Here is a 69654-nt window from a genome sequence, read left to right as displayed (position 1 = left end):
GTACACATACAAATATAAAATAGAGAATAGTGATTAGGACTGGGATTTCATTGAAACAGAAAGTCTTAGAGTTGCCTAGAACATTGAAAAGTTAAGAGACTTTCTCAGAGAAATCAGACCACTGAGAATCAAAGGCTAAACTGGTATTTTCCATGCTAATAATAATAATAATTGATTATAAAATATAAAATTAATTATAAAAATAATAATTAAACCATGCTAATATCTCAGGGACACAATTAGAAGGTGGCATCTGAATTAGGTATTCTAACTGTTGTAGGTAAAAGATGAAATAACTTTTCAATCTTCCAAGTGTATCAGTTTATTAAGCAATGAGTACCAATTGCCCAGCAAAGTGGGAGCAAACCTCTTCAGCTTAGGCCTGGATTCTGTATTCAAGGGGAGAAGATTTTTATACATTAAAAACAATTAATCAAATAAGACCAATTAATTAAAAGGAAACTATTAACCATGATACAAAATTAGGTAATCAAGTTTCTAATTGGAGGAAAGATTAGAAACTTTCCAGATTGGGAGAGGAGAATAAACAGATGCAATTCCTTGAATTCAGAAAAAGAGACATCCTTCTCTCTCTCCAAATATCTCTCGTAGTCAAAGGAACATGGAAACAAGATTGATTAGTATGGGGCCAGTTTTTCGATAAGACAGATTGCTTCAGATGACAATTGTGAGAGAATTTCTTGCATCAGTCTTTGGATCTGACTGGGCTTCTGGCCAGCATAGGCTTGATCCTTAATTAAGGGTCTTTAAGCAACAGATAGAGATGGTCCAGCTTCCCAGCCATGCAGGGCTTGATTCAAAGTAAGGTTTTCTCCCAATTCCCACAAATGAATGAAGTTCTCTCATAAGACAGAAATTGGACTGGACTCACAATTGAATAGAATAAACTAGCTCTAGAATTGAGTCACAAAATTGAATGAGTATGGTTCATTCAATTTTTTATAATAGCTTTTTGTTTTTCAAAATACATGCAAAAATAGTTTTCAACATTCACCCTTGCAAAACTTTTTGTTCCAAAATTTCTCCTTCCTTCCTTTCCCTCCTTCCTCCCCTAGACAGCAAGTAATCCAATATAGGTTAAACATGAACAATTCTTCTAACATATTTCCACATTTATCATGCTGCACAAGAAAAATCAGATCAAAAGGGAAAAAATGAGAAAGAAAAAAAATAAGCAAGCATACAACAATAACAACAATAAGATGGTGAAAATGCTATGTTGTAACCCACATTCAGTCCCCATCATCCTCTCTCTGAATACAGATGACTCTCTCCATCACAAGGCTACTGGAATATTCATTTAATCCTTGCAATTAGCTAGTTGCTCTCTTAATCACCTCAATTCCCTCATAAGAAAAAGAGATGAGATGTAAAGGCATCCCAAGCATGGGAGACCGCCTATGCAAAAACCTAGGGATAGGAGATAAAATGTCATGTGTGGGGAGTGGGAAATAAGTCATTTTGGCAGGATCATAGAGTGCATGAAGAGAAAGAGAAGGAAAATAGGCAGAGCCAGATTGTGAAAGATTTTAAATGCCAACCAGGACTTAAATGTTGATTTCTTTTTGAACTTGGAGGTGATAAGTAACTTTGAGTTGGAGAATGATAAGGTCAGCATTTGCTTGGGGAAGATCACTTTTGTGTACAGGATGGCCAGGAGTAAGAATTGAGGCAGAGAGACAGTCAGCTGGTTAGTCAAAGAGAGAGAAGGCTTGAACTGTGTGCCCAAAGTAGGATGGTGTCCAAATAAGTAGAAAGAACCAGGCAAATACAAGAAATATCAATGGCGGGGAGTGGCTACATGGCCCAGTGGATAGAGCACCAGCCCTGAAGTCAGGACGACCTGAGTTCAAATCTGGCCTCAGACACTTAACACTTCCTAGCTGTGTGACAAGTCACAACTCCTACTGCCTCAGCAAAAAAAAAAAAAAAAAAAAAAAAAAGAAATGTCAATGGTGGCAAAGTTAGTAAGACTTGGCAACTGACTTGGATGGCTATATGGGGTAAGAGAGAGAGAGAAGCCTTTAAGATGGCCATCTAGACGACTAGAAGGATGTAATTTCAAGAGCCAATAATTGGGGAGAACAGAAAGACCTTGCATAGATGAGTTGTCACCTGAGCTGTTCTCTCAAAGGAGATTAGGAACCCAAGATATAGAAGTGAAGGAATGAATTTCAAATAAAGGGGACCAGTCATAGAAAGGCAGATGGATGTCTTATACAGAGAATAAATAGTGGTTCCAGTTAACTGAAATGTATGATATGTAAGAAAGAATGGTTTGAAACATGACTGCAAAACTAAGTGAAGATCATATTGTGGGGTTTTCTAGCTTATCTTAGAAGCAATAAAGAGCTACTGAAAAATTTTAAGTAGAAAAGGGACAAAGTGAGATTTGTGTTTTAAGAACAATTTATCCACTACTGGACATATATCCCAAGAAGGTCATTGACCAAAAAAAAAAAAAAAAAAAAAAAGGCTCCATATACATTGAAATATTTATAGCAGCCATTTTTTTTTTTTTTTTTTTTTGGTGATAGCAAAGAATTAGAAACAAAGTAGATGTCCATCAGTTCTGGTATTGAAATTTTTGCTAAGTTGGTTCAAGTCACCCCATTGTTTCCAGCCTTACTTGTCTTCCAAAATCTGACAGCCAGTTGGTAGGAAAGCTTGTACTTTAATTCCACCTCCCTCTCCTCTGTAGCACCACACGGCCTTATGGACTCTCATGCCATCTCCTTATCTCTAGTCCCATTTTCCCATGATGCAGCAATAATGAAGGATGCTAGCACATCCCCTTATAGAAATGGGCACCAATCAGGATGGGCTTTCCTTTATTATAAAAACAGCATCTAGTTTGAATTTCATCACCATCTACATGCTTTTTGGTTTGGCTCCTACAATAAACTCCGTTAAAATTTCTCTTCCTGATTTGCTTCATTATTGAGGGCGAGGCCTGAAAAACATTTTTCTTTTAGCAATTTTTGGCAAGCTCACCCAGGAGAATTACTTCACCCAGGGGCTCTCACTGGGGAATTTTACTCTGACTACAAGCTGGTGCTAGGGCTTTTGCCCTAAAACAGGCCAGAATGGACTTCCTGGAGGTCAGTCATATGTAAAGTGATTGGAAAATTTAATTCCCTAAGCTCAGGAAGGTGAAGGAGAAATAGGTCCACAGATTAAAATTTTTATTTTTATTTTTTGGTTGGTTGTGTATGAAGAAGGGAAGCAATATACAGGAAGAGGCAGCTTGCAGACATGGAAGTTTCTCTCATTTGCAGGAAAATTGTTGTTAAGTCATTTTAATCATGTTCATCTCTATGACCCCATTTGGGACTTTCTTGGCAAAGATAGGGAAGTAGTTTGCCATTTCCTTCTCCTACTCATTTTACAAATGAAGAACTGAGGCAAACAAGTTTGAGTGACTTGCCTAAGGTCACACAGCTAAGTGTTTGAGGCTAAATTTGAAATTATGAAGATGAGTTCCTGACTCCAGACTGGGACTCTATTTACTGAGCCACGTAGCTTAGCCCTATATAAAGGGCTATATATACAAAGAATATAGGTATTCATAAAGGGGCAGGAAGGGTGAGCTTACTGTTCATTCTCTAGTACAAACTGTTGAAAGCTTGGCATGAAGAAATCCTGGAAGTTAGGTCCACAACTGAGTGGTGAGCCTCAGTAGAGAACAGGAAAAAAATGGGAAGAAAATTCAGAGAGATAAAAGTCAGGACCTTAGATATGAAAACTAAGACTTAAAGAATAGTCTAGAAAAATGGGATTTGGGGCACTAGCAAGAGAGGTTTTTTTTTTTAAATTTTATTAAAGCTTTTTATTTACAGAACATATGCATGGGTACTTTTTCAACATTGACCCTTGCAAAACTTTCTGTTCCAAATTTTTTCCCCCTTCCCTCTACCCCTCCCCTCTTTGGCAGGTAGTCTAACACATGTTAAATATGTTAAAATATATGTTAAATCCAATATATGTATACATATTTACAGTCATGTTTTTATTTTTATTTTTTCCTTTTTTCTTTTTTTCCTTTTTTTATTATATAACTTAATTTACAAGATATATGTATGGGTAATTTTTCAGCATTGACAATTGCAAAACCTTTCATTCCAACTTTTCCCCTCCTTCCCCCAACTCCCTCCCCCAGATGGCAGGTTGACCAATACATGTTAAATATGTTAGAATATGTACACAATATATGTATACACATCCATACAAAAAGAATCGGACTTTGAAATAGTGTACAATCAGCCTGTGAAGGAAATCAAAAATGCAGGCGGACAATAATAGAGGGATTGGAAATTCTATGTAGTGGTTCATAGTCGTCTCCCAGAGTTCATTCACTGGGTGTAGCTGGTTCAGTTCATTACTGCTCTATTGGGACTGATTTGGTTCATCTCATTGTTGAAGAGGCCACGTCCATCAGAATTGATCATCATATAGTATTGTTGTTGAAGTATATAATGATCTCCTGGTCCTGCTCATTTCACTCTGCATCAGTTCGTATAAGTCTCTCCAGGCCTTTCTGAAATCATCCTGCTGGTCATTTATTACAGAACAATAATATTCCAGAACATTCATATACCATAATTTATCCAACCATCCTCCAATTGATGGGCATCCATTCATTTTCCAGTTTCTAGCCATTACAAAAAGAGCTGCCACAAACATTCTTGCACATACAAGTCCCTTTCCGTTCTTTAAGATCTCTTTGGGATATAAGCCCAGTAGTAACACTGCTGGACTTGTCTGCATTAGTTTTGTTTGTACAAAAACTTTTCAATTTGATATAATCAAAATTTGCTATTTTGTGATCAATAATGATCTCTACTTCTTATTTGGTCATAAATTCCTTCCTCTTCCACAAGTCTGAGAGGTAAAGTATCCTATGTTCCTCTAATTTATTTATAATATCATTCTTTTTTCCTAGGTCATGAACCCATTTTGACCTGACCTTGGTGTACGGCGTTAAGTGTGGATCAGTGCCTAGTTTCTGCCATATTAATTTCCAATTTTCCCAGCAATTTTTGTCAAACAATGAGTTCTTATCCCAAAAGCTGGGGTCTTTGGGTTTGTCAAACACTAGTACACAGTTAGTTATCTTGCTGCACAAGAAAAATCAGATCAAGAAGGAAAAAAAAAAAAAAAACTTGAGAAAGAAAACAAAATGCAAGGAAACATCAACAGAAAGAATAAGAATTTTGTGGTCCACACTCAGTTCTCATGGTCCTCTCTCTGGCTCTTTTCATCACTGAACAAGTAGAACTGGTTTGAATCATCTCATTGTTAAAGAGAGCCCGGTCCATCAGAATTGATCGTCCTATAGTCTTGTTGTTGCTGTGTGTAATTATTTCCTGGTTCTGCTCATTTCACTCAGCATCAGTTCATTCAAGCCTCTCTAGGCCTCTATGAAATCCTCCTGCTGGTCATTTCTTACACAACAATAATATTCCATAATATTCATTTACCACAATTTATTCAGCTATTCTCCAATTGATGGACATCCCCTCAGTTTCCAGTTTCTCGCCACTACAAAGAGGGCTGCCACAAACATTTTTGCACATACAGGTCCCTTTTCCTTCCTTATCTCCTTGGCATATAAGCCTAGTAGAAACACTGTTGCATCAAAGGGCATGCACAGTTTGATAACTTTTTGGGCATAATTCCAAATTGCTCTCCAGAATGGTTGGGTCCATTCACAACTCCACCAACAATGTATCAGTGTCCCAGTTTTCCCACATCCCTTCCAGCATTCATCATTATCTTTTCCTGTCATTTTAGCTAATCTGAGGCATGTGTAGTGGTAGCTCAGCCAATTCTGAGATCTAATTTGCATTTCTTTGATCAATAGTGATTTGAGGGGCAGCTAGGGGGCGCAGTGGATAGAGCACCAGCCCTGAATTCAGGAGGACCTGAGTTCAAATCTGGTCTCAGACACTTAACACTTCCTAGCTGTGTGACCCTGGGCAAATCACTTAACCCCAGCCTCAGGAGGAAAAAAAATAGTGATTTGGAACATCTTTTTCATATAACTATAAACTTTCAATTTCTTCATCTGAAAATTGTCTGTTCATATCCTTTGACCATTTACCAATTGGAGAATGACTTGAATTCTTATAAATTTGAGTTAATTCGCTATATATTTTAGAAATGAGGTGTTTATCAGAACCTTTGAATGTAAAATGTTTTCCCAGTTTATTGTTTCCCTTTTAATCTTATCAAGAGATTTTGAAACAGAAACTTCCCTTATTATCATACAAGACCAAAATAGCATCAAAAGAAGGGATTAGGGAATGGAAAAAGAAATTTCAAAAACCAAAAAGGGCCCAAGAGGAAATAACCAACACTCTGCCACTAGCCATATGAGAACACTAACTCCATCCCCAGTATTCCCTGGGCTTGGACCCTTTTGTAGATAAGGAAGAATCAGTATTCACAATGACAAGAGGGAGATTGTTGGGAACTAGGGGATATCTTTTGGGAAGGCTAAAGTAGAATACCTAGTTACCAATAAAAGCTACTGTGGGACACTAAACTTAGAAGCATAGAGAGGGAGATCAATGAAATCTCAAAATAGATTTATTTACTCTCACTGACCTTTGATCAAACTCTCAGTGGGAAATAAGAAAGAAAACTGTGATATGCTTTCACAGCCCTGGATAGGTTGAAGATTGCAGAGATAAAGATAGATAAGAAAAAGAGAAAAAATTCTTTTTTTTTTTTCTTTCTTTTTTTTCCTTCTGATTTGCAGAAATCAGTTTGAAATAATTCAATGAAATTTATTTTTGACAGGCTTTAAGTCTGCTGGAAAGTTATAAAAAGAAAAGAAGAAAGAAAGTTTAAACAAGCAAGAATAAGAGGAAATAGAAACATAAAGAAAGTTGATGCCAATTTGTACTGACTGTACAATTGGAGGTTTGAGGGTTAATGGGTTTGGAGTTTGGTTAAGGAAAGTTTTGATCCCATTGAGTTAAGAAGGATTTCAGAAAACTTTCTAAACCAATGCCTGTTAGCAATTTCAGATGGACAATATTCTATCAAGTTATAATGTTTGTTAGCTGAAAGCAGTGGGTTTTAAAATTTGAGGTGTGAGTAGCTTAGAGCCCTTGGAAGAAAACTGAGGTTCCAAATATTACCATTTTAGATTGTAAATCTAAATATATATGTGTGTGTGTGTGTGTGTATGTGTGTATTAGCTATTATTTTTTATTGAGCATAATTACTCCATACTGGATTATTTTCCACTTAGGTTTTAGATATGATTAGTATAGAATGCCAAAAGTGATGAGTAATTTTCTACAAAGGATAATTTGGAAATGCATTTGACTGAGTGATAAGTTTTATTTCATGTTTTAAATATATGATATTGCGTTTCTAAAATTTTTCTTATGTTGTGAAACTTGGGAAACCATTATACCAGAAATGCTGTTAGCAAAAAGTTTTTCTGGATACTGTTAGATTATGAATTGAGCTATTAAAAGGATATGGTCAAAATGTTTCTAAAAACAGTTAAATATTTAATTTGATATATTTGGCTTGGAAAATGGATAAGAATAATGCTAACTTACTGTTGGGAGAAAAAATAGCAAAGGCCTCCTTAAGTTAGTGATCCTTATCTGTGAGGTTCCCTAAAACTTTCTACTTGGTCAAGGTCTTAAGATCTTATCGGTTTCTACTAACCACATATTGCAAAATTCTCAAGTACTGAAATTACATCTTTATAACTTCATAACAATAGATCTTAGGTTCAAAGACTTAATTTTGCCTAGGGTAATACAAAATTGGAAGCTTGTCAATATTTTGGGGGGTATGTGGAGTCAATGTATATGCTGTATCTGTGACCTCCAGATAATGTAGTTTACCTTATATTATAAATGAAGGGCAAATTTGATGTCTTTATATATGCTCATAGCTAATTATTCTTGCAACATAAGAAAATTGATAATAATTTAGCTCTAAACTGTGATCAGATTATTTTCTATGTAAAGCAAATTTTCATTGGATTGTAATTTGATGTCATTTTGAGTTTGATTTCAGGTGTGATTATCTTAATTGCTCTTAAACCAATAAATAGTTCACTATACATGTTCCCTGTACTGCCCAAGGGGAGCACAGTCTGAAAACTGATTGCTACAGGTGGATATCTGTCCCTCAAAAAAAGTTCAGGGGATAATCTAGTGTAGGCAAAGGTAAGCTCCTTTTGATCCAGTTTCCCATTGTGAATTTAGGGTTAATAGGAAATTTTCCCACCTGGTTAATTCTGAGCCTGGCTATGATACTTTGTGAATAATGTAGTATTTGGCTGCACAATCAGCTGTTATATATGACTCATGCTGAATCATACAGAGCTAACAGAGTTGTCCCCCTATTTTAGCTTATGTCAGATAAGTCTGTGTGCTTGAAAGGACAGTCTTGATACCATCATAAGCATATCATTCTCTTTTTCTTTTATAACAGATTTGTATTATCAGGGGAAGCAAGTAGAAAAAGTAGAAGTTTGTTATAATAGTAAACCTATTAATGTACATATTTTTACTAAAATATCTGATTTACTATAATACAATATAAATATGAAAAAATATTACTTTTAATCCATACTTGTGGTCAACTCCATATCCTAAGCATCTAAGGAGTTCTTAAACTTGCTATATCCTTGATCATTGTTAGCTATATCTTCATGTAATAATATTAGACTCTTGAAATATTTCATCCTTTCAGGATGATATGAAGAGAATGTGTATTCTCAAAGAAAGGAAAAAGGCAAAGATGCAAGTGTTTTAAGAAAACAAAATAAAACCATTTATTTGGGTAGTAAGTTTTAAGAAAGCAATGAGACTAAAGTGTCAGAAACCAAAAGGAGTGTGTGTGTGTGATTGGCTCCTTAGTGTATAATATGGGAAAATACAAACTTTGAAGATGTTTTAGTAAAAAATTCTAAAAATTGGATAAAGGATTTTATACATAGAACTTGTAAAGACATTTTAATTATCATTTCTGCATTTTGAAAGCTCCATCTGATAACATTAAGGGACAAAAAGGTTCACTTTCCAAGTCAGGTTCTAGTGGATCCTTCAATCTGTTGGCCAGTGTCCATATCAGAGACAAGATTTGGGTGAAGGTAGAAGGTGCAATTACTTTGTAATATTGAAATTCTCTGAAGTTTCAGGTTAATTATAAGTTTCTAATTTGCTCTTATAGCCCTTTGGTTATTAGGACTAGTTCCATAAGATCTGAATGAATTTTTTCCCCCACATGAACTAGAAGGTCAGTCTGATTAGATTTTGTCACAGTTTACTAAATGACACTGACTCCTATCACTGGATTTTAGGAATGAGTAAGACAGTTGAGGAAATGCCTCTGCAGGCCTGCCCTGATCCATAAGCAGCTGGCTAGGAGATACACAGAAAGAGCTTGTTAGACCCTTGAGCCAAAAGACTTGACCCTCCTTAGTCTACTGCTATTTTAAGTTCCTTTATTTATTTATTACATAACTCTTTTATATTAGGCTCATGAATAAGATGGACCTGTTCCCTCTTCTATAAGCTGCTTTTCACTTCTGCTGGGACTGATACTAGTGCAGATTCCAAGGCCTTTGTGCTGCCCCTTTGCCCATCATGGTTTGCCCACAGTGTTTAGGCAGAGTTTCATTGTGTGGTCTCCAGCTGCCTTTCTTGTCAAGAATCTGACTCAGAATGAAAGAAACTGTGAGAAAGGGTAGAAATGGCGGTGGAGGTGGGCAATGAACTCCCTACCGTTTGAATACACACAGAGGGACTCTATTGAACTGCCCCAGTCTAAGAAGGGCTCCAGATATGTTTTGGGGTACAAAATTTTCATTGATTAATGTATCTGTTTGTAGGTTTTCTCTCACATGTTCTCATGGGGATTATATTGCTATTTATGTTTACAGTGCTGATCCCCAAGCCCAACTTCCACATTTATAGGTCTTGTATGATGCAACGAAAGAGAGAGAATTCATATGGACTCAGTGGCGGTACTGCCCCACGGGTGGGGAATCACTGAATTTGTGCCGAGTCAGTGCAAGTCACCCCAGTGTTTTCATTCTTGCTTGTCTTTCAGAATCTGTGCCAATCTATAAGAAAATGCAACACTTTTCCTTTGTAGCACCTGCTAGCTGGCACCCAGCCACATGGCTTCTATCCCATCTTCTCATCTCAGCTCATTTCCCTATGCTGTGACAATAAGGGAGGAACTGTGATGTTAGCACGTCCCCTTTTAGAAATGTGCACATCTCAGGATTGTCTCTCCCTTATTACAAATCTAAAAGCAGCATTGGGTATGGATTCATCACAGGCCATCAACCGGCATTTCCCTTGGGGGCTACAATAAATCTTCTCTTCCTGGGCTTGCTTCATTATTGAAGACAAGACACAAAGATTTTCTTTTAATAGGGGAATATATTAAATTATTAAATAAATTGTGGGATATTACCGGACTACAAGAAGCTACAAATAATATGAGTGCAGAGAACCATGGAGAGTTACATGAACTGATACAAAGTGAAGTAAACAGACCCAGAAAAACAATATGCACAATGGCTACCCCAATGTAAAAAGAAAGAACAAGCAGAAACAATTGACACTCAATATAGTGAAATTACAAATAGTTTCATCTCAAAGAAGAGTGGGGAACTCTTTGCCCAAATTCTTTTGCATTAGCCAGACTCTCCAGGTATGGAATTGTTCATATAATATCTGGCTTTTTCAATGTGTTACCCAATATTTTTAAAAAAAATTTTTTCGGGGGCAGCTAGGTGGCGCAGTGGATAGAGCACCAGCCCTGAATTCAGAAGGACCTGAGTTCAAATCTGTTCTCAGACACTTAATACTTCCTATCTGTGTGACCCTGGGCAAGTCACTTAACCCCAGCCTCAGAGGGAAAAAAAAATTTTTTTTCTCTTCTTCCTCTTTTCTTTTGAAAATTTTTTGTTAGAAAGGATAGTTCTCTGGGAGAGAAAGAAGGAAATCTAGGTGATATTAAAACAAAAATAAAAATCTTTTTAAAAAACTATTAAAAGGATTTAGCAGCTAGATGAAGGATAAATTGGATAAAGGAGAGACTAGAAGTAAGATGACTTTAAAGAGGCTAATGCAAGAGTCAAGGTGAGAAATAATAAAATCTGAACTAGAAAAGGACACTGGTTTGAGAACTGTTTTTGGGAAACTGTGGATGGACAGTATGGGAATAATCTAGGTTATACACCTGAATAGGTATATATATGTTTTATTTGATGCCCCAATTAAAAATAGAAGCTTTTTGAGGAAGAATGGGCTTTAGGGAAAAGAAAATTACTTCTATTTGGGATAGGTTGAATCTGAGAATCTGTAGGATGAAATATCCAGCTGGCAATGGAAAATATAGGCCTGAGCAACAGAGAAAGTTTTGGGCTGGATGAATAAATAAACTGATAAGATTACCTAAAAAGAGACTGGAGAGAGAGAAAATGGTTTGGAAAGACTGGAAACCAACCAGGGGGTCAGAACTAAGGAGTAAGGGTCAACCAGAGCCCAAGAGGACTAGCACTCTGTAAACTTAAGAAATAAATTGTTCCTCTATCAGTTCAAAGTAAGGTAATCTACCAATTAACCAATCCACTAGTATTTATTAAGCAAATACTTGAGACTTTCTTCGGGGAGTCTAAAGGCGGGAAATACAAATCCCAAAGGGACCCACTCCCAGCCCTCAAGGAAATGGCATTCTAATGAGAAGGACAGTAATTTATAGGGGAATGGACTGAGCAAAAGTGTTTTGGTCTGAGAGGTCTATAGTCTGGGAAATCAGAGAGATTCTATTGCTGGAATGGTAATAGTTGTCCATTTATTTATTACTTTTTCAACAACAACAGAAACAGAAGATAATTTGGGCCTTAACTAGGACTTAAGAAGTAGAAGTGAAGGAGTACTTGGCAGGTTTTGAAGGACAGTCAGTGAAAAGGTACTGAAGACAGTTTAGTTACCTTTCATAGTAGTGGGTATAATAAATCTGGAAAGTTGTGAAAGGTTTTAAACTCCAAGCTGAGGATTTTGAACATTTATACTATAACAGCTAGGCAGTGCAGTGGATTGAGTGCAGGAGATAGAGTTAGAAAGACCTAAATTCAAGCACTTATTGGCTGTGTGATTCTGGGTAAGTCACTTTACTTTGCCTCAGTTTCCTCATTTGCAAAAATGAGCTGGAATAGGAAGTAGAGAATCACTCTTGGCCCACTCCTTGGGCCAAGAAAAGCCCAAATGAAGTCACAAAGAGCTGAACAACAAGTAATAGGGAATCACAATAGTTAAAATTTTGACTTTCCCATCTTTTTTTTTGCTGAGGCTGGGGTTAAGTGACTTGCCCAGAGTCACACAGGTAGTAAGTGTTGTGTCTGAGACCAGATTTGAACTCAGGTCCTCCTGAATTCAGGGTTGGTGCTCTATCCATTATACTACTTAGCTGCCCCCTGACTTTTCCATCTATAAAAAATTGTGTGCCAACCATTTGTCCTTGGGTTAAGGGGTCTAAGACTTCCAACTTACCCCAATGGTGTGGGTACCTCCCACTCAACTCCAGCAATAGGGTCCCTTTTGGCTCTTTCTCATTCTGCAGAGTGTAGCAGCGATGGAAAAGGAAGCAGAGAGTGCAAAAAATCATGCAATTTAATTATAGACCATCTAGAATAATTAACTCAGCTGCAAGAGCTCTACTACACAGGACATCCTCCTCCAAGTGACCTGCTGGACAGAATGAGCAGATGTTCAGTGAGAAAAACTCACTTGTGTCAGTCTTAATGTTCTCATCTTAACTGAAACCAGGAGATGGAAGAGACTTGCAGTTAAATGGAAGAGAGGCTCAGGTTCTATTTTAAGAGCCTAGTGGAGGAGCTGGAGGAGTTGATTTTTATCATTTGTCCCAAGGCACTACGACGCATCATTACAGTGCTAATAATAAGTATTTGAAAAGGACCATGATGAAAATGGTGGCAGTTCATACTCCAACAACTGTTTGCCAAGGATGAAGAGAAAGAGAAAATCTTCGAAGATCTCAAGTGGTACGGTGAAATCTATGGGGGTGGGGGGAAGGAGGGAAGGGCAATGATGTGACCCAATAGGAGAAAGCTGGGTTCAAATTCAGGCCCAGACACTTAGTAGCTGTGTGACCCTGACCAAGTCACTTAACCCTGATTTGCCGCCCCCTTCCAAAGAATAAAGTATACCTTCCCCCCCCCCTTTTTTTTTAAAGACAGGGATGGCTAAGAGAAAATGTTGGAAAATTTTAACCAGGACAGAGACTTCCTGGAGACTGGCAGAAATGTCATGGCTATTTAGTAGAATCCCAGCATTTTCAGACCAGCTGGTGGGCCAGTGAATAGAGTGCTGGGCTTAAAGTTAGGAAGACTGAGTTTAAATCCAATTTCAGACAATTACTAGAAGTGTGACTCTGGGCAAGTCATTTAACCTTATTTGCCTCAGTTTACTGATTTGTAAAATGAGCTGGAAAAAGAAATGCCAATTTCTGCTCCAGTATCTCTGTCAAGAAAACCGTGTATGGGATCAGGTAGGGTCAGCCATGTGTGTGATACATTAAAAAGAGCATGAGACATTAAGCACCAAATAACATCACAAAAAACCAAAAAAAATATAGTTTAACACATAGGAAATAAGGCATTACTTAAAGGAGTCAATCCTGAACAATCAGAACACTGATTTGTTAGGATAAATATAAAAATCAATGTAAAGATAAAATAATTTTTAAAAAGATATGTAGAAGATAATTCCAACTAACTTAAAATCTTGATGACAAAAATTGGGAAATTGAAGTTGGAAAAGGGAAATGACACTAATTATATACTACTACTTATCTCCTGGCAGACAAGGAATAGATTTAACATGAAGAATAAAATACATATTTTTGGACATGGCCAGTGGGGGACTGTTTTGATGGACTTTGCATACTTGTTATAAGTTTTATTTTCTTTTTAAAAAAACTATTCAATGGAAGAAGGAAAGTAGTAGAATGGAAAGCAAACAAATAGTGTGTCAAAATAAGTAAATGCTTTTAAAAAGATATAGAGCACATAGTATCCTTCTGTATTTGTGGACTATAAAAATACATTTGATTTTATAGAACAAAATGCAGTCTTTAGGATTCCCCAACAAATATCTCCTTTGCATATGTCAAAATTCTGTAAGAGTCCTTGAAGAAGAACCTTTTCCAATGACCTTTTCATTGTTAATAGCAAGCAATCAAAGGAGGCTTAAACTTGTCACAGATATTTATCACATCATAGAGGAGATCCAGCACAAAGTCCAAAGTAAGAAGGGATTTCCTATAAATCAGGGGCTCAACCTTGTGTGTCCTGGCCCTTGTGGGCAGTCTGTCTCATGGACTGCTTTTCAGAATAAGGCTGCTCTCTGCTGTCTATCTACCCAGGTTACTTACACCTTCGGAATCCAATACTTAACGTGCAACAAGAAAATGGGATTTACACACATGTATTGTATCTAGACTATACTGTAACACATGTAAAATGTATGGGATTGCCTGTCATCGGGGGGAGGGAGGGGAAAATTTGGGAAAATGAATACAAGGGATAATGTTATAAAAAAATAAAAGAATAAAAATAAACAGAATAAGGCTGCTCTCTGTATTTTTAATCGAAGGAGATGCTAAATTTCAGTTTTGAGAATGAAGACGTCATTCTTTCTCCCCATCCAGGTTCATGGACTCCCTGAAGTCTATCCATGGACCCCTCAAGGACCAGATCAAACACAGTGTGGTTCACGAAGCTCCCCAGTGCAACCCCAAAGGGAACTGGGAAACATTTAATAAAATAAATGAAACCTAAAACTCCGTCACGCCGCAGCCCGAGGTTATTGTCCAGGCCCCCTGCTCTTGGTGACTGTGCTCCACAGCGACCCATACTGTCCGGGGTGCTTTTTGGCAAAGATGTTGGAGGGATTTGCCATTTCCTTTTCTTAATTAAGGCAAGCGGCTTGAGTGACTCGCCCAGGTTCGCACAGCTGGTAAGAGTCTGAGGTCACGTGAGAACTCGGTTCTTCCCGCCTTTGGGCCCAGGGCTCAATCCCCGGAGCCGCCTCTTTGCTCTCCATAGACTCATGTGTACCGTGGCGGTCGCTACTCCTGTGAGTGGGAGACGGGGTGCTGACTGTATCAAGTCCTGGACCAGTGCACTCTCCCGGAGAGCCAGAGCCTGACAGTTGGATCTTCTCCGCGGAGAGAACCAGTGGATGGAGAAGCCGCCCGAGGCTTAAAGCTTCTCACAGAGTGCATACATGATAGCTTAAACCCTAAGGCCTCCCTCCCTCCCGGATGTCACGCTGGCGAAGCAGGCGAGGATGGGTCCGGATCCGCTTCGGGACAACTAGGACCCCGCGCGTCAGGGCCCGGTTCCTCTCACTGCCGCAGCGGCAGGGACGCGCCCCGCCCCCAGAGTTCTCTCCGGGAGGCTGGAGGAGGCATTTCCTAATCCCCCGCCCGGCTCTGCATTTCCTAGTTAATTTCCCTTCCTAAAGGTGTCAATTTCAACTTCCTACTTTCCCCGTAGGGGGCGGGAATCTGGGTGTCCCGGTCTCCCCGGACGCCCTTCACAACCTTTCCGGCGTGGGCGCGAAGATTTTCGTCCACCTTCGTCCTTGCTGCCCCCCCCCATCTCTAGTCCGCTTTCGAGGGGCGCTCTGCCCTCCCCTCCGGCTTTCCCGACTTCCCCCAAGCTCGCGTTCGAGCTTCCCCTTCGGCAGGAGATGAGAATAGTAAAGATGAGTGTGCGAGTGCTTCACTGCAGCGGACGGCGGACCGCCCGGCGGTCCCGTAACAGCTGCAGGGCTCCCCCGTTTTAGAACGCAGGCTCCTGGAAGACGGGGCGGGAAGGAAGAAAAGTCCAGAGAAAAAAAGGGGGAGAAATAAAGAATGGAAAAGAAAGAGGGAAGGAGAGGAAGCTGGGGGAGGGGCCAGGAGACGAGGGGAGAAGGAAAGGGAGGAAGGAAGGCAGGAGGGGGAGGGGAGTCAGAAGGAAAGAACAGGAGGAAAAAAAAGATGACATTAGGGGAGAGATAGGAAGCGGGAGGGGGAGATAGGAAGGGGGAGCGAGGCAGGAGGAGGGGGGAGATAGGAAGGGGGAGGGGGAGATAGGAAGGGGGAGCGAGGCAGGAGGAGGGGGGAGATAGGAAGGGGGAGGGGGAGATAGGAAGGGGGAGCGAGGCAGGAGGAGGGGGAAGATAGGAAGGGGGAGGGGGACAGGAGGGAGGAGATAGGAAGGGGGAGGGGGACAGGAGGCGGGGGGAGATGGGGAGGAGAGGGAAGGAGGTCTGGAGGGCCTAGAGTAAGGAGGTCAGGAGGTCAGGAGAGGAGAAAAGCAAGGAGGAGAGAGAAGGGAGGGGGAGGGGAAGAGGGCAGGAAGGCAGGGAGAGGAGGGAAATAAGGAAGAGAGAGACAGGCGTGGGGAGGGGGTTGGGCAGGAGGGCCGGGGAAAGGAGGGAGCGAGGTGGAGAGAGAAGGAGGGGGTGGGGAAGGAGGGCAGGAGGGCCGGGGCGGGGGGAAGGGAGGAGGGAAGCGAGTTGGAGAGAGGAGGGAGGGGGAGGGGAAGCGGAGGGTTCGGGCGGCGCTCGGCGGCCATGTTGGGCACCCGCCGCGGGGCCGGGCCGCCTGGGCGCGTGTGAGTGGCCGACGAGCGGCCCCGCCAGCCCTCCGCCCCGGCCGGCTGGCCTCCCTCCCCGGGCCGCCCCGCTCCGCCGCCTCCCTCGGGCGGGAGGCCCCGAGCCCGCCCTCGCCGCTGCCGGGCCGGGTCCGGGCGGCCTCCTGGGGCCGCGACAGGTGAGTGAGCACGGCGGGGCCGCTCGAGGGGGCGCCCGCCCGCGCCCCGTGCCAAGGCCGCAGCCATCCATTTACTCGTCCGCCCAAGCTCAGGTCGGGACGCGCCGCCGAACCGGGGCGCGCTGTGGACGGGCGAAACTTGGGCTAGGCCGCGCATCCCCGGCCTCGCCTTACCCGCAGGCCGCGCCGCTGGGCTCGGAGCTGCCCGTGACCGGATCCCGCCCCTCCGCCGAAGAACGCACTTCCCATTGGTCGGCGGGTCGGCGAGGCGGGCGGGATTGGTGGCTGGGCCTCGGAGGCGGGCGGGATGGACGCAGAGGCAAACCCAAAGTTTCTGGCGAGCTGAGTTTCGGATGCAACCCTTTAGGCCAGCCTAAATGATAGACTGAGGCTCAGAAAAGGGGCTTGCCCAAGGTAAACGAGAGAGCCAGCATTCGAATCCAGGCCTTTTGAGAGACAGTGTAGTGCTCTGTCTGCTCCTGCCTGGTGCTGCTGCACCCCCGTGCATTCCTTCTTAGGGCATTTGTTAAGCACCTTCTGTATACAGAGCTTTGCGCTAGCTTGCTTGACAAAGTTTGTGTAACAGGACTGCTTCCCGTCAGTCTCACAGTCTGATAGTAAAAGAAGACCCATCTACAGATAATTACAGGGTACAGTGCCGGGGGGAGGGGTGGGAGGAGAACGGCCGGTAGCTAGGAATGCCGGGTCTGAGGTCAAGCCTGGCCTCAGACATTTATGGGCTGTGTGATCCTGGGCACGTCACCTCACCCTGTCGGCCTCAGTTTCCTCCTCTGTAAAGTGAGCGGAAGAAGGAAATGCTCACCAGGGTCACCAAGAAAACCCCAAATAGGAGCAAGAAGAGTCGGACTGAGCAACAATATGAGCTTTTAAAATAATGAGAGTAATTAAATTATTAATTATTTTGAAACCTTTTTAATAACATAAGAATATTGGCGGTAGGTGGCATGATTTCCCAGGCCCTAGGAGGCCCTGCTGCTGGTCCAAAGCCTTTGCATGGTGTAATGATTCTCCCAGGCTTCCCGCCAGGGAGCGATAGTGATTCTCTGGTTTGTTGTCAGGTGCTCCGGGCTGACAGATCCCTTGTTCTCTGGAGCTTGCCTTTGTGACCCCTCAAATGGGGTCTGGGATGGCTAATCCCTGAGGGCTCCTCCAGCCCCGGGCTAGACATGGAAGTTGCTTTGGGAGGTCCCACCCGCCCCGCTCTCCTAGTGCAGCTGTGTCCTGCCACTTTTTCTCACTTTTCGCCCCTCTCAGAGAGGCCGCATTGAGTCGTGGAGTCAGGTCTCCCACCGCCTCGGGCCTCTCCTCTGACGGAGACGGGACCCCAGGCAAGTTCCTTCCCGTTCCCCAGGCTGCCCGATGGAGGGCGTTGTGTGTAGGGGAAGTTAGACCAGTGACCCTGCAGGAGGGAACCAGAAATCTTTATCACACCGGACTGTTCTTAGGCTTTTGTCAGTCGTCACTAAACGCACTGAGCCGCTACGGGGCCCAACCATGTGCCAGGCCTGGGAGGGAGTCGGAGGTCCCCATTTGCCTTTGCTTTCAGTAGGAAAGGGAAGGAAGGAAGCGTCGATTGAGTGCCTACTATGCGGTGAGGTAAATAATTATGATCTCCATTTTACAGATGAGGAAACTTAGGTGAGCGCTCAGGTGCTCAGACAGCCGATTACTAGAGAAGGCAAGATTTGAATCCAGGTTTCTTCAGCTTCCCCTGAAGCTCTTCAAGCTCTAGCAGAGGTCAGCCCAGCAGGTGCCCTTTGCCAAGGGTCAGACAGAGGGACGGGAACTGGAGCTTTTAGTCAGGGGGGATTTGGGCGGCTGGCATCCCCTCAGGAGCCTTGAGGCAAAGGTGGTAAGAGGGGCCGTTGTGAGGGACGGGGGGAGGGGGACGCGCAGCCTGGCTGGAGCACCGGCTTGACCAAGAGCAGAGGGAGATTGAGAAGAGAAAGGGGAGCTCAACAGGCCCATGATGGCGGAGGCAGCCCTAGGGTTGGAGGCAGAAGCCCTTGGCTCAGGTCCTGGATCTTCCCCTTAGGATCTTGGGTAAATATTTGCCCTTTCTGAGTCTCACTGTGACCAGACAAGCTCGTTCTTGTAACTCTCCATTAGGTTGTGTCTACAGCCTTCGATCTTAATCCGAGACATTGAGACTTAAGTCCGTGGCCACAGTGATCTAACCCTTTGGAGCTGGCCGTTTCCTTCGTTTTACAGGCAGGGAAACTGAGAAACGTGCCAGAGGGTGAGTGGGCGCCTCGGCCCGGACCAGGCCTTCCAGGGGCCAATCTCGTGGCTTTCCGGAGGCCATCAGAGCTGGTGTTATGCGACTGGGGAGAGAGTGAGAATGGGTCAGAAGGCTCTTGTAAAGGTGCAGGTGCCCGGGGATCCCCTGGGGAGCGCTCTCCCAGGCCCTGGCTCGGCCTGAGCCGTCCGGGAGGTTCCGGCGAGTCTCGGGACGGTGAGTGCCCCACGGTGGCAGGCCCGGCGTTTGTAGGCCAGACTCTGGCAGAGCTCGGGAGTGAAGAGCGAGGGGAGCAGGTCGGGGCTGCTGGGCTGCGGCAGGCTCGGAGGTGCACGGACTAGCCGTCACAGAGCGGCGTCGCGTAAATCCCAGCTGCCTCCCCGGGAGGCTCCGGCTTGGGAACGGGCTTCCTCTCGGCAATCTTAGGTCCTGAGGAAACCACCGCCACAGGAGACTTTGTGTCAGAAAGTAACGTTACCAGGCAGTCTGGGTCAAGTTTCAGTGACGGCAACTGAACCGGCTCCGAGGAGCTTAAAAAAGACTGCAAAGAGCCCTGGCTTTGTGTGGGAATCCCGGCTCTGCTGCCCGTGGCCCCAGTTACAGTTAGTGCACAATGAGGGGGCCATCCCCTCCCAGGGCCTCATTGACCCACAGACACCAGAAAAGTGAGGGCAGTGACCGAGAACTGATGGTGAAAGGCCCTCCCTCCGCCGCTCCCTGCAGGGTTTCTCTGAGGGTCGCACTCTAGAAAGATCTGGATTTGTAGTCTCAGTGTTAGTTACTAAGCTCTGTGAGCATCGGGAATCACCTTCTGTCCTCCCTTTTCCTCACCTACAAAACGGGGCCTTTTCTTCCTCTCGGGAGCGCTCTGAGAAACATGCTCTGTCAATGGAATGATAAACTGTAAAAAAACCTAAAAATATATAACAGAAACTCAGTGTCGCATATAACCTTCCCTTTTTATTCTTTGTACATTACATTGTTCATCTTTGTCGATTAAGTTCTTAATAAAAAAGAAATTGTGAAAAAAGTTTTTAAACTATAAAGCGTTTTCAAAGTGCACGATAGTCTCCTTCTGCACTCATCCCTCATCTCGGTGAGAGGACTCAACCTGCCTTGTTGTCTGATGCCAGGAGCTGAGCTCAGCGCAGCCATGGCCCAGGAGACCAACCAGACGCAGGTGCCCCTCCTCTGCACCACAGGCTGTGGCTTCTATGGAAACCCTCGAACCAACGGCATGTGCTCTGTCTGCTACAAGGATTTCCTCCAGCGGCAACAGAATAGTGGGCGACTAAGTCCCCCAGGTAAGGAGGCCCGGGAGGGAAGGCGGACGCGTCACTCTCCTTGTTCATCCCCAACAACGGGTGATAAGCAAGCTGCGGGACCACCTGGATTGGAAGGGTCAGGGAGATGTGCCTAAATATCTGAGGAAAAAAGATCAGGGGGTCCTAGTGGAAGGCCCTCTCAGTAGGAGCCAGTGTGACGGGGCAGCCCTGCCATCCCCGGGCACAAAACTCATTTGCTTCCCTGGTGAAAATGACTGGGTGTCATGGGATGGTAGCACAGACTGAGGCCGGGCAGGCGTTCTAGCAGCAGTAGAGAGGCAGGAGGAGCCTAAGTGAGCAGACTGCAGCTGGTCCCCTGCAGGGACCTGTGTGAGAGAGGGCGGGAAAAGTACAGGAGCCGAGGCCAGGAGAGGGGCAGGGCCGGATCCCTGAGGACCTCGGTGCTGAGAAGGGACCAGTGCCCAGGGGTCATAGAGTAGGGGCAGCGATGCTGCCCGCCGTCCCCCACCTTTGGGGTGAAGGATGTGGCTGCGAGGGCTGGAGGGCCAGGAGCAGGCCTGTGGAAGGAGCTGGGCCTGCTTAGCTGGGGGCGAGAGTGATTGGGGCAGGGGGATGGAAGGGGGAGGGTGCTGCAGGAATCTTCAGCTATTTGGATGGCTTCAGAGCTCTAATCAGAGTAGCTGGCGTTTATATCACATGCACACTGGCTGCTTTGTAGCCATTCTTTTGGGGTCCACAACAGCTTTAGAGAAGTGACAAGCATTATTCCCATTTTACAGATGAAGAAGCCGAGACCTAAAACAATCCAAGGTCTTGCTCATGGTTACACAGCTTTTAAGGTTCAGAGGAATTTGAGATCAGCCTCCCCCCCCCCCCAGCCCCCATCCTGCCCACTGCACTAAGCCGCTTTACAAAAGAAGGATGACACTTATTGTGTTTCGCCCTAGAAGACAGACCTGGGAGAAGAGGCAGATTTTGGCTCAATGTAAGGAAAACTTATGTAATAATAGCCATTCTGGAGGGACATGGACTGATGGACAGTGCGGACAGTGGATGTTGTCCACAGGTTATATGCTTCTGAGGTGTCTCCTATCCCCAGGCACTTTTCTTTCCCCATGTTAAGAGGCATTTCTCCTGCACCTGAAGGTTTACAAGTCCTCTCAGTACAACAGCCCATTCTACATATGAGAAAACTGAGACTTGGGAAGAGGAAGTGAGCTGCCCAGATGAGGAGACAAATGGACTTTGCGTGTGGCAGCCTTTCCATGGAAAGGCCTGGGCCTGAGAGGGGTCTCATCCAATCGCCTTCTCCCTGCCTTTCGCCATACCTGCTGCAGAGTACTTTCATTGCCACAACAACTCCCCAGACAGGGGCTATGGCCTAGTAAGAAAGACCCTTGCTTTGGGACTCAAAGGCCCAGAAGTCTCAGCTTCCCCCCAACTAGGAGGCACTGCAAAGGCCCCTCGGGCCCTCATTTGTGAGAAGGAGGTGATTGTCAGACTCCGGGGATCCTGGTTTGGAAGGCTGGAGGTGTTAGCAGCTGCCTCTGGTTCTCGGATAATTACTCCCTGGACTCTGACGCACATTAGGAGAGTCAGAGAGATCTGGGCCGCCCTACATGTGGAACGTGGGCAGACAAGCGATTGAAGTGGGGGAGAAGCTTGGCGTGGAGACCCGGCTCTGCGCTGGGCTGGTTCAGAGAGGGGAGTACTGTTAGCGGCTCCCAGATGTAACACAGGGCGATTGTGAGCCGGGTGGTGACCGCCAGGGCTGGTGGAGACTGGCACAGTCTGCCCTTCTGCCCCTGGGTCCTGCCGCCTTCCTCTATAGCAGTTTGTGCTTTTGAGGGAAGAAGAGAAAAAGGAATCGCTCTGTCAATAGCACAGCCCTGAGCCCTCCAGTCGTGTCCATTTAGCAGAAGAGCCTAGGAGGGGAGCCTGGGAGAGGGATTGGAGTCCGTGGGATCAAGTTTGTCACAATGGCTATACTTGACGTTCTTAACTTATGACAGAAAAGGTGCTTTGTAAACACTAAGAGGCCAGTTAGGGCCACTTATCTTTATAGGAGAGCGGTAAAAAGCAGTGCTGGCCATGTGGACCAGTCGGAGAAGCCTGGAATTGGGACATGTGGGGCTAATCCCAGCCGAGACAATGTTTCTGAGTCACTAGCTGCCCCAGAGAAACCTTGGGCATGCCGTTTGCTCTCTTAACTTCCTCAACTGGAAAATGGGAATGTTTTCTTTCTGCCCTCAGAAGGTTGTGAAGCAGCTGCTTTGTAAACCCCAAAGATGGCTGGTCTTCCGAAATAGCCCACAGTGCTGTGGGCAGTGGTATGGCATGAAGTGGGCTCCCTTTCTGGGCACTAAGGGGCAGTGGAAATTCTGCACGGGTTGAAAAGCGCCTCTTTTCTCAGTAATGGAGGAAACTGGAAACACATCTTGGTACGGAGACAGTGGCAGGCAGTAGTGAAGTCCTGCAGCTGGCCCAGAAGTCTTACCGGCTGCTACAAAGGAAAGAGCTTCCCATTGTTTCTGGGGAGAAGTGTGTACCAGGCGCCAGCTGGTCATCTGAAGCTCAGGCAGCCGCCAGGGACTGGAAAGTGTGTCTTAGAATCAAGAACCTCGGGGACTCGTGTACAAAACAAGACGGCTAGACTAGGGGAGGGCTCCAAATCGCAGGAATGTGAGCCCGGGGGAGCCCCTGGTCAAAGGGTGTGTAGTGGTCAGCCCTGCCACGGGACAGGAAGCTCAGCAGGAGGCACCTGCAGGCTCTCGGTGCCCCCCGCAGGTTCTTCCCCTCTGCAGACCCCACTTTGTCCCCCCATAAGATGAGGGCGTTGGACTAGATAGTAGCAGAGTCCCTTCCACTCTAAATTGTACGATCTGACCCAGGCTTCTCTTGGGCAACAGAGCCCCCGCCAAGGTACACCTGGTGCGTGGGCTGTGTTTCTGTTCCCAGATCTCCATCCTCCAGCTTGCTTTGTCCCCTTACTCTCCACCTGCCCCTGGCTCCATCTCTGTCCATCCAGCCCCCTCAGGGCGGCTGCAGTGAGAGACAGAACTGATTGCCTTGAACCTCTCCACTGACGTGGGTGGGTGTGAGGAGCGAGGAGCGCAGGCCATACAAGGGCGTGTCCCTGAGGGCTGGGCCACTCAGGAGAACCCCGAACCAGAGTCCCCGGAGAGTTCTGTCCTGGGTCTCTAATGGAAATCATCAAGCAATAGGAACTGAGTAAAGTCCTACTGTGTGCCAGGCACTGGGATACAGCTAGAAATTCTGTGGAGGAAGGAACAGGCCCCAAATTCAGGGAGGCGCGAGGAAGGGTGTGGAGCCGGGCTATCCCGGCTGGCAGCTGATGCCCAGGACAGTGAAGGCCACGCGTGCTTCGGCTGCCATCCAGGCTCTTCCCAAACCACCTCTGTGGCGGGACATCCCCTTCCTCTGGCAGTGAGCTTTCCGCTCTGAGTGCTTCTGGCTGCCCCGAGGCTCTGGGCAGGGGAAGGGACTTGCCTAAAAGTTTGTTGAGTGAGTTTTTCATGGCTTCTCCTGACCCTCCCAGCAGAGCCCCTGTGTCTGCTCTGGGCCCACACATGATTCTTCTCTGATTGTCGTCGCAGTTTTCCAACTTGGCTGGAAGCTCCTAGAAGGCAGGGATCAAGGCTGATATTCTTGCAGTTTCCAATACAGTGCTGGGCCCTGGAAGGGCTGGTGGGGCCTTTGAGTCCCCAGGGCTGAAAAGTAGTGGAACTGGTTCAAACTTGGAAGCTGACTGACCCTCCAGGGCCTGACTGTTTTATCCACAGTAGCCAGCAGCCCCAGTCCTGCTGTCCTGGAGACTTTCCCTGCAGCATGTGCGGAGGAGGCGGACCCTACACCTGAGGATGGCCTAGCCAGGTGAGCAGAGTCTCCCTGGGTCTCCCCTCCCTGTGTTTCCCTTGGCCCTGGGTCCCCACCACCCGCCTTTCCCAGTGACAAGGCACCATTATCCTCCACCACCACCTTCCATGACACTACAAGGTGAACTTGCTCCTTGTCTCTCCTATCTGCTCTGCAATGTGCGCGCTCCTGGCGGGTCTCCAGATCGAGCTCTCAGACTCCCGTGACCCACCAGATGACGGCCATGAGCATATCGAAGGAAGACGCCCACAGCCAGGCAGACGAGGCCATCTCCACGGCTCCCTCCTCAGGTAAGGAGGGAGAGGGCTGGAGAGCAGCCGTGCAGCGGCTTGTTCTGCCCCTGGGAAAATGACCCTACTTTGTCCCATTACTAGCACGCTGCCTATGCCAGTGTGATTTCCACAGAGCCTCATTGGCTGATGAGATGATGGGGAATCTGTAACCAAAGGCTTACTCGGAGGGGTCATGGCAGATGGCAGGGCCTTCAGCCTCCAGGTCATCTCTCTTCTCTAAGAACCCGACACATAGTGAGGGACTTGGGATGAATGGCCATGTCGTGGCGGGGGTCTTCAGTGAGTTGAAGGGCTATTGTTCAGAAGAGGGATTAGGGTTTTGTCTGACCCCAGAGGGGGTCAGAGGTGCAAAAAAGGGCAGTTCAGGCTTGATGTTGGAGTAAACCATCAGCACTGCCCAAAGTGGGACGGGCTCTCCAGACAGAAGCTGAAGGCTGTGGGGATTCCTTTTGGATCTGGATCGAACCAGATGACCACAGGGTAGGATCCCTTCTCATTGACACATCCCACGATGACTCTGTGGGGCTTGTTGAGTTTGACCAAAGGCCCTTGCAAAACTTCCAGGACAAAATAAAGTACTCTGTGGTCTTCATCCTCTGCTTTACAGCCTGAGATAGGAGAAAGTTTACCTGGTCTGCCTTAAGAAAGAATGAATTAGCCATCATTAACAGTCACTAAGTGTCTCCCAGCCCCTCAGGCTGCCCACCCAGAGCAGTCACTTCAGGACTGGAGGTGCAGGAGCAGAGGGCTCACGTTGGAGGTTTTATCAGGGCCCCACTTCTTCCCCTTTCTGGGGGCACAGAGACTGAAAGACAGCACTTGCTGAGTCCCTTCCATAGGAGCATCTGTGGTCTAGATGGTTCAGGGCCTTGTGTATGGAAATGTGTCCCATTCCAAAGTGAATGCCCCAAATCATCAGACAGACTCTCAGGGATGTCTGGCTGTGGATTCTGGAATAAGTTTTGATACAATCAGCAAGAATAGGGGGCCTCTGTGTATAATGGCTGGCAGGTATTAGCACAGTTTTCCAAAATGCAAATTTGTATTTGCAAGAGCTGAACCCAGTTAGCAAATGATCCATTCCTGGGCCTGATTGCCCAGCTTTAAGGTCATTGGGTAGCAACTCATTTTTTCTGGTGAAACACAAGGCAGTGTAGAATTGTGGGAAGAATTGTGGACTCGGAGTCCAGAGATGTAGCAGAGTGGGCAGCAGAGGCTCCCCTGGGCCTCGGACATCTGTGTGGCCCTACCAGTGTGCCCTCACTGCTCCTCCCCGGGGTGAAATTCCAGCCTCTATCTGGATTGGATAGCCAAAGTGGCCCTTGTCTCCAGAGGGTCCCGTGCACAAATGACATACAAATGTGAATTTCTGAGGGAAGTTAGGTCTTAGGTTTTAGTTCTTTAAGGATCCATGATTTCATCAGCTGAAGGTCTCCTTTGACCAAGGCAGGGTGGCCATGTGATTGAATGGGAAGAATGCCAGATGTATTTAGGGGACAAAGGTTCAAATCCTGGATCTGTGCCTTATTGCTTGTAATCTGTGGGCAGGTCATTTACCTCTTTGGGTCTTAGTTTCTTTATAGGTAAAGTGAAAAAGTTGCATTAAATCAAATCAGCAGTGCTTCCAGCTCAAAATCTACCATCTAATAGTCCCTCTAACACCTTAATAGATGATCTTCATTAGTTCTGTACACTACTGCCCCTTAGTGCCTAAACTTCTGGAGACGAGCCATTCTGGACCACTCTGAGGGGCCATCCCCCAGCCTTACTTGTTTACAATCTTGTATTCCCCTGTAGTCTGTGACTACAGTCACAGTCAGTAGTCAGGTGCACTTTGGGGATTTGCACATAGTAAGCACTTAATAGACGCTTGTTAGGTTGACTTGATTGGAACAACGCATTGCTAGGCCCATGCCCAGAGCACCGATAGTTGGTAGAGCCTGACTGCACTTAGCTGCCCTGCCATGGAGAGCCCAAAGTCATTTCCTTGACGCAGTGAAGTGTTGGAGAAGACCCTGCGCTCTCCCCTGGTTGTGCCGTCATGGAGGCTCCTCACTTAGGGATGCCATTTCTCCCCTTTCTTCCATAATAACTCAGCAGGTTTGTCTGGGGATGGGTGACAGCCTGTGGGCTCTCCCCATCTCCTCCTGGGTTATGCTCCATGATGCATCTGTTCTCTTTGCTGCCCCTAACCTCAATGCTTTCCCCAGCCTGAGATGACTCTCATTCACAGGATCGTTGTGAGGATCAAGACAGAGATTTCACCTCTCATTATGATTACTTTAGCATTCTACAGTGTTATCACGTGGTATTTTCTAGCTTGATTCCTTTATCTTAATAAAGCATCAGGCTTTATTCTAAATTAAGGTCTTTAATCTGGGGTCCTTGAACCGTTAAGAACCCCCTCCTCTCCAGGAGTTCAGTTTTTTCTGAAATCAGAAAGATCTTGCTTTCCCCCAAAGCAGGAAGATTGCCCCCCGTCCCCCAAGCACATTCCCAAGCATGGGATAGAGTCTGGTTCAGGCAGGAATCCAGACGTGGCTGGCCGTGACCAACGGCTGGAGGGACATCTTAGGGAGACAGGGCCGGCCCGGGCTTGGGCTTGGAGTCACTCGAGGTGTGTCTTTTCTCCTCCAGGTTCTCTTCTTGAGACATCTCAGAGCTCCTCTGAGGAAGAGAAGTCATGCGAGAAACCCAAACCGAAAAAGAACCGCTGCTTTGCTTGTCGGAAGAAAGTGGGTCTGACAGGTAGGAGGCCCTGGGCAGGCAGAGTCCCTGCAAGGCCCAAAGTGGTGGAAGAGGGGGCGCTTTGGAGGTCAGAGCCTCTGCTTTAGGAATGAGGGGACGTGAGGCCGAGAGAGGGGAAGGGGCAGGTCTGAGGTCTCTGGCCAAGGGGAGGCCGGATTCGGACCCACCAGTGCCCCATGCTTCACAGTGCAGTGAAATGTCTCTGGAGGCCAAGCTGGCCCAGGGGGAGCAGCCCCGGCTTTTCCCGCGTGGGGCCGAAAGAGCCATTCTGCTTCTCGAGGCGGCCTCTGAGCTGAGAGAAGGGTGGCTGTCTGGTGACCTGCCTTAAGCAGCTGGCCCTGAGCTCGAGCCCTTTGGCCTGGAATGATGACTTAGCGTGGGTTCTTGAACCCTTCAAAGGAATTGTAGAATGTCTGTAGGAAATCACCATCTAGCCTTAAACTTCAGGAGTTTCAAGGACTGAGGGATTCCTCTCAGTGTTTGTGAGCCTTTGTGGGAACTGAGAACAGGTGTTCAGGGTCAGGGAGGGGCAAGCTGGTGCTCCGGAGCCCCAGGGCCAACCATCCCAAGAGCAGCAGGAACATCCTCCCCCCAGTACTTCAGAAATGGGTGTTTTGGACCTCGATTTAGGACTGAATTCCGATTCTTTCATGTTTTCTGTCCCTTTCCAGCTTTGTGTCATCTCTTTCCTTTTATCCAAAATATTGAGAAGTATTTATGGGCACAGTGAAGTACAGATTTCTGAGGTACTTTGGGCAGGCTTCCAGCAAAGACACAGAACTCTTAATGGCCCCCAGTTCTAATCCTCCCAGTTGTAATTTTGTCCAGTCTAACTCTCTAAACTTGGTGAAGTGTTAAATAGAAGTTGGTTTGTAGTCTAGTAACCTTTTCAGAAAAGGAAAATAAATTTGCTGGGCAGGATCTGTTTCTCATAAAACTCAATAATTTCTGCTGGTTTTTTTTTGTTTGTTTGTTTGTTTGGGTTTTTTCCCCCCCCCATATTCACTTTAGCATATCCTAGATGTTTTGAAGGATTTAAATTCACATTTACTAATGTAGAGTGTATAGACTCCACTATTCCCATTTTTCGAAACTTGGATACAAAACTTGTCTTTTTCCCACTCTCTAAGATCATTAATAGGGAATCAATCATGTCTTGAAGGTCTTTGAGCTCCAATTCTTTGTGGGCCAGTTTTAGTTTGCCCTTCCCAGGCCAAAGACCACTCTCCTTGGCCTGTCCCGCCTTTCCTCTTTAGTTCCTTTCTATTGTTTCTTCTACCCTGAGCACTGACCCAACCCCTTCTTTGTTCCCTCTTTCCCCATAGAGTAAAAAAAAACCTTTTGTTTTCTTTAGCTTTCCTCCCCAGTCTCCTTTTCTCTTGGGCCTTGTCACCTCTGACCTTGTGCAGGACCAGCACTCCCTCCTTCCCCGCTCTTGTTTCCTTCCTCCTCCTCATTGGGCCTCAGTGGCCCATGTTTCCCTCAGGCTTTAGGTGGCCCTCTTCTCTCCACCTCTCGGGAGCCATGGCTCATTGTGCCGTCACCAGGCTTCTCGGCCCTCCGTTCCAGAGCCCTCCGGAGGTCCCGGGTCCACAGTCGAGGGCACAATTCTGAACAAATCCCATCTTTGCTCTGCTTTTGGAGGGGAAATTTTCCACCAGGATTCCCGCTGTGAAATTATGAGTAAGGCAGGTCAGGAACCGACCAGCTGCTGTGCTGTTAGCCAAGAGGGAGCTCCAGGAGAAGGCTTCAGAGGGCGGACGGGAACATCCCAAGTAAAGATGCGCAAGAAGGGCTTTCCTTGCCCAGAGAGGAGAGTAATGAGAGACGGCTGTGTCAGGTTAAGGAGAACCTTGAATGCCGCGCAGAGTTGGAGGTGTCCTTGCAGAGCAGCGGGGGACTTATACACACTTTGCTGAGCAGAGAGCGTGACGAGACGCGTGCCGCAGAAAGTGGGTTGTAGCATCCTGGGAGGTGACCTGCTGACTGAGGCCGAGGAGCAGGGCTGAGGGTCTTCCCGAGCTGAGGGCCTCTCCGGGCTGGGAGCCTCTCCAGACTCAGGGCCTCTCCGGGCTCGGGGCCTCTCCAGACTCAGGGCCTCTCCGGGCTCGGGGCCTCTCCGGGCTGGGAGCCTCTCCGGGCTCGGGGCCTCTCCGGGCTGGGAGCCTCTCCGGGCTCGGGGCCTCTCCGGGCTCGGGGCCTCTCCGGGCTGGGGGCCTCTCCGGGCTGGGGGCCTCTCCAGGCTCGGGGCCTCTCCAGACTCGGGGCCTCTCCGGGCTGGGGGCCTCTCCGGGCTGGGGGCCTCTCCGGGCTGGGGGCCTCTCCGGGCTCGGGGCCTCTCCGGGCTCGGGGCCTCTCCGGGCTGAGGGCCTCTCCGGGCTCGGGGCCTCTCCGGGCTCTGGGCCTCTCCGGGCTAGGGGCCTCTCCGGGCTGGGGGCCTCTCCGGGCTCTGGGCCTCTCCGGGCTGGGGGCCTGTCCGGGCTCGGGGCCTCTCCGGGCTCGGGGCCTCTCCGGGCTCGGGGCCTCTCCGGGCTGGGAGCCTCTCCGGGCTGGGGGCCTCTCCGGGCTGGGGGCCTCTCCGGGCTGGGGGCCTCTCCGGGCTCGGGGCCTCTCCGGGCTCGGGGCCTCTCCGGGCTGAGGGCCTCTCCGGGCTTGGGGCCTCTCCGGGCTGGGGGCCTGTCTGGGCTCGGGGCCTCTCCGGGCTGGGGGCCTGTCTGGGCTCTGGGCCTCTCCGGGCTCGGGGCCTCTCCGGGCTGAGGGCCTCTCCAGGCTGGGGGCCTCTCCGGGCTGGGGGCCTCTCCGGGCTCTGGGCCTCTCCGGGCTCGGGGCCTCTCCGGGCTCTGGGCCTCTCCGGGCTCGGGGCCTCTCCGGGCTCTGGGCCTCTCCGGGCTGGGGGCCTGTCTGGGCTCGGGGCCTCTCCGGGCTGAGGGCCTCTCCAGGCTGGGGGCCTCTCCGGGCTGGGGGCCTCTCCGGGCTCTGGGCCTCTCCGGGCTCGGGGCCTCTCCGGGCTCTGGGCCTCTCCGGGCTCGGGGCCTCTCCGGGCTCGGGGCCTCTCCGGGCTCTGGGCCTCTCCGGGCTCGGGGCCTCTCCGGGCTCTGGGCCTCTCCGGGCTGGGGGCCTGTCTGGGCTCGGGGCCTCTCCGGGCCGGAGGCCGTGGGACGGCAGAAGAGGAGACCTGTTGGAGAGCGGTGGTAGAAAAGGGTCAGACTCCCTGCCGAAGGAGAAGAGCGGAGGCCATGGTGAGGCTTTATATATCGGGCCAGCCACCGTGACAAACACTGGGCGGCCCACCGCTGGAGGGGGAGACCACAGGCAAACCACCACAGCACTGGAGCTGAGGGGTAGAGGAGGCACTGGAAGGGGGGATGCAGGAAGCCTGGCCGGGGAAGGGTCAGAGAAGAGGAGGCAAGAATTCCAAAGACGGAGCTCCAGGCTGGAGAAATAGCAGCCCTGCTGACCGAGCCTGAAGTCAGCAGCAGCTGTACACCAGGCCCAGCCCCTGCCCCTTGTACTCTACGGGAGCCCTGGAGCCTGCAGCGTCCATTGTCTGAGCCCCGGCATCCTCCTGCTCTCCTCAGCCCCAGGAAGACGGAGCTTATCGGCGCTCCCAGGAGACCGAGGGGCAGCTCTACTCTGGAAGCTCCCGTGCTCGCCAGTGCTTCCCCATTCATTGCCAAGCACCTCAGTAACCCACTTCTGGCCCTGGATGCTCTCTCATTTTCTGCAGGTACAAGTGGCGTTGAATTCCCCTCTGCTCTGTGCTGAGCATGCTGAAATGTGGGGTGGACCCTACTCAGGGCCCCCTCCTCATCCCCGCCCCGGGGTCCAAGTCCCAGTTTCCACTGAACGCCCTTCAGGGCCTGGGCCTCCATCACCCACCCTCCGTGTGACCACAGGCCAGGCTCTCTGCAAGCCCCGCGATGGCTATGTTCCCTTCCTCATGAGGCCGCTAGGAGGAGAGTCCTCGATAACTTTAAATGAGGCTACTCGGGTCATTAAGAGGAAGAAGCCAAAGGGAGAGAGTTTGGTGTTGTAGAAAAAGGCCCGGGCTGGAGAGTCCAGACACCTGGCTTGAATTTCACCTCCATCACTAAACATGTGGCCTGGGTAGGTCACTTACTAGTTCTGTGCTTCAGTTTACTCCTCTGTACCAGGAATATTATAATTTGTCTGCCTCGTAGAAAGCCAAAATTCAGACCCCGGCAGATGTGAGCTGCTGTTCCTTAGAGCCATCGGGAGGGCAGAGGAGCCGGCCAGAAGCCCCCAGAGCAGGAAGCCAGGCCACAGCTCTCCATTGTTTGCTTGGAAGCCTCTTCCTCCTCCATCTCCCCCCTCCCCATGCCAGATCTTAAATAAATCATTTCACCGTCTGGGGTCCCCGTTTATGTGTAAATTAAAAGGCTTGGCCTAGAGAGCCTCCTGTGCTGTTTGCCCTGAGAGGCAGCGCAGTGCAGGGCAGTGCTTCGGTCAAGAGCCCCAAGCTCCACCTCTGGTGCTAATGGTCTCATCCCCCTTCCCTCGGGTTCAAGACCATCCCCTCCAAATTAAATGTGGCAGTCCTCCTCCACTCGCTGTCCCACAAGGTAGCTGGGAAACCTGGTCCTTTCTGGCTCTGAATCCTTCCTCGGCTACCTGGTGACAGACTGAGAGAGAGTCTGTAGGAACATCATCCACAGTGCTAGGCTCTATGGTGCCCTTGTCTGTGGGCCTGGAGGAGGTTTGAGGTGATGAGCCTGTGGGCATCTGGCAATATGGCAACGTACCCCGCTCTTCCCTTAGTTGGGGAAATAGGGCTCCATTGGAGTGGGGCGGGGGGTCTGCCCGGGGCCTCCAGCCCAGCCAGATCAGGTTCCTCAGAGGGAGGAGTCGGTCCCTCTCCCACAGGGCCCAAAGAAGGCACTAAATCTCGAATTGACATTGTCAGTTTGTCATTAGGAATTATCCAGCACATTCCCTTGCTTCAAACTTAGGAGCATTTTCAGCAGACACGGCTTGAGAAGCTGGAAAGAAGAAGCCAGTATCTCCTAGGGAACCTGTTCCACTGGGCTTGGTCAGGGACATCTCCTTTATGGCATGAATCAGCTGCCCTCTCTTGGCCCTGTGTTTATGGGATATTAGGTGCCCTCCATCCCCCCATAAAGTGGTGCTGCAGCCTTAAGCCCAACTTCATTGGTCACTGTGGGTCCAGCTCGTGTGCGGACAAGAGAGCGTATTTCCCTGATATTGGCCATTTGAATAGTGCTTTAAGGTTTGCAAAGTACTTGACAATGATCTCAACCCCACGGCAGTCCTGGGAGGTAAATATTATTATCCCCATTTTACAGCTGGGGAAATTGAGGTTAAGTGACTTAACTAGTCGGTGTCTGAGGATGGATTTGGGGTCTCCCCGACTCCAGGAAGCCCATCCTCTGGGCCTTCTGGGGTCTGGCCGGGATACTTATTACGGGACGCCTCCTGGTGTCTCTTCCCCTATGACGGCGCTGGGTTTCATGGGGTCTCGGGGCCTCCCCTCTGAATCCTCGGGTGATACTCTAGGCCTGAATCGGAGCAGACTGGCAGCTTGTCCCTCTCTTCCTCACCCAGGCTTTGACTGCCGCTGTGGAAATCTCTTTTGTGCCATGCACCGGTACTCAGAAAAGCACAGTTGTCCCTTTGACTACAAGGCCGAGGCCGCTGAGAAGATCCGCAAGGAGAACCCCATCATCGTGGCTGAGAAGATTCGGAAATTGTGAAGTGAGAAACGGGCCCGGCCCCTCCCCGTCCCCGGGCCAGCCCCAGCCCCTCCCTGGTCCTCTGGGGAATGAGCCTTCGGCCCCAGGGGTGGGGACAGCTTCAGTGCAGGGTCTCGAGGCTTCGCCCTCCCTTGTCAGCCATGGAGTGGCCCCTGGCCTGGCTCTGCTGGGAGAGGGCCCAGCCGGGGGAGGTGAGCTGCCACATCTCCCCTTCCCCGGGATGATCCAGGGCCTCGAGGAGAGAGTGGGAGCCCCGGCCTTCTCTGCCCGGCACTGAGGCCCCTTTCCTCTCTGTACAGGCATGGCATCCCTGAGGGGCACGGTCCTCCGTGCCATTTAAGAGGTCCCTGGCTCCTCCCCCCGAGCCGGGGGATCTGGCTGAATCCGCTCCGAAGCCACCTCGGGGGTTTGGGTGTTCCCCAAGATAAAGAACTCTGCAGCTCGAAAGCCCTTAGACTTGTTTGTGTCCTCTCCCTCCTGGCTCCAGGGGAGATAGGGGACCAGCTCCCCCATGTCTCAGCAGGAAGCCTTGCCTTCATTTCTCTGTCTCCTCCCTTTCCTTGCCCTTTCCCCAGCACCCCCAGCAAAGCGGGGTCCTACTGATCTTCCTGCGACCACAGGAGCCGTTTGTGGCCCAGCCGTCGGAGGGCCCTCTTCCTCCCCCGCTCCTGCCCCACATCCTTCTTCCCTCCCATGCACTCACCTTGCTCCCCCCGTTCTGCCTTACTGTGCGCTCCTGGCTCTCAGGCTTGCATCCTCTGCTCAACCAGCCCCCCTTCTCCCTCAAGGGGAAATCTCAGAGGAACCTCAGCTCTGTGTGAAGGCATTGCCCATAGCTACAGGCCAGCCCGGGGGACGGGCAGAAGCAGCGTGGGGCTCCGACCCCACCCTCCCCCCACTTTGCTCTTGTGGGCACCTTCTCCTTTGAGCCTGGGGGCCTCTGCCCCTGCCCAGGAAGGGCCGCAAACATGCCGAGCCTTGGCTCCCTGAGCCATTGGGTCCCCCCCGGCCACCTGTCCTCAGGCCATGGCATCTTGAGTGGATCTTTCGGGGGTGGGCCAGGGGGTGATTCTCCTTTGCCTCTTTCTTCCTGGGAGATCTTTGTGGGGCTGCAGCCCCAGCGGGCAGACAGCTGGGGTAGAGGCGAGGAGAGCCGCCCTTAGAGTTATGAAGGAGCAGGCCCTGCAGCCGGTTAGAGATAGCCCTGCTGCAGCCTGGGGAGTGACTGTCTGACTCCGTTGGAGTCCAGGACACCCAGCACCTTAAAAGGGCCTGAACCCCTCTGAGGGCCAGCAGGAGGCTCTGGCAGCCCAGCTGGACTTCCAATCTAGTCTCTGCCCCTTCCCCTCCCCAGGGAGCAGAGCCTCGGCTCAAGCTGGCCCTTGGGGCCCTTCCCAGAAGCCAGGGGGCAGAAGGAAGCTGCCATCTTCTCAGGACTCCACAACTGCTCTGGACTCTTAGTGAGTGCTGCTGACCTCCTTGCCACACTTCCTGCCTTCTCAAGCACATGCTCCCCTTTGCCTTGAGCCCATCAACATCTCCTCCAAGTTTTCTGTTTTAGCTTTTACGGACAGATCTTAAGTGCTGGACAAGAGCACCAGCGAGGGCCCATTCCCCCTCGGGACTGGACTTGGTCCCGCCCCACAGGTCTGCTGCCCCTCCACCTCTTGACCATGCAGACCCTCTGAAGCTCCAGGGCTAATGGGTGATTTGTGGCTTCTGGCCTGCCACCCCCTCCCTCCTGCTGAACCAGTTTGATCTTATTTTTCTTTTCCCTGTCCCCCAGCATTGAGCCCCGCCTATGTAAATATTAATATATTCCGTTTGTCTCATGGTGTGCTGTGTCTCACATCCAGCTTGGGCCCAGAGGGCAGAACCCGCTGCACTGGGGGGAGGCAGATTTAGTCTCTGTGTATGGAAGAACTTCCATAATAATTAGAGCTGTCCAAAAGTAGAACAAGAGCCTGGGGAAGTTACGAGTCTCCCATCACTAGAAATCATCAAGCAGCATTTGGATGATCGCCTGTCAGGGATGTTTTAGAGAGGAATGCAGCTCAGATACAGATTGGGCTCGGTAGCCTGGGGAGCCCTTTGCCAGCCTGCAGTTCAGTGCCCTGGGTCTTCCCACTGAGCTCCCTCTTTCTGAGGCTGGCAGGATGGCAGCAGGCATAGGAAGGGAATCAGCCCTCCCATCCATCAGGGCTAACAGCCACTCAGGCCCAGGAAGGGCCGTAGAGCTGCCCGCCCATTACAGATCTCAGCAGACCCATTCTACAGTCCTGTGCCTTAAGATTGGGCAGCCCCACTGGCTTTGAGCCCTCCCTCAGTCTTGTGTCATGACCCCTTGTTAATGAGGCATTTGAGCTCATTCCTTTCCAGCTCTGAGTCCTGTGATCTATCATTCGCCCAAAGATGATTAGGCAGAGGTTATCTAGAAGAAGTAGGATTCCATGCCCTATACAAGACCATATTCTTTTTTTCTCTTCCGCCTTCTCCCCCACCCTTGCCAAGCCAAAACCACCCATTTGGAGCTAAAATTCTAATTCTGAATTCCAGTTCTTCCAGGGACTAGGAAACCCCAGCGGGGGAGAGGCAGTGGGAACTCAAAGAATCTCATGTCCTTCCTCATCTATAAAATGAGAGTTGGTCTCCAGAGGGCTTTCTAACTGACCATTTGTGCTCTAAGTTCCCTCTCAGCTCTGAGAGCAAGCTATGTTCACTAGCATTTGGGAACCCAGAAGGGACTTTAGAGGGCATCTCATCCAAATCCTTCATTTTAAGATGAGGAGACAGTCTAGGAAGATAAGATAACTAAGGATCTTTCCAGCTATACCATTATGTTTTAAGGTTCCTTCTGGCTCAGTTTCTTTTGAGAGTTTCTGAATGACCATAGGACCCAGACCCCCCTAGACTTGTAGGAGCCGGGAGAGGAAGGAGGATTATTAGACATTCTCAACAATCCACCCCCTTGCTTTTCTTACTCTGCTCTCGTCCTTAAGATCTGCTTCTCTGGATCATTTCCCCAGTCTGCCAGGTACATACAAGCTATCTTTATCCCACACACCAAGAGACAGTTCACTTTTATTTCTTCTTTTAATAAAAAGTTTCTCAAGCTTGCATATACAAACAAATGGTGTTAGTTCTGCTTGGTTAAGTACTGAGTGATGTTTGGTGTAAACGTGGATGCAGTTTGAAGTTGATGGAAAAGAAAATGAGGTGAGCAAAAAGGTAGGAGGGAGTGTGGGGCCACCTTCCCTCTCCTGAGTTGGCTTCCAAACCCCTGGCTGTTGGGGGTAGAAAACAAAGAGGCTCTTCCTTCAAGACTCCGGGACACACAAAAAGATATCGGTACCAGGCAGATGTATTCCGTGCAGCCTCCTCTCCCAGCCCTCCAAAAGTGATTTGATGTTTCCGTCAAAGGCAAGAGTATTACAGAAAATAAATGCTGTCAGTTGAATTTGAAAGACATGAAGACCTACTTCGTGGAACACTCTCTGGGGGCAATGGGGGAAGAGCATGAGTGCTTGTCCTCCTGGGCAGCCCACTCTTCTAAGAGGCAGGAAGCAAGACACGATAATTCCAAGAGATGCAGTCCTGTGAAAGATCCCGGGGTAAACAAGCAAGGGACCCATCATTGTCAGCTGTGCAAAGTCCTGAAGGACAAAAAGAAGGATCTCCCTCATGAAGGTCTCCTACTAAGGAAGGCAGGCAGATGAGTTGATGCAAAGTACTGAAGACAACACACTAACCCCCCCCAGCTCCCCCAAAGGAATAAAAGAAAGTAGCATGGGGATGACCCTTAACAAATAGGATTCTGAAAGGGGGCAGGTAAGTAGGGGATATGTTTCATGTAGACAGCATGACCTTTGCAAAAATACCTGGCAATTCAGAGAATAACTTGGGAAGAGCTACTTAGAGAAAGTGGTATTTGAAAGTTTTGAAAGACATGTATACTTTGTCAGATTGCTTGATATCTTGGGGGGGAGGTAAAGAAGGGAGGGAGGAAAAAATTGGAACTCAAAATCTTACTAAAAAATGAATGTTGAAAACTCTTTACATGTAATGAGAAGAGATGGTATTCTCAGAGTAAGAAGCAGCCCAAGCAAAGATTTAGAAGTAGGAAGGTATAAGGACATATTAAAGTGGGCAAAGTGTCTCTTTTGTTTGGAAGATGGAGGGAAATAAAAGTGATAACAGGTACTAGAGCTCTATTTTTTGAGGTTATGGGTCATTGCATATGATTTTCTTTCCCCGTGTGTGTGGGATTAGATTTTGAGCTTGTGATTTGATATAGAAAATTCCTGGATGAAGAAATACTGCTGCCAATGTAAGGTTGCTTTTACTTGCCTAAAAGCTAAATGGTTTGCCCATGGTCACACAGCCAGTATGTGTCAGAGATGGGATTGAATTCACTACTTCTGGCTTAAAACGTTTCACCCACTCCACTGTGCTATCCTTGTCCTGGGTTTTGTTGAGCTGGTTGCTTTTTTTTCCCCCTTAAGTAAAGAAAGCTCTGTAAAAGGATGAGAGGAGAATTCATAAATGCTGATTTTTTTTTAAAGTTAGGGGTATCACTTGATTGTAAAGGACCTCAAATGTTACATATATACATATAACTTGAATTTGGAATATAATAGGGAATTACAAAAAAAAAAGTTTTGAACAAAGAAATAACGGGATTTCTCATATCACTGTACCATGTTTACCTAAGAAGTCATCTGTAGGCTTAAACACCCTAAAGTTCTGTATACCACTTATCTCTAGTTCTCTCCCAACGTGATTGGCCTTCAATTTGTCCTTCCTAAAACATATCCCCTACACACAAACAAAAGCAATGTAATCAAAATTAGAGGGCAAGCAGAAAGCTGGGAAACAATTTTTTATAGCAAGTGTCTCTGATAAAGCCTTATTTCTTCAATATAGAGGGAACTGATTGAAATTTTTAAGAATATAAATTACCGTCCTCCAATTGAAAAGTGGTCAAAGGATATGAGCAGGCAGTTTTCAGATGAAATCAAAGCTATAGTCATTGGGGAAAAAAAATGTTCTAAATCACTATTGATTAGAGAAATGCAAATTAAAACAACTGAGGCACGATCTCACCTTCCAGGTTGCTAATGTGACAAAAAAATGTTGGATGGGAAATTGAGACACTAAGGGACATTTGGAGTTGTGAACTGATCCAACCATTCAGGAGTGCAATTTGCCTCTATGCCCAAAATTAAATTTGTACATCCCTTTGATCTAACAATACCACTACTAGGTCTGTACACCAAAAAGATACAAAAAAAAGAGGGAAGGGTGTGAAGGACCTATTTATACAAAAATATAACAGCTCTTTGTAGTGACAAAGAATTAGAAATTGAAGGGAAGCCCATCAATTGGGGAATGGCTGGACAAATTCAGGGTATAGGATTGTGAAGGAATGCTATGATGCTAAATAGAAAATTATGAATAGATTGATTTCAGAAAAAACCTGGTTGAGACATGAACTGATGCAAAGTACAGTGTATTTAGTAATAGTAATATTGTATGGTGATCAACTGAAAGATTTAACTATTCTCAGCAATACAGTGATCTAAGACAATTCCAAAGGACTCAGAAGAAAATTCCTTTCCGCCTGCAGAGAAGGAACTGATGAAGCCTAAATTCTGATCAAAGCAGACTATTTTTTCAGTTTCTCTTTTTTGTCCCCCCCCCTTTTTGAATCTGTTTATTTCACATGGCAAATATGGTAATATGTTTTGCATGATTAGACATGTATAACCTATATCAAATTGCTTACCATCTCAGGGAGAGGAGGAGGGAGGGAGAGAAAATTTGGGATTAAAGTTTTAAAAAATGAAATGTTAAAAATTGTTTTTATGTTTAATTGGGAAAAAATAAAATACTTTTAAAAAAATGATACCCAGGATTGAGCAGATATAGTCACCACCAAGACAGAAATCAGCAGGACTCTCACCACCTTTGTACTGAACATTTTCTTTTCTTTTAATGGGGGCTTATATCATCTTAGCTTTTGGAACTGCTAAGCCTCACATTTGACATATTGAACTTGCAGTCCACTAGAACCTTCAAGGTCTTTTTTATCCCCATACAAATTATTGTTCCGCCCTACCTTCCCCATTCTTATTTTGTGGAGTTAATTTTTGAAAACCCAAGTGTAGGACTTATTTTGATATTTCTTTTTAAGTTTGGCCCACTGTTTTAACCTATTAAGAATCTCTCCAAGATGACATGGGGTCAGAAGTGATTATTCTTTTGGTCATTTCTGAATCTACCTAACTATAATATCCTAAATTATATTCTCTTTCCCCCTCTCCTCCAAAAGAAACTGAAGCTCTTCACTGAAATCTAGGTATCTGTAATGTATATGTGTGTCTCTGTGTATTTTTTTAAATTCTTCTGATCTACCAGTCTAATAACCTTGTTTAAAAAGAAAATTAGGTCAGTCTGGATTGACTTTCTTAAACTAATGGCAACCACTTCCTTTCCTAGCTGTTCACTAACCAAACAGCCAGAAGTCAAAGCAAAGTCCACTAGTCTGTAGTTTACATACTCAACTGAAGTCAGGAAGGTCCAAATCTGGCCTCAGACATTTACTAGCTGTGTAGTCATTTAGTCCTGTTTGCCTCATTTGTGAAATGAGCTGGAGAAGGAAACGGTAAATGACTCCTTTGCCAAGAAAACCTCAAATGGAAGTCATAAAAAGTGACATGACTTAACCACGCTACAACACACTGGTGACAAATTTCAAAAGGCTCAGCAGTGGAGAGAGCACCAGCCCCAAATCACACAGCTCGTGAGTAGCTGATGCTTGATTCGAATTTAGGTCCTGACTACAGAGCTCTCTCTGTCCACTGCTGACAGCTCCAGTACTAGGTATTTTTTAAGTCCCCACCAATTAGTCAACAAGCAATTATTAAACAAGTGCTATGTGCCAGGCTCTGCTCAGCTCAGGATACAAACAAAAAGTCCCTGCTCTTCAGGAGTTCACCATCCAATGCGGGAGACACAAAGCAAACAATTGTGCAAATGAGATATAGATTGGATAAATTGGAGATAACCAATTATGGGAAATCAGGAAAGGCTTCTGGCAAAAGGTGAGACTTTAACCAAAGCTTCAAGGAGACCAAGGAGACCAAGATGACGATCAGGCAGAGAGTTCCAGACATGGTGGATGCCCAATGGAGAAACCATCCAAAGTCAGGAGATAGGATTATCTTATTTGAAGAACAGCAAAGAGATCAGAATTATTGTACTACCGAGTATGTGGTAAGATTTAAGAAGATGGGAAAGGTAGGAGAAAGTCAAGTTGTAATGGCTTTTTAAAAATGAGATTTTATTAATATGTTGCTTTTATATGTCTAAAATTTGTATCCTTTCAAAAAGCCTTCCTTCCCCCCCCCAAAAAAAAATCAGCAAACATTGATCAATGCATCAAAAAAATGTCTGAAAATATATGCCATGCATAATACCTACATACCTCCTATGTTGCAGTAATGTATCTCTTCTTTGGGGTCTTGCTTCAATATACATTTATCAAGTGCCTGTTGTGCACTAGATACTGTGAAATACAAAGACAAAACAACCTTCGCCCTTAAGGAATCTACATCTTATCAAGAAAAAATGTACATATGTCAGTATTTACAAAACATGTGGCCAAAACTAATTTGTGGGAAAAGGCCATTGAGGAGACTCAGAAAAGCTCTCAGGGGTTTCACTTCACATGCAGCAAAATGAGAAAGATGACAACAAAAGATGGAAATTGCCAATGTTGGAAGGGCTGTGGAAAAATAGGCACACTAATAAACTATTGGTGGAAATGTGAATTGACCTGTCTGGAAAGCAATTTGAGATTGTGCTTTGAAAGATGATTAAGAAAATCTATACTTTTTGACCCAGAGATCACATTACTAGGTAAGAGGGTCAAAGACGGGGGAAAAAAGGACACAAACCAAAATAATCATAGAAGCATTTTTTGTGATAAAGTACAGGAAGCAAAACATGCTCATTAATTAAGGACTAGATAAATGGTGATCTTTGGATATAAAGGAATACTACTGCATGCTGCACTAAAAGCAATACAAATTCCAGTAGCATGGGAAAACTTACAAGGAAATGATGCAAAATGAATTAAGCAGAACCAAGAAAACATACACAATGATTACAACAATGTACATTGAAAAAACTTCAAGAAAACTGAATTCTGTAATTATATTGACCAAGCTCCTCCCTGTCTACCCTTGCCAGAAAGAAATGTACCCTTCTCCCTTCTTTGCTGAGGTGGGAACTTATGGGTATGGAATATTGCATATATACTGTCACACTTGGTGGTTGGTTGTGTGGTTGTTTCACTGAACTGCTCTTTCTCTTTAAAAAAAAATTTTTTTGGTACAAGGGACAGCCCTCTGGGAAGAATTATATATATATATATATATATATATATATATATATATATATATATATATATATATATATATATATATATATATATATATATATAAAGATCTTAAAAGTTTTAAAAGAAAAGACCACATGTAGAATGTGGTGCTTCCACTGACTTTTGAGGGAAACTTGTAAGGGTTGTAAGGAGGCAACAATGAAAGACTATTCAAGATATGACATCTTGTGCAAAAACTTGAAGACAGGAGATGGACTGTTATGTAGGAGGGATGTGAAGCAATCTACTGTACTTTGGTGAAACCATAGAGTTCCTGAAGAGGGAGATGCACAATAAGCTTGGAAAGGTGGGTGGTGAAGGATTTTAAAAGCTAAATAGAAGAGTGTATTTGAACCTAGAAGTAATAGGGAACTTTTGGAGTTTGAGTGACGGTCAACTGTCTGACTAGTAGCATATCATACTTAGGCTCCTATTTCTCTAATTCCTCTTGTCCAATTGATCTGAAGTATGATTTCATGTCAACATTGCTCCTAAATCTCCTTCCAGTAATGTCCACCCAAAAGCTTTTATCACGATGCTTTCCAATGCAGCCTCCCTTATGAGAGTTTACTTTCTTACTCATACATGCCATTTATTTCTGCTGTATCTTTTGAAATACAAGAAATCTGTCCCACCTGATCCTAGAATTTTGGTTAGGAGTTGATATAAGTTCCCATTACCCATTGTGATCCAGAAATTTCCTTCAAATGTCTGACTTAAGTATCTCTTGATACAGCTTTAGCCTATTTTCCATTGTCCCAGTTAAGATGACCAACAGCTGGTCATCTATGGCTTTCTTATTGCTAGAGGATTTGGGCCTCCTCAAGAAAAAGTAAAAAACAAAAACAAACAAAAAAACTCGGTATGAGCTTCAAGCTTTATAGATTTAATACCAGAGCTGGAAGGGACCTTAGAACATAGACTGTGAGAGCTAGAACAACCACTGGATCATAGATTTTGAGGCAGAGATGTGAGATGGTGACTAGTGCAGTGGATAAAGCATTTGCCTTGGAGTCAAGGGGACCTGAGTTCAAATATTACCTTTAATAATGCCTAGTTATGTGACCTTGAAGCAAGTCACTTCTCCACTTGTGGGCTTCAGGTTCCTCATTTATGAAATGAGAGGAAGTGGACCTGATGGCTTCTAAAGTTCCTTCTAGCCCTAGACCTTTTATCAGAGCTGGGCAGTCCCTGAGAATACAGAACGTCAGGGCTGGGAAGGTCGTTGACTAAAGCAGGCCCTTGGAAAGTAGAACCTAGATTCAATTTAAAGATTACTTCAACTCCCCCCATTTTACATATAGAAAATTTTGGAGAAAAGAGGGACTTGTCCAGGGTTCTACAACAAAGTTACTAAATGGGCCAAGATCAGAACTCAGTTCTGCCGACTCTTCCCACCACACAGAGGTAAAGGGCTTAGATGAGAGTAAATTTTGGGGCAGGATTTCCTGGTGGAGGATCCCCAGTGGCTGCAGAACATCCTGTCCTTCTTCCCCACACCAGTGCCTCTTCCTTTATCCGCTCTCCTCCTCTTTCCCTCTCTCTGTCAAGCCCTAAGCAGCTGCTTCAATGGGGGACACCTGTGTGGTCCTGTGGCCTTCCTTCAGCTGATCTGTGTGCAAAGGTGAGGCGCCCCAATGGTGGTGGGGGTGGAGAAGCTGACTCACAGCTGGCTCAGTCTCCCTGTGGTAGGCTGTGGAGCAGATGCTTAAATTTGGGCTGGATGAAATGTTCTCCAAATTCCTTTCTAGCTGTCAAGTTCTGTGATTTGGGAAAACGATTCATTGAGAGGTGGGTAAAAAAAATTAAGCACTGGGTTCGAATCTAGATTTTGCCCCTGACAACAACCTGTGTGGCCTTGAGCAAGCCAATTTCTTTTGGGCCTTAAGTTTCCCTACCTTAAAATCAAGGTGTTGGGCTCGATGGCCTCCAGGGTCACTCCGACTTCTCTCTCAGTGATCCTATGGCTGCCCTTTAGCCCCTTTGGGCTGGGAGAGGGGAGGCACTCCCACAATGGGGAGCCTAGAAACGCCAGTGCTTGGCAAACCCTGTAGGAAACAGGCAAATAAAAGACGGAAATACAGCATAAGCCATCTCTCTCTCTTCCTCCTCCTCGAAGCCTGAGAAGAGCCACAGATGGAGATGGGGGTGGGGATTGGGGGGGAGGAATAGTGGGGAAAGAACCAGATTGCACAGTTCAAAGATGTCATCTCAAATTCAAGTTCTCCTATTTATTATCTACGGGATTCTGGGCAAATGTTGTTCCCTCTGCACTGATTTTTTACCTGGAAAAGTCAGGGGTGGAGAATGGACTAAATTAGCAGGCCTTAGGTTTTTTGCTTTCAAGAATGCTTTAGGGGCAGCTAGGTGGCGTAGTAGATAGAGCACCAGCCTTGAAAAGTCAGGACGACCTGAGTACAAATCTGTTCAGACATTTAACACTTCCTCACAGGTGGTTTAGCTTATGAATGGTTCCAAAAAGGTCTTGAGTGAACCGAATAGGTTTTTAATAAGATAATTGATTGCGACTCAATAAATCATGGTTCTACCCATGCATACCTTATGCTTTTGGGCAAGTCACTTAACCCCAATTGCCTCAGGGAAAAAAAGCTTTATACTTTTAACAGTTAAGGATCCTCTCAAAGAACTTTGGTGTCATATTGATTGATATTAGATGTTAATATGCCGACTGTGGATTGAAACATGGCATTTTCATCTTTTTTTGTTTGCTTTTTCTCTTGTGTTTTTTCCCCCTTTTGGCCTGATTTTTCTTGTACAACATGATAAATAAGAATATGCTTAAAAGGACTGCATATATTTAACCTATATCAGATTGTTTGCTGTCTTGGGGAGGATCAAGGTAAAGGAGGGAGAGAGAAAAATTTGATATCTTAAACAGTGTATTAACAAATGTTGAAAACTCAATACATGTATTTGGGAAAATAAAATACTATTGAGAAAAAAAGAAACATAGATTTCTTAGTATTATCATGAAAATAGTTTTGACCTTGCAGATCCCACATTAAAGAGTTTGGAGAATCCTCAAGAGTCCCTGAACTGCAAGACCTGAAATAGATGATTTCTAAAGATACTCTTGATGAGGAAGACAGGAAACCAGTCCAATTTTCAAAGAAGAATAGGAGGAAGACATTGGAAAGGATGAGATCACAGGATTCTGTCACTGATTGGATGAAACCTGACCAGGAAAATGACTGGGTCTTTGACAGAGAGGAGGACCCCCCCCCCCCTGACCTCCACTAACAGATGCTGGGAAGCCTTGTCTGCCAGGGCACCAAATGGGAGGGCTGCAAGAAAACAAGAGTATTATTGGGCATTTGGATTTTTGCCCATAGTTGTTCAGTGTGCAGCACAGGGCAGAACCTGAGCCCCATGCTCTCTTACCTTCACTGTTACTTCCCAATGATAACTCTCATGCTTGAATGCTGTAAGGTGAGGATCTCCAGGCACTGTACTCAGGGTTAGGATCTACTAAAGACCCTCCTCCTCTTTAGGGCCTGAGGAGAGCCTCCCCAAAATATTAGATGCCTGTCTGCTCTGTGGGGAAGGGGCCATTACGCTCAGTGTGTGCTCAGAGCCAAGATCTCTTCCTTAGTTTGCATCTCATGCTGTTCTTACATAGACCTTGGACCATCCCCAAACTGCTCTATTTTGCAGGATCCCAAGCTAGGGTTAGCAGGGGTTACCCTGCTATTACTAAGGACTCTAGAGTGTTCAGGCCCCTGAGAATTTCAGAACACTCAAATCAAGAAACAGCTATCTCCAGTGGACTTGAGGACAGGGAGTGTTCTGTATTGTCCCTTGTGCCTCAGTCCCTTGAACATTATTAAAAAAACAATTCTTGGTATTGCCAATCAGTAAATGAGCGCTAAGAGCCAGATACTTTTCTAAGTGCTGGGGGCATAAAGAAAGGGGGAATAATCATGTTTAGCCTCAAAGATTGCAATAAAGAACCTTTGCCTTCAATGAATATTTTAATATGGCTCCATTAGGGAAAAGTATCACTTGCTTCCTATGATATACACTTTCTGAAGAATACAAGAGATGACCCAGATCCCATCCCAGAGGAGACCATGATCTACTTGAGAAGGCAAATCCTTCAAGATTCAGCCCAAGTATTATCTCTGCAAAACCTTCCCTGCTCACGAGCCCACACTGCTCACCCTTCCTGAGTTCAGAAGTAGGGGGGCAATCTAGATGCCAAAGGCTTGCTCTGAATCTCTATGACTATGAACATAGCTGAGGAAGCCAGCCTGCAGAAAGGAAGACCCTCAAAGGAGAAAGAACAGTGGTCTCCAAGAATCCCACGGGCTGCCATGTGGCCCTCCCTCCTTGGTCTCAGAGGGCAGGCCCCGTGGACTTCAGGAGGACTATTTCAGTGGACTTTGCAAAGAAGGAATCCACTCCTGTCCACCACTGGCTCTTCAGTGACTAGCTGGAAGGATCCTCAGTCTAATAGGCCTGTTGTGTTAGGGTGAGAGATAGAGCATGGCATAACAGAGGAACTGGAACCAGAACACCTGTGTTTGACTCCCAGTCCCACTCCCTCACTGGGATTCAAGCACAGTCCCACACTCACTAGCTGTGTAATCTTGGTATTCTTCATTTTTCAGACAATCTGTGACTAGAATTCATCAGGGTGAGTACCCCAGGGCATGGCCGGGATCCCCTGCCATGCCATAGGGCCTGGTGTATTTCTCCGTGGACACAGGCCTTCCCCTTTTTGCATTGAGGATCCTCTTTCCAAGGTGTCAATAACCCCATTTGGGATGGAAGCAGCTCTGGCTAAGCTGGGTTGGCTCCAGCTGGCACCTTGTTTGGGGAGTGGAGATGCTGCTGTGAATCAGGGGGTGGGTGCCCAGGCCTGGACCCATCAGCCATTAACTGCTTGACTGCCGCTGAAGGAGAATCTCTGGGGGAGAATCTTTTCCTCCCCTTTCCATGGCCAGCCTGGGGGTATGGGATGGTAGTCCACTAGATAAGATTGTCAAGGGTTCTCAGATGTCCCTGATTTAATCCCTTCATTTGACAAATGGAGACACTGAGGCTCTTGAAAGCTCTGCCAGCCGAGAGCCACCTCTGGAAGGTACAGGAGGATTCTGGCAGGATCTGGAAGCTCACATTCCAAGTGAAGGGAAGAAAGCTTTCTAGCCAGGTGGTGAGAGAATGCAGCAAAAATCTCCAACAAAACATCCCTGAAAAGGGCAGGGATTACAGTTACTCCCTTCTGTAGACAATTTATCCGCTGCCAGTCTCGTTATCCAGACAGGGAAACTGAGACTCTGAAGAAAGAGTGAGTGGCCAGCGGAACCAACCCAGTGCTCCAGAGATTAGTTGGCAGAGGGAGAAACTGAGGCTGAGAGCAGGACCTGCCCACAGTCAAGCAGCAGCTTTAGGACCAAGATGGAAGGACTCCCTCCCCCCGGGCCGCCGCTGGGCCTCAGATGGTGCTGTGCCGTGCCGGGCACTGAAGGAAGTAACAAGTGAGCCAACCCGAGCTCCCGAGGGAGGGGCCGGTTGCCAGGTGGATGCTGGGGCTGAGTGTTCAGAGGCTTGCATCACTTCTGCTTGGCACCCGAAGCATTCAGGCCCAGGCCCGCACTGCCCACAAGCTCGAGTGAAGCCCGCCAACTTCCCTTGGCAGGCTGATCTCCTCGGCTCCCCAGCATCCTCCTTCCCAGCCTGCCTGAAGTCTCGGGGTTCCTCTCCCCTCTCGGCTCCCAGGGGACTCCCTGGCATTTAAGGTCCCTCACAGCCTCCGAGCTCTTCCCTTTAAGGACTAACGTTGAGTCATGCCCCTCCCCGGCACCCCTCGGGCTGGCCCTTTCTTTATGCACTTACTACAGCTCAAATACGGGGGCTAGGGCTGGGATTTCATAAGAAACTTCCCTGTTTCTTCAAAACAGAGCAGGGAGTTAAACCTGGTACGAGACCTTTCTGAATTCAGATAGGGAATCATCCAACTGTAACAAAAATAATACAGTAAGGATGTTAATATATCGTTTTCTAAGTCAGCAGGTAGCCCACAGAGATCCTTCATGCACTTTTTAGCGGATTCAGGATATATACTCTTTCTACGTGAGGTAATGCCCTTGGTCGAAGTTAAGAGGCTGGTCGGGGTCTCAGCCCTGGACAGGGGAGAGCCAGTCTTCTGGGCTGTGAGGAGTTTTTTATCCTCTGTTACAGCCCCTCCCACTGTTAGAGCTGCCTCCCTCTTAAAGTGATTTTGTGCCACTTGTTCACATTACGTCCCCCCCCCAGAACTGAGGCTCCTAGGGGGCAGGGAGCGGATCCCGGCCGTCTCTGCAAAAGCAGAAACCCCAGCCTTTCCCATGTGACTCCGGGCCAGAGCTTGCCCTCACTCGGGGTCCTCCAGCTGAGGTGCTGGGGGTCTGCCCCGAAGCTGGCATTCTAGGTTGGGGTGTCAGACCTGGCTTCTCTAATGCCCACCATGGGGGCCTCGGTTTCCGCCTCTGTAGACTGAGGAGAGCTGAACTGAATAATTCCTAAGATCTTTTTCTGTTCTCCAAACTTGTGTGATTCTAAATCTGGGTTGGGTCCCTGGAGAACTGAGGAGTCAGTGGAGGAAGGGATCAGGGGAGGTATTGAGAGGGGGAGGAGGGGGAGGAGGGGAGTCAGTCTGGGAAAGGAAGAGTCACTGGTGGGGTGGGGGATGGGGGCCCCAGTTCTGATTGGTCTGGCTCCTGACTCTAGGTAGGGTCTGACCAGGCTCTTTTGTGGTGCCGGGAGAGGCTCGGGCCAGGCCTGGCCCAGGGATAAGTCTCTGCCAAGGGATGAAGTCAAACGGGGAAGTGTCGGAAGGCTGGTTTCTGAGCTACGGGGACCCTCTGGAGCCACCACCATCGCCCTCTGCTGACCTTTCTGACCCTTTCCCTCCTCACTGACCCCTCAGTTTTCTAAGCCTTTCCCTGCATTCTCCATTCAGAGCCCTTCTCCCCTCCAAACTCTCTAACCCTCCTCCCCTTGCTCCCTCTCTCCTTTCCCCCTCCTCCTCCTCTCTGTCTCTCCATCAGTTTCCTTCCTCTTTCCTGTGGGACCCTCTCCCCTTCTCCGGGCCTTCCTCCCTAGCCCGGACCTTTCCCTCCCTCCCATCCTCCTCCCCCCACTCTCTCCCTCCTTCTCCATCCCCTCGGATCCCCTTTTTTCTTTAGTGACTCTTTCACTCTCTCCTTCCGGATCTTCTCTCCTAACCTCTTCCCATCTCTCCCTGACCCCTGACCCTTCTCTCCTCTTCTACCTGACTCCTCCCTTTTCCCTCCTCTCCTACCTGTCCCCTCCCCCTCCTGACTTTCGCCCTCCCCTCCGACTCTCTCCGTCTTCTGGCCCCCTCCCTCCTAAGCGCCCTCTCTCTTTCTCCTGGCGTCTCCCTCCCTCCTCCTCAGTCCTTTCCCATCGGACCTCCTCCCCGTCGCCGTCCCCCCTCCCCCCGCTCCCTCCTCTCGGTTTCCTCCCCCGCCCCACCTTCCTTCTGGCTCCTCCCCGCCCCGCCTTTCTGTTCTCCCAGGCCACGCCCTTTAAGCGCGTCACTTCCTGGGGGGGGAGGGCGGCGGGGGGGACGGGCGGGGGAGCGGCGGCTCCTCCTCACCTCCACATCCGCCGGAGCGGCGAGGACGAGGCGAGAGAGCGGCTAGATCCCGGAGCCGAGCGGAGCGGGCCGGGGGCGGGATCGGGGCCAGGCCGGGCATGGAGCGCGGGGCCGGGGGTCGCGGCGGGGGCGGCGGCGGCGGCCCGGAGCGGTGAGTACGGCCGAGGCCCTTTCTTCTCTTCCCCTCCCCACAACGGTCCGGCAGGGGGAGGTCGGGTGGGGGAGGACAAGGCCCAGTCCCGGGGTGGGCCGGACCCGACCGTTTCCTGGGCCGGGGGCGCGAGGCCAGACCTCCGGACGCTGCCCCGGGACGGCCCTGGGCCCGGGGACGCACACGGAGTGAGAGTCGGTGTGACACGGACAGCGGAGGGGCAGGGGAGGGGGCAAAGGGGCAAGGATGGGACGGACCCCCTCCCCCGTGTCCCGGCTGAGGACACACAAAGCCCCCCAAAGGGGGATTCCCGCGGCGTAGGGGGACCCCGATGGTCGGGGGCAGCGGGGGCCCGGCCGGCCTGGAGTGTTTGCAGCCGCGGGTGACAGGCCGGACCCCGGGGCCTCCGCCGGTTTATTCGGGGCTATGCTGAGCACACATTGGGCGCATAATAAATGCTTATTCCCCTGGCTGTCGGGGAGGGGGTGGTGCAGAGGGAGGCAAACGGGACCCGGGACCCGCGTGGATCGGGGTGTGGAGCCCGTGGGGCCGGACACTGCCGGACACTGCGTATGATGAGGCACTCCTGGTGTGACTGAGAGACGCTGCCTCGGGCACCCCGGGGAGGGGGCGCACTAACCGGACCGAACCGGCCCCTTCCCCCGCTCCGAAGCGTGCCGGACTCTGCCTTTCCCGGGTGCCTTCCTGGTTCCGGGAGTCCCCGTTAGACCGTACACGTTCTCTTAGGGCTGTTCTGTGCCTCTCCTGGGTCTCCAGCCTAGGCCCCCCCGCGTCTCCCGGAGCTGCCGGGAGTGACACAGCCGGGATGCAGCTCGATGGGGGCCACGCATTGTGTAACAATGCACTGCTGGACGCCCGGCCGGGAGAACGGACCCGGTGTGTGCGGCGGGACTGGGGGGGCCCCGAACAGTGCGGTGAGACAGGGGCAGGTGTCTGAGGGCCCGGGCCTGTGTGAGAGTTGGGGGGGGAGGGAGCTGGGGCCCGCGGGCCTGCCCGGGTGTGAGGGCTGGCGGAGAGGCTCCGGGACGCCGCCGGGAGGGCGTGTGGTATCACGGGAGTGACAGTAAGGGGGGAGATAGAGTCCGGGAGAGGCAGGGGTGTGTGTACAACTCACCGTCTGTGTGACCGCACACTGTGTACACAGAGGTGCGTGCGTGCACGTGTGTGAGCCGTGTGTAATCTGTGAGATTTATGTATGAAGTGGTGCAGTGTGTGTGTGTGGTGTGTGTGTGATGTGTGTGTGTGTGTGTGTGTGTGTGTGTGTGTGTACAATTCACCGTCTGTGTGAGCCGTGTGTAATCTGTGAGATTTATGTATGAAGTGGTGCAGAATGTGTGTGTGTGCTCGGTGTGTGTGTGTGTGTGTGTGTGTGTGTGTACAATTCACCATCTGTGTGAGCCGTGTGTAATCTGTGAGATTTATGTATGAAGTGGTGCAGTGTGTGTGTGTGGTGTGTGTGTGATGTGTGTGTGTGTGTGTGTGTGTGTGTGTGTGTGTACAATTCACCGTCTGTGTGAGCCGTGTGTAATCTGTGAGATTTATGTATGAAGTGGTGCAGAATGTGTGTGTGTGTGCGCACGTGTGTATGTGTGTGTGTACAATTCACCATCTGTGTGAGCCGTGTGTAATCTGTGAGATTTATGTATGAAGTGGTGCAGAATGTGTGTGTGTGCGCATGTGTGTGTGTGTGTGTGTGTGCGCACGTGTGTATGTGTGTGTGTGTGTACAATTCACCATCTATGTGACCGCACACTGTGTACACAGAGGTGCGTGCGTGCAAGTGTGTGAGCCTTGTGTAATCTGTGAGATTTATGTATGAAGTGGTGCAGAGAGTGTGTGTGTGCGCATGTGTGTGTGTGTGTGTGTGTGTGTGTGTGTGTGTACAATTCACCATCTGTGTGAGCCGTGTGTAATCTGTGAGATTTATGTATGAAGTGGTGCAGAGAGTGTGTGTGGTGTGTGTGTGTGTGTGTGTGTGTGTGCATGTGTGTGCATGCGCGCGCGCACAAGCTCCCTGGGAATGAGTCTGCCTGTGAGGAGCTGTATGAACTGTACAGGGCAGAGGCCGCGGGCATCGGGGGCCGGGGCCGCGGTGGTTGAATATTGGGGCAGTGCCTTCATGGGAGGAAGACACATGTGGAAGATGGTGGTGCACGTGAGTGTGTAAGGAAAGTGTGCACAGCCGTGAGCATGTGCGCGAGGACGCGGCTCTGGGAGCGGGCGCACATCGGGAAGGGTGCGACGCTGCTGGGGCAGTGACCTGTCAGGTGGCTGTAACAGGGGCTGCCGGGGGTTTGTGGACACTTGGGACGTTGCTCGATTTGGGAAAGTGAGGCCGGAGGGTATGATGCGCTCCCCTCGCTCAGAGCTGCCCTCCCAGGACTTCCCATACTATGGGGGGGCCCTGAAAGGTGGGTCTGGAGTCACAGGACCCGAGTTCTAATTCTCTCTGCTCCTTAATTGTCTTTGTGATCTCTTGCAAGTCACTTCCCTTTGGAATTCAACTTTATCTTGGGCCAGAAGGTCCCTTCTAGGGCTAAAGCCTCTGTTCTTAGGCTCCTGGCCAGTCAAAGGCACATAGGAGTCATTCTTACCATTTCATCTGCCCAGTGGGTCCCCCTTCCTGCTTTCCTTCCCCCAGACATCCCACAGCCTCCTCGGGTAGATGCCTACAGGGCAGGAGGCGGGGGCCCAAGAGCTTTTGCTTTGTCTGGGTGGGTCTGGAGCAGTCCAGATGTGTGGGTCCTTTCGGACACTGTTCTCACGGCCTCCTCTCTTCCTCCTTCACAGGCCTTCCCTTGCTGGAGCTTGGAGGAGAGCGGCCCGGGGGCCCCTTATGGCTGGGCTCGGACCACAATGGTTCCCTGTCCGGCTCTCCTAACAGGTACTTTGTGCAGGGTGGAGGCTGAGGGCAAGCACAGCACAGTCTTTCCCTCTTGTGTTTTGGAAAACAAAAAATAAAACGCAAATTCTGCTTTGAAGACATTGTATCCCCAGAGCTTTGGGCACCACAGCCTTGGATCTGGGGGTCCTCCCTCACATAAGCGTGACTCCCTCTCCGCCATGAACGGCCTATCCATCAGCGAACTCTGCTGCCTCTTCTGCTGCCCACCCTGTCCTGGCCGAATCGCAGCCAAATTGGCCTTCCTGCCTCCAGAGCCTACCTACTCCCTTGTGGCCGAACCTGAGCCGGGCTCCAGTGGAGGGGGCTCCACCCCGGGACGTGGCTCTGGGGGGGCCCTGGGCCGCTGGAAATTGCACCTGACCGAGCGAGCGGATTTCCAGTATACTCAACGTGATCTAGACACCACTGAGGTGTTCTTTACCAAGAGCAGTCGGGGAAACCGCATTTCCTGTATGTACGTCCGCTGTGTACCAGGGGCCAGGTAAGTGTCCTCAAGGAAGCCTAGGAGCCTCGCTGTGGCAAGACCCGGCCTTTTGCAGGTTTCATGGCGCTTCTGGCTTCTGCTGCTGTAAACCCTCATTGAAGGTGTGTGTGTGTGTGTGTGTGTGTGTGTGTGTGTGTGTGTGTGTGTGTGTGTGTGAAAACATTCAGTTTGAAAATGTGTGTTAAAGTTACTCACATTTCTCTCAAAACCTAACAGCCACCGTCAAATGTGGGTAGTGCAGGTAGAGTTATCCTGTTCTACAAATGAAGAAATGTCTTAGCTGGTGATTATCCAGAGCCAGGATGAGGATGCTCAGCAAGGCTGGGCACCTGCTTTTCTGGTTAGAAGCCTGTGAGGGGTGAGGAGGGCTTGACAAGTGGCGTCTGGCCGGACACTGTGATGGGGCCCCAACTGAGCATCCCATTAGTCAGTGTTTCTATTAATAAAGGGTGTGTGCCCTTCATCCAAGGCATTGTTTCTTCTGCATTGGGACTCGGGTGGCCTCTTTCTGTTCTCCCCGCTCACGCTTCCCTGTGCCCTTTCGGGCATTGTTCCCCTCTTTGGTACCAGATGGATGTGGCCAGTGCCGGGGGGATTCTGCTCTGGGGATCTTTTCTAGGAGGAGAGGGACCCCCTAGGGGCCGATAGTTTGTCTGCATTGTGTACATGAACCACATATGGATGTCTTGGAAGCCTTGTTTTGGTATTGGGCAAATCACTTAACCTTCTCATAACTCAGATGAAGAGGAGGATCTTGTTAGCTAGTCATAACATACTCTAGCTAAGGCTTGGTGCTCAAGTTCAAAGCTGGGAAGTTCTCAGTGACATCTTTAAAGCACTTTCTATTTTGCCAAAGCCTTCCAAAGTCAGTAAATTGAAGACTCTTGTTTAGGACCTTTTTATGTAGGAGACTTTGCTTGACCCTGGGCTACAAAGAAGAACATGGCTTTGTTCCTGATGATATTAAGGAACTCGCACTGTAATAGGGTGAAAAATAGATGTAATACAAGGAGAAGCAATGTAGAGGCTTAAAAACCAACAAGCAAAGCCTGAGGTTGAGTCCCACAACTAGAATATTCTGGCTTGGGTGACCCTAGAGCAGTCATTTGATAAGCCTCAGGGCTGCAGGCTGCTCTCTGAAACACTCAGATGTAGAAGTGGCTATACCAGTGATGTCCGAGGGTCAGTCCCATTTCTCTAAGGGAGACTGTGATAGGGGAAGAGGAAAAATATGAACAAAATGATTCCAAGAAAATTTGAAGAGAAAGCTTGCTTTTTCCTGGGGTAATAGAGAAGGTTTTCTGGAGGAATCAACACCTAAGCTGAGCCTTCAAAAAACAGAGAGGTTTTATCAGGCAACAGTAGTCGTGAGACCTTTGGGAATGCATGAAGGTAGGAAAAGAAAGGGTCATGATCAGGGGCCAGCAAGTAAAGAGCAGTTTGTTTGGCTGGTAAAGAAGAGATATCCTGAAATGAGGCTGGAAAGGTAGATTAGACCCAAATTGTAGCGGTCCTTACATTCCCAGTAAAGGGGTTTAAATTTTATCTTACAGGCATAGGGAGTCACTTCAAGTTCTTGAGCAAAGGAGTGACAGAGATAGAATTGTGCCTTAGATCATTTTGGCAACTGTGTTGAGACATGGAGAGGCTGGGAGCTTGGTGAGAATAGGACACATTTATGTGGTGCTTTATATCTCTTATCTCATTTGAATCTCACAATAAACTTATAAAGTCACATACTGGTAATAGTGCAAATATTCCCATTTAATAGTGGATCAAACTGAAACTTAGAGAGGTGAGCCAAGTTCTCCAGGCTCGGTGGCCAAGCTGTGGCTAAAGCTCAGTTTCCTTACTTCTGATCTAATGCTTTTGCCACCACATATTTTCCCTTGGTGGGGGGGAGGGGTTAGGGATGGGGAGTGGAGACTGGGGATTGCTTTAAGCACTCACCAGGCAGATCTGCGGGTGCAAGTCACATTCCTTTCAGACAAGAGTCCAGCTGCAGCCCATAACCCTGGGACAATCTGCCCCTTGGAAGAGGCTCCGCTGACAGAGGCCAGTGGCGCCGCAGGCTTTTTGGCCTTTCTATCCCTTCAGATCTGCCCTGGGATTGGGCCTGACCAGTTGGCTTCAACCCCAGGAGCCAGAGAAAAAGTCCAGCCTGATTGGGAACAGAAGAAACAAGACAGACACAAGGAAGAACACTGGGTCCCAGATAGAGACCTGGCACTTTCTGGGATGTCCCAGACTCCCTGGGCTTCTTCCTTCCCTTTCTTATAGTTGGTGCTGAATCAGTGTTGGTAGAACCGATTGACAATATGGAGCAGGGAGCTGGCTGGCAGCCTGGGCTGTGTTTCTTAGGGTGGTGATGAGTGAGAGCAGGCAGTGGCCAGGTTTGGGCCAGTGGTGTGTCACTCAGGCATGTGTGTGTGTGTTTGTGCACATGTGTGTGGAGGGAATCCTTGCCCAAGTAGCTAGCTGGTGGGACCTGGAGTCTGTCACTGACTCCCGTTGGCTGTGGCAGTTTGGGCAAGTCGTGTCACAGCCTCCCTAAGCTTGTAGTGATGCTAGTACTGTCTCATGGGAAAGCTGACATTTGTACACCTTGGGCTGAGTTGCAGCAGGCTGCTGTTTGTGGGGAGAGAGTGTGTCTGGCCACTTGCCAGCCCTTCTCCTCAGGGGCTGGCTTAGGGATGGTTCCTTCTCTGCTGCCCACCCTTTAAGCAAGAAATTGCTCATTTCTCTTTAGGAGCCCTTAAAGAGCTAAAAAGCTGAGGGGGAGAGCAGGCCCAAGTTGAGGTGCTTGGGGCACTGAGGTTAGGTGGTCTGCTCTGCTGAAGGAGAGGAGCTTGTAGTGACCAGGAATGTCTTCCCTTCTTCTCATTCCTGCCAGATTCACAGTTCTATTTTCTCATGGCAATGCAGTAGACCTGGGCCAGATGAGCAGCTTCTATATTGGCCTGGGCACCCGCATCAACTGCAACATCTTCTCTTATGACTACTCAGGCTACGGGGTGAGCTCAGGAAAACCCTCTGAGAAGAATCTCTATGCCGACATTGATGCTGCTTGGCAGGCCCTTCGAACCAGGTGAGTGCCTGTAGCCTGGGAGCACTGCTTGGCTCCCTCCTGGGAGGGAGGATTCCCCCTGGGGGGCAGGAAGAAAAGAGCACCCCCAGTGTCCAGATTGCCAAGGGGGCCAGGGTAAAGCTGCACTGCCAGGAACACCATTCCCCCACATTCCGACTCAGCTTGTGGAGTCACTCAGAGCAGCTGTTTTCAAGATGCTGAGGAGCAAACTCAGTGATTTGCCCAAAGTCAAATAGCTAAGAGCTCCCGACTCTGCGTTTGAAGTCAGGTCTTGTGTTTCAAAGTCCAGCTCTTTTTTCCACGCTTCCATGCTACTTCTTATCCTAGCCCTCTCCACTCTTAAAACCTCTTTAGGATTTAATCTGTTATACCACTCTTGCTACTTGGCTTCTCTCCCAGCCCCAAATCAATGAGCACCTCTTTCCATTAGTCTTGCTCTGCCTTACCCATGCTTGGTCTCACTCTGTCCCACTCCCTTTTTCATCTTCTCTTGCCTTGAAATGCTCTTGTCTCCTGTCTTCTTCCAAAAACCCTACCTAACTTCAGATTGGTCCCAAGTCCTCCCTCCTCCATGGAGTTGTCCCTGAATAGCCCAGCCTATATTGGATTCTCCTTCTTCTGAACTACAACATATATTAAATCTGTGTTGTATATATGCTACTACTTTATGTTGTAGAGAAAGGGAAAGGTACCTTGGGGTGGAGAAGGGCAAATATTGTTTCCATTTTCAAAAAAGACTAGAGTTTGCAAAGTATGGGTCAGAAAGCTTGACTTCCTGATTGCCTTTGGTTTCTGGGAAGTTTCTATAATATATTATTAAAGGCACGGTTAGTAGACATCTAGGAAAAAAATCTATTATCACAGAGAATAGCTTCATCAACCAATCAACAAGTGGTTATTATTCCAGGAAAATAAAAATTCAGAAATGAGACAGTCCTTACCTTCAAGATGCTTACATTTTATTAGAAGGATATACAGAAAGATTCACAGAGAAGAAAATGAAGGATATATCTCCCTTTATATCTGTACATACACATACACATAAACAAATATCTGTTGATGGGATAGAGGGCATAATCTCAACTGAAAGAAACAGGAAAGGTCTCTTGAAGAAAGTAGCTTTTGAGCCAGGAATTCCAAGAGGGAGAGAACATTCTGGGCATCATGGACATCCCTAGGAGAAGCTGGGCATGGGATGTTCCTTGGAATAAACAACACATTTGGCCAAATAGAGCAGGTAAGGGCAGGAGAAAGGGGTAAAATATAATCACGTTAGGTTGATTTTAGTAGTAGCTCCTAGAGGCTCAGGTCTGACAAGGCTAGTATGAAAAAACAAAGACTGGGGCCAGAGAAGGCAGCTTGGATGTTGGTCGTTTTGTGACCCAGACTCAGAGAAATTAGATAAACAGCTACAGGAAAAAAGTGGTTTAGCGTGCTCTTCCCAGTAGCAGTGGCAATATTTATTTGTCTTCCAATAAATAGTGGAAAATGGTAGCTGGAGGATGTGTTGGGTGGTAGGACTATTGGGGGAATGCTGGCTTGGTCTGGGGCTGGCTGGAAGCCCTGAAGAGAGGCTGCACTCTGCTACTCAGAGCCAGGGCAGCTCTCCTAGCTCCCAGACTTGAGTTGGGGCAGGATCTCGTGTCTTGGTGGTGAGGGGCTGGGGACAGCCAGGTGGTGGGTATGGTGCCAGGCTGACTTCCTTTTGGACTAGTTCCTACGTTCTCTTGGAAAAGAGGGAGAGATGTGTCCTGGTGACAGAACAGTTAGATGGGTTTAGAACCGAGTCAGTGACCTGAGGCCTAAAGCAGGTTTGAAGTCAGCTTGAAAGGCAGGTCAGGTGGAGCTCTTTATCTCTTGGCCCTGTGGTATCCTTAGATAAGAGCCTGGATGCATACACTTCAAATCTGTGGGTGACTCAGAGATGGGAGGGGCAGTGAGCACCCTAGATCCTCCTGGGTCAGCTGATCCTGACAGCTGGGGCAGTGGGTGGAATTACCCGAGATGACCTAGTCTTAGAGAAGGATAAAGCGTTTTACGTGGGTTCAAAAAGTCACCTTTTCATTGTATAGGAGGAAGGAGGGGCCTGTCTAGATTGCAGTTCATCTGGAGACAATCTGGGGATTTAATGGACTCTGAGCTTGATACGAGCAATCAGTGGGATGTGGTAGCCAGCAGCATTAGTGCAGTCTGGGACTGGTTTGGGAGAGACAAGTGTCTGGGAGCTCATGGTCCCCTTGGGCTTGGCCCCTGTCAAGCCGCATCCTGAGTCCTGGCTTCACTTCTGGGCCCCACGTTTAAGGAATAACATCAATATGCTCCAGGAAGGTGAATGGCCTCAAGTGCAGATCTGTCGAAGGAACAGGGGCTGTTTAGGCTTACATATGATACCATGGTGGCCTCCAAGGATTTGGAGCATCCGTTGTTGGAAGGGGAGGAAACAAGCACTTAGAAGCTGAAAAGATACCAGCTTAGGTTTGCTACCCCCTTCCCTGGGTGGCCCCCCTCACTGAGGAAGGGGTTCAACCAGAAGATGGGCCCCCTCAAGGCAAGAATTCTTTCTTCCTTAAGCCAGAAAGCCAAGTCTTAGAGTTTTAGAGCTGGAAGTTACCAATAGGCAGTATGATCTAGCAGTAGTAGTCTTGGAGTTAAGAAGGCCTGGGATCATATCTACCTCTCACCATGAGACTGACCAACTGCACTGATCCATGGGCAAGTGATTTTGCCTCGCTGAGTCTCACTCACCTTACCAGTAAAATGAGAGTAATGGATAATAATATATGACGTTCCCACCTCACAGGGTTATTGGGAGGCTCAGATGAGGTAGTGCATGTCATGAGGTAATACACTTTGCAAACCTCAAAAATCAATGTATCAGTCAAGTGGTTACTCTTGTTATTTTTATTTGTATCATAAAGACTTACATATATAGCTCAACTCCCTCATTTTTTTTTTTTAAGCAGGAAACTGAGGCCCCCAGAGAAGTAACTCGTTCTAAATTACATAGGTAATTAGTAAAGCTAGGATTTGAACTTTTCCTTCCAGTTCCCTCCCTCCGTCCTCCTCTATCTGTCTCTATTTCATGATATCTGCAGGAAAATCTGACTTCCAGGTGCATAATTAGGGCCAATGGAGGGGAGAAATCAGTTTAGACCCTCCTGTGAAGAGGCTGCCACCAAATGACCACTAGGTCCCCCTTCTCCTCCCCCTGGGGAATGTCTCCAGGAATTCCCAGTCTAAACTAAGCTATAGATTAACTCAAATTTGTCATTGGAAGGACTCTTGAAGGCCATCTAATTCAGCCTCTTCATGCAGATTGGAAATGAGAGAACTGGCATTTGAACCCAGGACTCCAGCCCTTAAACTTTCTTCCGTCAAGCTCTCCTGTCTCTCTTGTAGGCAAAGCCCAAGCGAGGTCCCAGCTCCCTGTGCAGGTTTGAGCAAGGAGACAGGCTGTTTAGGGAGGCAGCCTGGAGAAGGACTATTACACTTGAGTTTAGGGAGTCTGGGTTCAGACCCTGCTCTGTGATTTAACAAGCTGAGGGACTTTTGACAAGCCAGATCTTATTTTCTGGCTCTGGATTCTGGATTACGCGATCTCTGGATCTATCCTTGTTCTCAGTCATCAGGGTCCAGTTCAGAAACAACCCCCTGGCCTTGGGGCAAGGTGAGAGGTGGGGAGGGAAGACATCTCAGAACCAGGCAAGCTTCCTGCTTTTCCCATGAGCTCCTTTAAGGATTCCAAATCACTCTCTCTCTCTGTTCCTCTCCCTTCCAGTGTCCCCTCCTTGGGCCCAGCCTCCGGCAGGAACATACCCATTGCCCTGCCCTTCCTCAGCACCCAACTTGAAGCCTGGAAGTACCCCCACCCCAACCGGTTCCACTTGCTCCCAAGACCAAGGGGGCAGAGGGGTGGGAGGCAGCAGCTGGCAGTGGAGCCTGAGGGCGGGCTCAGGTGGGGGAGGCTGGCAAGTCCACTGTTGCCAAGGAAACCTGCTGGGCACTGTTCCTAGGCACCAGCTCACCACCACCACCGTCAGCAGAAGTTCCCCCTAAGGCTGTTGTAGTTATGGGGGTGTTGATGAAGGGAAGAGTGGTGCCAAAGCCAGGCCCCATCTTCAGCTGAGAGTCGACTTGGGGTGCATCCATAGCAGGCAGGCTGCAGGGGGTCCCAGCCTGGGGGCTCATCCTCCAAAGGAACCTTTAATCCTCTCCTCCCTTCATGCTTCTTCCTTTCGTTTTTCCCAGCCTCAGACTTCTCTTTGGAGAATTGGGGAGCAGGGTCCTGGTTGAAGCTCACATCATCTCTTACAGGGTCTCTCAGGCCCCTTGAAGGAGAGCAACTCCAGAAGTGCGGGGTGATTGTAGCACTCGCCCTCCAACAGCTGACTTAACAGCAGGTGTTATTCTCTCCCTTTTACAAGGGGATGATTGAAGCCCCAAGAGGTAGAGTCCCCCGCAGCTCACAGTCGCTGAACGCCTGCCATCTCTTCCAGGGGCCGGGTGCTTCCCACTGTGCCATTGTGGCCTTCCACAACCCTCCTCACTGTCCCAGAAGTCTTCAGGGTCATTGTTGAGTTTGCTCCCCAGGGCATTTCTTCCAGGGGGACAGTCTGAGCCTCATTTTGCAGTTGAGAAAACCAGTATCCACATGGGGAAAGCACTTATCCAGGAGCTCACAGTGAAGTCTGGGGCAGAGCCAGGATTGGGCCAAAGCCCTTGACGCGTACCATGTGACTGGCGACTCCCCACTATGTTCCTGGGGATAGAAGTAGTCTCTTTGGACCCAGCGGCCCTTCCCCCAGGTTCCTTTAGGGCTTTGAGATCGTGGGAGGAGAAGGCCAGTTCTCCAGCCCAACTGAGATGACAATATCGCCGCCTACTGGAGGCCCTGGGGGAGGAGCCATTGACTTCTCACCCCTCTGTCCTACAAGTGAGACAGGGCCCTGCTTTGGAGAACTGGAATCATGATGCCTAAGTATAGGAAACAAAGTTTGAGGGTATCCCGGTGCTTCTGCCCAGCCTTCCCTACAGCCAGCTGCCTAACCTGCCTCTAAACACCGCCATTGTTGGGGAAGTGATGAGCTCATGAGGCAGCCACTTCCACTTTTGGACTGTTTGTTGAAGTTTTTCTTTGGGTATAATTTCTACCCAGAAATATACATGAATAACTTCAGCATTCAAGGCTGTGTATCTATCTGGGGCCTGAGAACTTTGGCTGGACCCAAGAGCTGAAGGTAAAGACCAGACAGTCGTGGGCCAGAGTGATCAGGGAAGGAAGGCTTCCCAGAGAAGCAGGAGCTGAGCTGGCCTTGAAAGATTTGGACAGGAATAGAGGAAGTCCTGCCTTGGCCCCGACCCCCCCAAGCAAGGAGCTGGATGGAGCATTCCTCACTTCCCTTTTGCTTAGCCCACCATCCTTCGCAGGGCAGGAAGGAACGAAAGGCAGCTTTAATACTTCAGGCTTATGGGGCCAGGCAATTCAGGAATGCTCACTGAGCCTTGGTTTTCTCATCTATAAAATGGGGATGACAAGGTGTATGATCTATTTCACAGGCTTGTGAGGAAAGTTTTATTTGTAAAACTGAAGTTTTTTAAAATAGGAATTCATAATCATTATTAATAGAAAAAAACAACTGGTCTTGGGAGTCTGGAGAACTGGGATTTCTCACATCTCTGAAACTAGCTGTGTTTCTTAAGCAGCCGGTCAGCTCCCCTCATCCTGTGGCGGGATGTACCCGTGTGGCAGCAGGAGCATTCCGTTAGGTTCATGGGCTTGCTGTGTCGGCCGGTCACAATATCCTCACACATAAAATGGGGTTACCAACACTTGTCGTCAGGGTAGTTGTATGGTTCTTTATGCCCTCAAATGGGTACGAAATATGTGAGATTCAAAACACACTAAGGTTAAAGGGGTATTATTATCATCTTCATTCTTCCACCAGAATCCCCTTCTGATACCTCTAGCACAGAGGTGACCCTGGGCTCTCCAGGGTGATGTCAGCTCTGGCAAGTATTGCTAAGCAGGAAAGCTTCAAGCACAACCCAGCTGGCCATGCTGAGTGTATGTGTGTCTGCGTCTGCACGCATGTACACCCATGTAGTCTTGGGGTTCATCAACAGTAGCCATGGCAACCTCAACAATCCCGTGCTAATCACAGAGAGGCTCCAATCTGTGGTGATGGACTGATGAACACACCCCAAAAGAAATCCCAGATCCTTAAAATGGGGAGAAGCTGGTGGGACATGGGGGGGAAGAGTACTAGGTTTGGAATGAGGGTCTGGGGGATCCTCATTTTGCTGCTTACTCCCTGGGTAACCTCCCTTTCTGAGCCTTATCTGGAACTTGAGGGCATTAGACTCAGTGAGCCCTCTGAGGTTCCTCCTAGCTCCCAGTCTGTGCTTTGATTATATTGGGGGGAGGGCAGATCTAAGCCCACCAAGTGACTCAGCCGCCCTTCTCCACTAGGTACGGCATCAGCCCAGAGAACATCATCTTGTACGGGCAGAGCATTGGGACGGTGCCCACCGTGGACCTGGCCTCACGCTACGAGTGTGCTGCTGTGGTGCTGCATTCCCCCCTCACCTCGGGCATGAGGGTCGCCTTCCCCGATACCAAGAAGACCTATTGCTTTGACGCCTTCCCCAAGTGAGGGAATTCCCCCCTGCGGAGGGCACCTTGGGGCCTGGGTGGGCTGCTGCTGCCCCAGAGGGCTCACCATTAGGGTTGGGAAGGTCTTGGATTCAGATCCCAACTCCAACACCTTGGGAAAATGCTTTGTAACCTTAATGGTCCCTAGCAGTGTGTGCAGTGCAGAGGATGTTAGCCAGGTTGACATCCCCATGGCCCTAAAAAGTAGGGAGACCCCCTGCTGGCATCCCCTAGGCACCTGGGAATCATTCCCCCCCCCCCAGCCAGTTACATCGGGGTTGCCCCAGGCCCTGGCCTAATTCCTCCTTAGAAAGGGGGGGGCGGTGCTATCTTTGCCTAGTGACTAGAGCAGACCCTCCCCATCCCCCAAATGAACTAACGAAACCACCTTAGCATAGTAGAGCCCTGGATTGAGGATTGGGTCCCAGTTTTGTGTCTCAGTAGCTGTGTGACCTGAGCTAGATGCTTCTCTCAGGCCGTAGTGTCCAGTTGGAGAATCCCACTAACAAGCCACACACAGAGCACATTAACAGTCCAGTGTGCGCTTGGCAGTGTGAGTATGGTCCTCATTTTATAGATGAGAAAACTGGATATCAAGACATGAATTGTGCAGGGGTCACAAGCTCTAGTATGGAGCCCCTCTAATCCAGCACTGGTCCCCGTTATTTTGTAGGCTATGGGCTGGGGCAGAGGAGGGCAGCCAGTGTAACCCCAAGGGAAGCATGCTGGATTTGGGGTCGCAGGACCCGGCCTTCCTTTTTCCTCATCTATAGATCAAGAAGACTGAATCTGTCAGCTTCTGAGGTCTCAGAATAATAACCTCTCATTTCTGCCAGCACAGCATTTCTACCACCAAAAGGGAAACGGAGTAAGAAGGGAGACCTCGCTCCTGAATCTGTCCCCTCCCACAGAGTTCTAGCTTCCTAGTCTTAAGTACAAAAATGGTCTGTGGGGGATCCGGAGATGCCCCGAACTCGAGCCTGACCCTTCTCTCCCCCTCCCCACAGCATTGAGAAGGTCTCCAAGATCACGTCGCCTGTGCTGATAATCCACGGCACTGAGGATGAGGTGATTGACTTCTCTCACGGACTAGCCCTGTATGAGCGATGCCCAAAAGCTGTGGAGCCGCTTTGGGTGGAGGGCGCTGGGCACAACGACATCGAGCTCTATAGTCAGTACTTGGAGCGCCTTCGAAAGTTCATCTCACAGGAGCTGACAAACCAGCGCAACTGAGGCCCCCAGCGAGCCCCTCGGGGCAAGATGGGCACCAGCAGGCAGACAGGCCCAGGGAGCCTCTTAGGAGCTTGGAACCACTGCTGAGGAGTGAACTCCACAGGGTCAGCCCGCTGGAGGATTAGGAAGTGGGGAGCAGTCCCCACCCTGGGCTTGCCCCTCCAGATCTGGTGCCCATGGCTTCTTCTGACATCCACTCCCCTTCCAGGAGAGGGGAGGGACAGAATGACCCCCATCTTTCTCCCCACAAAGTCCGCAGTGATGACCCCAAACCGCTGCTAACACTGGGGCTGCCCCCACCCCCGGGAGGGGCAGGGCAATCCAAATCCCCTCCTCTCCTGCTTCCCTTCCCTCTACCAGGACAATAGCAATAATACATCTGCCAAGTGTGGTAGGGAGGACCTCAGTGGGCCTCATTCTTCCCCACATCTCTCCCCCAAACCCCCCAATCCTGGGAAGGCAGTGACTGCATGAGAACCACCTGCTCTCCCTCCCCCCACAGCTCTCTCTGCCAATCAGGGAGGGGTGTTCCTACCACACAGGCCCCACCGTGGTTCCCTCCCAGAGGGCCCTTCATGATTTCAGACACACTCCTCTTCCCTACTCTCCCCAACATGTACAGATATACAGATAGATGGAAATATATCTGCATTCATTTTGGAAGCAAAAACAAATTAAAGATTTAAAATTTTACAGTTCCCTTCCCCCCTTACATTTCTTTCTGTTGAGCCTTTTTCTTATAGATAATTTTTCAGAACTTTTTCCCATTTGGTATATAAGGAAACTGAGGCAAAGAGCAAAGGCCCACATGCTGGCAGAGCTTGATCCAGAACCCAAGTGCAGGAGAAGTTGCTCTTGTGTTCTTTGTGCCTTTTCTCCCCCTTTCCCTGTCCTGTTTTGACGGGCTGTCCAAAAAATTATAGCTTATGGGTGGCATCAGAAGGCCTCCGGTGGGGCCGGAGAACTTTCTTGGCCCCTCTGGACTGAATTTCTTGTACCCTTGGGGGTACTTGGTCTAAGTAGCAGGGCAAGTTTAAGGAACCACGGGCACTTAATACTAATACAAGGGGGATTCTGAGGTGATGGGGGTCAGAAGCTGCCCTGGCCATTTCTTCCTGGGCTGATCAGGCCTCTCACTTCTGCTCCCCTGCCTTAGATCTTGGGAAAGACTCCATTTCTGGTTCCTTCTCTGCAGATTTAGAGGGACAAGACATGGGCATATCTCTATGGTTCTTTGGGGTCTGAACCAGGAAGTGCAAGAACTAGGGAAACTAAAGGAGAGTTAGTGACTTCCGAGGTCATATCACCCAGCTAGTGACGGTCAGATACACGTCTTCCCGCCTCCCTGCTCCCCAGACTACCCAGCGTGCTGTTGGATGATGCTGGGCAACTTTCTTGGCTATCCTAGGCCTAGGCCATCTGTCAGATCAGAATTATATGTCAGGTGGGCCTTGCAGTGATAGCTAGTTGGTGTGGAAATATTTTGAAAAGTGCAGATGTAAAAAAATTTGTTTACAGGACAAATGGAAACTCAAGGTTCCAGTGTCCCCTTCCCTCACCATATGACAAATAGTTTTTTATTCTATGTTTAAGCATTTACTTAACCTCTGCTCTGTACAGTGAATTGTGTTAGACCTTGAGGTATGTACAGAGTTTACAGACGATATGGGCCCTGCCGCCTTGGAGCTCATAATTCATGCCATATTACTTGATAAATGGATGACAGAAGGGCAAAGTGCTCTGCAGTTCCCCTTGGTGAGGACGATCTTGGGAGTCTAGGATCGGAGAAAGCTTCCAGAAAAGTGGCAGTTGAGTAGAATGTGAAAGGATGAATCAAAATATAACAGCAAGGGGAACAACTGCCCAGAAAGAAGGGAGGAAAGATGGATCAGGGCCTTGGGCACAAAGCAGGTGAGAGGGATTAAGGGGAGGCTTGGGAAGCCTGGGTAACACCAGACTGAGGAGGACCTTGAATGCCAGATTGTGTCCCACATGAAGGCTTTTAAAGGGGGATATGGCCAGATTTGTTAGAGATGATTCTGGCAGCAGCACGGACAGATAAGAGCTGAGGAGATCCTAGAGCTTGAAATTCTCACTTCCCACTTAGAAAAGGCCGCCTTGGGAAAGGAGCCACTTACTGCAGTGCTTACTGTGTACGGTAACTTTGGGCCCCCAAGTTCCTTGAGATTTCACTTCACTGGGGGGTTACAATATGTGCCCTAGTATGTACATAGGAAGTTACCCAACTTGGAGGTGGGGGAGGTTCAGGAAAAGCCTTTGTGTAGCTGAGCCCTGGGCCTGTGCTTGGAAGGAAATGATGGATTCTAAGATCTGGAGCTGGGGAGAGGATTGGTTCTGGATGTGGGGGACGTCCTGGGAATAGCTAACGTTCCCGTTGGTAACCAGAGTACAATGGAATGACAAAAGGCAGGTGGGAGCCATTTTGTGGAGGGCTTAAAAGCCAGGCTGGGGAGTTTTTTTTTTTTTTTTTTTTTTTTAATCCAGAAACAATGAGGAGTCATTGAAAATGTGTAAGTAAAATGTGGCCAAGTATATTTTAAGAATTTCATTTTGGCAGCTGTGTAGATGGTGGTTAAAAGAGGAGAACCTGAAACAAGGGGTGATGGGGATGGAGACAAAGGGTATGGGGAACGTTTTGTACATTTTATTTGATAGAAAACAATTTTTTTCCAAAGTTGCTTTCTTTATTGTACCGTTCTCTTGGTTGTGTTCATTTCTCCCAGTAGCTGATTGGCTATCTCACCCCTCTCAGCATCTTTTCTAAGCCACCTCTCTTCCATAAGCTGTTCACAACCTCCTCCCACAACCCCCAGTGAAGGACTTCACAAAATACGGACAAGATCAGGACACAGCTCTGAGCTCCTCAGTTCTACACAACATAGCCCCTCAGTGTGAACTCCCACTTTCTCTTCCTTTGTTTCAGCCTTAAAGAGATGGCCTTTTTCCTTTCAGGCAGATTCTCCTATCCTCCACGTTCATCAGTACCAAACGGAACAATACCACGGATCCTAATCCTTCCCCCTCCAACACAGAATGCCCCTTGCATTAACCCCTCTCTTTAATTTGATCGCCTAATTCAGACTCTGATTGCTTACAAATGTGGCAGCATCTTAATTTGATACTACTGCCCCTTAAGCTACCGGCTTCCCCTTCCAGCTGCTTCCTCTCAAAAGCCGGACTCGTAGGCAGAGCCAGGCCCCCCATTTTCTCAGCCATATTACTTGATAAATGGATGACAGAGGAGCACTTCACTTCTCAGCCCCTTCAGTCTGGCTTCTCACTTCATCACTCTCCTACGCTCTCCAAAGTTCCTAAGGGCCTATTCATTCCAGAAGCTGATGGCCTCGGTCCCTAGCCTTGCCTCGCCCATGGTGCTCTGGGCCCAGGTGATCTCCCAGACACCTCTCCCTCCCAGGTTCTCACAAAACCGCTTCCTCATTAGCATCCTTGCCCATCCTTTGTTTATGGATGCTCTCATTGGGGATGACAGTCTTTTTTGTGATAGGATGAGATTATGAGAACCTAATTGAAGCTAAAAGCCATGTGAGCAGGGAAAAGGGATCAAGAGATCTCAGAAGTAAAACTGATGGAATTTGTCAACTGCTGGGATATGAAGTGAGGAAAAAAGGAAGGAGAAAGTCCAAGAAGAATCTAAGGTTGCACACTTGGGTGAATGGAAAGAAGGCCATGCCCTGGGGCCCCTTGGAGGTGCCTTCTGCCCAGTCTGCACGCACACACATACATGTAGACATGTATGCACGTGTGCACAAATAGCACAATGCACGTGTATATACTTGGGCAATGTGCAACCCAAGGCACAGCGCCCACACGCACACACACACACACACACACACACACACACACGAGCCTTAGCTGAGTACAAGGCTCCATCTTGGAGTCCAGTCTGTGGGATTTGGAGTCCTCGCTCTGAGCAGCTGGTCTCATGAGTATTCATACCTGAGCTTAAGTCTGAAGCAGCCAAGGCTTATGAATATTGAATATTGAGCATCCATTGTGGGCAGGACACGGCTAGAAGTGGAAGGAGAAAAGTGAAGAGAAGACAGGTTCTCCTCAGGGAGTCCACAATTGAGTCGAGAATTTATTCATTAGGTGATAAATGTACAAAATGCTTTGTGAGTTACAAGGGACAAAATTATTCCAAACCAAAGGCATCAGGATTGGAGAAGGTGCTGTTTCAGTTGGGCTTAAAGGGGATGGAGGCCATTCTAGGTGCAGAGCCAACACCAACAAAAGAAACAGATGGGAAAGCACAGGCTACAAGGGCCATGAGGAGCCATGATGGCTACCTTACATGGTGTGTCCCTGGAGCTAAGTTTTTAGCTGCTTCTCCACTCCCACCCCCAAAGATTAACTTCTCCCTCACTAGAAAATTAACTAGGGAGGAGTGACTTGGGCTTTGCCACAGGGTACCAAATTTAGAGGGTGCTGCTAGGTGGTACAGTGGATAGAGCACCAGACCTGGAAATCATGAACATCTGAGTTCAAATATAGTCTCACTTAAATGAGCTGTGTGACCCTAGCCAAGTCACTTAATCCCATTTGCCTCAACTTCCTTATGTATAAAAAATGACCTGGAGAAGAAAATAGCAAATTACTCCAATATCTTTGCCAAAGAAAAACCCAAATGGGGTCATGAAGAGTTGGACATGACTGAAATAACTGAACGGTACCATCACCAAATGCAGAGAGGACTAGGTTGTAATGTCCGGCTAGCTTTCGGGAGGATCTCGGGACCAGCCCGAGGCCTTGGTCTTAGTGGAGGAAGCTTTTTTTTTTTTTTTTTTTTCTGTCCAAGATTTTAAACTTTTAAAAAAGATTTTACTTTCATTTTGGTTGATTCTTGCCACATCCTTCTGAGAACATGAAGGTCCAGAGGGGCTGCAGGTCATAGAGTGAGTTACTTCCAGCGAGTTACTAGCTCAAGGCTTCTCCTTGTCCTGAGCCCCATGGGCAATAAACTACTAAAAAAAAGAGGTTTCAGTCCAAATCCGCTGCTCTTTTTGGCAATGTTAACTCTTCCCCAGATTGAGTTTTTGGAAGGTCTCTGGTTTGGAGGCCAAGTGGGTGTTGTTATGGAAGGTGAAATTGGGTGAAAGCCTGGTCTTGTGAGTCAAAGTTGAAAAAGAGTCAAATTCTGTAAAATCTTTCTAATGATTAAATGGTCATCCAGATTAGGAAGGGAGTGGGTCCTCCTTATTGGAGGCCTTCAAAAGGAGACCAACTGATGACAAGGGAACCCTGGCTAGGGACTCAGTCGTGGTGGTCTTGAGAGGCTTCTGAATGGCTTCTGACCACCGGTGACCCAGGGTAGCCTGGGACACAAAGCTGGGCCATCCTAACTCTAAGGCTGCCTCGGTCTGTATCCATTACCATCCCCCGTGGCCTTTCTCTTAGTCTATTCCCCCCACCCCCAGCCAGGGGTGTTTCAGAAGAGCTGGAGAGGACGGGGGAGAAGCAAAGGAAACACACCTTCCAGGGTGAGTGAACGTGGCCTGCTAGTCCAGTGCCTGCCTCCTTTCCGCTCCTTCAGTAAGGTTTCATGTGCTGGACATCCTCACCTTGGCCTGGGAACTATGAGAAATAAGATCCCGGGGAATCAGAATGCTTAGATCGATTCCAGTAGCACAGAGAGAAGGCGATAAGCCATGTATCACAGAACACCCTAGATTTAGGGTCAGAGGACCTGGATCCGAGTTCCTACTTCTAGATCTTGGCAGAGGTTTAATTTCTCTGGCCTCGGTTCCCTCATCTGTAACATGGAGAGGTTGGATCAGATCAGGGCTTCTTAAACTTTTTCCACCTGAGACCCCTTTTCACTCAAGAAATGTGTAGGTGACCCCAAGTATGCAGGTGTATTAAATATGTATACAAATCAAACATATACACATGATAAATCATAATTTTGTGACTCCCACATTCAATTAATAGACCC

General features: G+C 48.5%; 2 protein-coding genes and 1 long non-coding RNA gene across 4 annotated transcripts; 2 read left to right on the top strand and 1 right to left on the bottom strand.

Moving 5' to 3' along the window:
• The first annotated feature begins 18853 nt into the window (after window positions 1-18853).
• LOC141545406 (uncharacterized) lies at window positions 18854-36210 on the top strand. Its single transcript, XM_074272459.1, has 9 exons — window positions 18854-18899; window positions 19100-19339; window positions 20257-20427; window positions 24213-24303; window positions 24490-24596; window positions 27237-27347; window positions 30926-31074; window positions 32931-33080; window positions 34434-36210. Exons 1-9 carry the CDS (start codon window positions 18854-18856, stop codon window positions 34551-34553), a joined length of 1185 nt encoding a protein of 394 aa, XP_074128560.1. The 3' UTR covers window positions 34554-36210.
• Window positions 36211-42538: 6328 nt separating this feature from the next.
• Window positions 42539-49047, bottom strand: LOC141563073 (uncharacterized). Its single transcript, XR_012488321.1, has 3 exons — window positions 49023-49047; window positions 43421-43570; window positions 42539-43283 (listed from the first exon to the last, which is right to left on the bottom strand). It is a non-coding gene; the product is annotated as an uncharacterized LOC141563073 (long non-coding RNA).
• On the top strand, window positions 43166-64373 carry ABHD17A (abhydrolase domain containing 17A, depalmitoylase). Of its 2 annotated transcripts, none has more exons than XM_074303643.1 (5): window positions 43166-43313; window positions 52109-52704; window positions 55601-55795; window positions 62265-62444; window positions 63455-64373. In XM_074303643.1, the coding sequence occupies exons 2-5, from the start codon at window positions 52382-52384 to the stop codon at window positions 63678-63680; spliced, it is 924 nt and encodes a 307-aa protein (XP_074159744.1). In that variant the 5' UTR covers window positions 43166-43313; window positions 52109-52381; the 3' UTR covers window positions 63681-64373. The 2 variants fall into 2 exon arrangements, with proteins under 2 accessions (XP_074159744.1, XP_074159752.1); XM_074303651.1 differs by lacking the exon at window positions 43166-43313 and adding an exon at window positions 49119-49297.
• Window positions 64374-69654: the final 5281 nt, after the last annotated feature.

The sequence above is a fragment of the Sminthopsis crassicaudata genome, chromosome 1 (assembly GCF_048593235.1).
Source record: "Sminthopsis crassicaudata isolate SCR6 chromosome 1, ASM4859323v1, whole genome shotgun sequence".
Lineage (NCBI taxonomy): Eukaryota > Metazoa > Chordata > Mammalia > Dasyuromorphia > Dasyuridae > Sminthopsis > Sminthopsis crassicaudata.
Note: the sequence above shows the minus strand (reverse complement) of the source record. Positions and strands in the feature narration are given on the sequence as shown.

What these genes read in the sequence shown, in the direction of transcription:
- LOC141545406 (XM_074272459.1), top strand. Translation starts at nt 18,854, where the DNA reads ATGGCGGAGGCAGCCCTAGGGTTGGAGGCAGAAGCCCTTGGCTCAG. An exon ending in TTCCGGCGAGTCTCGGGACG is followed by an intron (nt 19,340 to 20,256) that starts GTGAGTGCCCCA and finishes GTCTGATGCCAG; the next exon opens with GAGCTGAGCTCAGCGCAGCC. An exon ending in GAAGATTCGGAAATTGTGAA is followed by an intron (nt 33,081 to 34,433) that starts GTGAGAAACGGG and finishes TCCCCTCCCCAG; the next exon opens with GGAGCAGAGCCTCGGCTCAA.
- ABHD17A (XM_074303643.1), top strand. Translation starts at nt 52,382, where the DNA reads ATGAACGGCCTATCCATCAGCGAACTCTGCTGCCTCTTCTGCTGCCCA. An exon ending in CGCTGTGTACCAGGGGCCAG is followed by an intron (nt 52,705 to 55,600) that starts GTAAGTGTCCTC and finishes CATTCCTGCCAG; the next exon opens with ATTCACAGTTCTATTTTCTC. An exon ending in TGGCAGGCCCTTCGAACCAG is followed by an intron (nt 55,796 to 62,264) that starts GTGAGTGCCTGT and finishes CTTCTCCACTAG; the next exon opens with GTACGGCATCAGCCCAGAGA.